At 36.7% G+C, this 72,089-nt stretch overlaps 3 protein-coding genes and 1 long non-coding RNA gene across 5 annotated transcripts in view; 1 reads left to right on the top strand and 3 right to left on the bottom strand.

Moving 5' to 3' along the window:
* Nucleotides 1–1,519, bottom strand: part of LOC108990816 — a 3,029-nt gene extending 1,510 nt beyond the window's left edge. The window contains exons 1-2 of the long non-coding RNA XR_001996057.2: nucleotides 1,155–1,519; nucleotides 972–1,055 (exon numbers count right to left, since the gene is read on the bottom strand). This is a non-coding gene — a long non-coding RNA (uncharacterized LOC108990816). The remainder of the gene's footprint in view (nucleotides 1–971; nucleotides 1,056–1,154) is intronic.
* Nucleotides 1,520–20,262: 18,743 nt separating this feature from the next.
* On the bottom strand, nucleotides 20,263–22,699 carry LOC108990815 (L10-interacting MYB domain-containing protein-like). 2 transcript variants are annotated; one of them, XM_018964909.2, is made up of 4 exons: nucleotides 22,533–22,699; nucleotides 21,947–22,023; nucleotides 21,216–21,545; nucleotides 20,263–21,129 (listed from the first exon to the last, which is right to left on the bottom strand). In XM_018964909.2, the coding sequence occupies exons 2-4, from the start codon at nucleotides 21,947–21,949 to the stop codon at nucleotides 20,518–20,520; spliced, it is 945 nt and encodes a 314-aa protein (XP_018820454.1). In that variant the 5' UTR covers nucleotides 21,950–22,023; nucleotides 22,533–22,699; the 3' UTR covers nucleotides 20,263–20,517. The 2 variants fall into 2 exon arrangements, with proteins under 2 accessions (XP_018820454.1, XP_018820455.1); XM_018964910.2 differs by lacking the exon at nucleotides 21,947–22,023 and having other exon boundaries at nucleotides 22,533–22,698.
* Nucleotides 22,700–37,244: 14,545 nt separating this feature from the next.
* On the top strand, nucleotides 37,245–41,468 carry LOC109012026 (thioredoxin-like 2, chloroplastic). The gene is made up of 4 exons (XM_018993452.2): nucleotides 37,245–37,724; nucleotides 39,148–39,327; nucleotides 40,798–40,962; nucleotides 41,076–41,468. Exons 1-4 carry the CDS (start codon nucleotides 37,518–37,520, stop codon nucleotides 41,211–41,213), a joined length of 690 nt encoding a protein of 229 aa, XP_018848997.1. The 5' UTR covers nucleotides 37,245–37,517; the 3' UTR covers nucleotides 41,214–41,468.
* A 2,553-nt stretch (nucleotides 41,469–44,021) lies between these two features.
* LOC109012027 (uncharacterized mitochondrial protein AtMg00310-like) lies at nucleotides 44,022–44,588 on the bottom strand. Its single transcript, XM_018993454.2, has 2 exons — nucleotides 44,220–44,588; nucleotides 44,022–44,135 (listed from the first exon to the last, which is right to left on the bottom strand). The coding sequence occupies exons 1-2, from the start codon at nucleotides 44,586–44,588 to the stop codon at nucleotides 44,022–44,024; spliced, it is 483 nt and encodes a 160-aa protein (XP_018848999.2).
* Between the last annotated feature and the right edge of the window lie 27,501 nt (nucleotides 44,589–72,089).

Genomic DNA, 72,089 nt, shown 5'->3' on the forward strand with positions numbered 1-72,089 from the left:
CATTAACCCAATTGACTACTCCTCACCTCAACTTATAAGAGAAATAACTTAAGTATTAAGACATGCTAGTTGTCCATGGAAAGGCTATTTTAAAAGCTTATATGAAAAGTAGTTAAGAATTTATAGGCTTCGAGCAGGGTTTCTTTGGTTCAAACTCGCTTTGGGTTATGGTCATTAGGAGATAAAAATCTAGAATTCTCGACAATGGGCTTTAAAATAGATTTAGGCAACTCAAGTAGGCTAAACAAGCTTAAGGAACATGCCCTTTAATCAACCTGTAGTCCCTCATTATAAAAAGGTTAGCTCATCAATATTTTGGACTATTGAGTTAGGTAGAATTTAACCAAACGATGGACAACATAAATGGCTATTTTTATGGCATGACATGGACTTAGAAATACTTGGACAACTTTGCATATCATAATACCTCATGCACAATTAATCCCTTATATCTAAACTAATTAAGCTATAACCTATTCACATAAGCAATATATTAATTAGTTTAGATAAAACCCTCCATTAAAATTAAAGTAGCATAAAATATAGCAAAGTTACCCATTAAGAAACTTTAAAACTTTAAAACACTTAAACTTATGATTTACTCACTTAATACCTTTAAAAGCAAGATATAAAATTATAGGACCAAGCAAAACCTTTAAATCAAACCTCTAGCATCCTAAAATAGATAACCAACCAAATCTCAACACAAGGCACATGATACCAACATATATAATTTAAAATCACTATAATCATCTCCTATGATTAAACCAAGTTTAATAACAAAATAGCATTTTCGAAATATAGGAAAATATATAGCAAAACAACTATAATACCATCCGGTTTGGGCCAAAAAGAGGGCATACATATTTATTTACAATATAGGAAATTAACTACATCAAAACATAAGCTAAAACAACATAGTAAGCTTCCAAAATCACACTAAAATCAAATGAGTCAAATTAGGATTTTACCTTAAGCTCTTAGCCCCTTTCAAGAGGTAAGATAGAGGACCAAATAGTGGTAAACCCGTGTGGAAGAAGAGCAACAAAATATCACTGTTTTAAACCCCAAAACCGAAACATCAGGGGTAAGAAATGGTGAGATTTGAAACCCACATGTAAATCATACTAGGGAATAATTTAAAAGTTTATTACCTTCAATATTCACCATTTAGAAGATGAAATCAAATTTTAGTTCCAAGGTTTGAGGCAAAACCCGAAAATGAGTAGGGAGGGAGTATACTCGTATGGCTTGAAGAGGATGAGAGAAAATATTTTTCTTCTTCCCTTGCTGTGGAGTCACAAGGCTTGAAGGTGATGAGATGAACTTGCTTTCTTGAAGATGGAAAGAGAAGAGGAAGGAAATAGGTGAAGGTTGGCTATGGCTTGCTTGGAGAGGAAGATGAAGTTTTCCATTTGCCTTGGGTGTAGATCGACGTGGGAAGAAAGGAAATTGATTTTCAACTCTTACCTTTTGGTGTTGCTTTGGACGATAGGTGTGAGGTAAAGTCAATTCAATAGCTTCCTTGGGATGCTTATGAGTCAAAGGCTTAATGGCTTTCCTTTGAAGCCTTATACGGGTGAAAGGGTGGAGGAAACTTTTGCCTTGGTCAAAGCTTATCATCTAAGCTTGAAAGATGGATGGTGGAGATGAATCCACCTCAAGAATGGTTTTTACCTACCAATCCAATGGTAGAGATTAATTGGGCCATTTTCTAAATAAATAAAATTGAATGACTTAAGGAAAAATATTTCAAAGTCTTAAAAATAATACCCTTGATTTATTTTAATAAACCATATTTTAAAATAAAACATACTCATCTTAAAATAAAATAATTGAAAGTAATAAAAATATTTATCTCAAAATATTTAACTTAAAGAATTAATAAAATGACGTAAGGACCTATGTAGTAGGACTCGGGTATTACAATACGGGTGGTATAAGAAAAGTTTAGAGAAAATAATAGGATTTTCAATTGTACGATTGGTAGCAAATTATTTTAGTAATTGTGTATTTTTTTTAAACATTTAAATTACGATTAAAGCTATTTGTTTATTATTATTTAACGAAATTTTTACTTGTACTTACCTTAAATCGTTTAAATATTTTAACATGTTATTAAGTAAAGGTTTATTTTAAGAGTAAACAATATTGGTATAATGTTATTTCTATATTTTAGATATGATTTAGTCTATTTAAAAAATATTTATGGTTTATCTTAAAAATATTTTGGGATAATTATATTATCCAGTATTAAAATTTATAGTTGCTTTTCAATAATAAATAGGTCTGACTTTTAAATGTTTTTGTCATAGTTATTAAATCATCTGTGATGATTTGAAATTTTAGGTTTTGAGGAATTTAATAGGTTGTTTTAGAAGCATAGGATTGAATATCGAAATATAAGATTAATTGAAAATTTACGAGAATTATGTGATTATTTATAGGTGATGATTAATTATTGTTCGACATTTTTAAGGAATTCCAAAAAAGCTAAAAAGTTCAGGTAAGCGGGGTTCCTATACTAGACTTTGCATTAAAATAAAATGAGCTGATGTTATTTTTGGAAAATATACATATTTGATTTTGAAAAAAAAATTGAACGACCTCGGTTATTTGTTCTGCATTACTCATGAGATTCTATTTAAGGAGAAATTATTTTCTGTCATGACTGGTGTAGACATGAGCTTATTTTTGACATTCTGTTTCTGAACTTTGAAAAAGAGAGCGAATATGAAATTTTGTACATAAATTATGTTGTGTTATGATTTTGTTCTGTTCTGAAGATTTTCTATACTCTGATATGATCTGATGTGATTTCTGAAAACCTCTGGCATAACATTCTGTTTCTGTTCCATTCTAACCTCACCACGGGTGTAAAACTGTGGCCTCTGTTCGCGTTAGTACCAACTTTTCTATTTCTAGTGCACCCACTTTGGAAACAAAGTGGTTTTCTGCGTGGTCTTTCCTATGTGCACACTCGGGGCTCCGAGAATGAATAAGGGGAAGATTCACATTCTGTTTCTGCTCGGTTAGCTACCGGGGTTAGCACAACCCTACCACGGAGGTTAAACATGATATTTGTTCTGATATGATAAGATAAGATGCGATGTTTCAGTTTTTGCTATGCCAAATGGACTTTGATTATGAATATTTTTGAACTTTCGCTCTGATATTTTTGATAACATGTTATGACGCTGCATTTTGAAAACACTATTCTGATTTTGCATTCTAAAAGAAAATATTTTTGTTATGTATTTTGCACTCTATAAATGCTCATGTTTATACACTAGTATATGTCATCTGCTTACTAAGTTGTTGATAACTCACCCCTTATCTCCATATATTTTTCAGATAATTTTGATGGTTCAGCTGGAGAACAAGAGTAGAAAGTTTAGCAAGGTGTGATGATTGTAGTGGAATAAGTGTCTGAGGGTACAAATGCTTATTTGAGAGTCGTAGTTATTAAATTGATTTATTTTTCGGGTATTTGATTTGATGAGTTGAGGATGTTTTCGAGTTTTTGGAGAATTTCTAATTTATGTTATTGGGGATTTTCTTATTGTCGCCATGGAGGAACTTAGATTTTTGGATTGATTAAGTGTATTAATATTTTATGGGATTTTCTGGATTTTATAGTTGTGTTATTTAAGTTAATTTTAAGTATTAAGAGCTAACTCTCCGAACCTCCGGGAGCGGGGCGTTACACAAGAGAAGGCTTGGAAGAGTGGTGTTTACATAAAAATATAATTGTAAGTGCACAGAATCGTAACAAGCAGTAAAGTATTTTAAAGAAAATGGTTATCGAACCTACATAGAATAATTATGCTATTGAGAATTGAAATTGACCAAATTAATTATTATTTGGAAAACTGAGATTTGAAGATTGATTTATCTAAATTAAACTGAAAAAAAGAACATTAAAATTAAGATTTTAAAAATAATAAAAATAGATATAAAGCATTTGACTTTACCTAGTAAATCCCACACAATTTATTCTTTCTTGTTATAGAATCTCAATTATCTCAAGTTGATGATAAAAATATCTTAACTATTCAATATTTTCTCTCGAACAATGCCAAAAATATCTCCAACTAATAACTCTATATCTCTATGTGAATTTAACTAATTAGAGACTCATTAAGTTTTTTGGATTTTTCTTGAAAATCACACTAGTTGTAGTAAAACATCTCTACTTTTGCTCAACTAATGATGTTTAATCCTAGAGTTTTAATCACAAATCACCTCTCGTTCTCATTGCAATCCCAAAGATCGAACAATAATAAGATAGAAAATTGTAAGTGTTAAGAATAATGAATAAACACTCAATCATGGAAATATTGAAAATAAAATAACTTGGAATATAAATTGTGTGTTCAATGCTAGGCTATATCAAAGCTCTAGAAAATAAAATTAGTTCGTAATGAAATTAAAAAGAAAAAGAATAAAACTGGTGTTCTTCGTTGGATTCAGTTGATGAAACATGTGGCTCTCGCCTCTGCTCCCCCAGATCTGCCTCCTTAAAAGAAACTCAAATAATAAACTATGAACTGTCGAAACCTAAACTCTGACTCTCTAAAACTTAAAACTAAAACTAAGATTAGAACCAAAATCCCCTACTCATAACACAAGACGAGATGAAATAGATGTCAAAACTCAAATCTGAAAACAAAATAAAAGTGGCTACAATCTAGCCTAAAATTATGGAAAATAGTTTCTAAAAATAGATGTCAACATAAAAGGAAATTATCCCAAGAATATCAGAATTATCTAAAATTGAAGATTCAGTAATATGCGGCTTGATTTGCAAAGTTTGGGAGGATTTGGTCGCCAAAAGATTGATTGCGGAACTAAAAAGGGTAGAGGCGAGTAGATGTCGTGTGCGTTGAATATAACTGCCATGGAGGTCACAAATGAACAGGACTCTCCTCACCTACCGAGTGGAAATACTCCCGACCGGGGTGAAAGACTCCTTTCGCCTTTTCTAGTTGTTGCCCACGATTTCGTTTAGGTTGATCTTTTAACTTGGTCGTTTAGACTAGTCGCCCAATCTAACTACCTAGAGCCTTGTCGCCAAATCTTCGTGCCTTCTGGTCACGAATTTCCTCGCCTACCAAGAGGTAAGTCTTCTTGCCTTTGGGTGAGAAAGATCTTTTTGCTACCCACAGGACAAGGCTCATCACCCAAATCTCATCGGCTTTCTTCAGATCTCGCTGCCTCTCATCGGTCTAGATCCGTAGTCTTTTCTTTTGTACAAAAATGCTCTCATTTTGCACTAAATCTTCTCAGTCCTTCAAATTCAAGAAAATCAATAAAGATGTGTAAAAATAAAATAAAATAATAGTATGGAAGGGAAAATGACACTTTTCATAAATAAAAGTGTGAGATCCATAAATTCTTGTGTTTATTATTCATTGTATATTTTATTAAGTGTGTTATTTTAATTATTTTTGGTAATGTAATTTATTTTGGTGTGTTTTTATTTTGGGTTTTTATTTCCTTACTATTTATTTATTTATTTATGATATTTTATTGGTGTTATTTTATTTGTAGTGTTTTATTTTATTTTTGGGCTTGTGTTTGTGTGATTTTGGTTGTGGGTCGTGGGTGTGTGTGTTGTGTTTGACCCAGCCCGAGTGAAGCAAAACCCAGCCCAACCCGTGTGTTTGGGTTAAGCCAGCCCGTGTGCAAGTTGGACCCAACCCGTGCACCAAGCAGGCCCAACCCGTGCATTAAGTGAACCCAGCCCCTTAATGGTCTAAATGGCGCCATTTTGGATAGAACCCCTTAGGGTTCCATCTCTTTCCCCCTTGCGCCGTGCCTCTTCTTCCTCCTTTCTTCTCCTTTTCTTCTAGTTTCTTCTGCAAACTTCTTCTTCCTTCGAGCTTCTACCTCCACGCAGTAGCTGCCGACGCCATTCGGAGCTTAGTCATGTTTTTTAGCCGCAAGCCGCAAGCCGCCACCTCCATCTTCCTTTGCTCTTCTCAGTGTCGTTCTGCTAGGGATTTTCGAATGCTTGCTGTCAAGCCGTGGCTTCATACGACGACCACCACCTTCCACCTCGAGCTCTCATGGTTGCTCCGTGTCTTTCAGATGTCCATCCTTCATCTGTTGTCGACCCAACACTTCACCACACAACCCGCACTGCCACGCATGGCTCACTGTCGTTTTCTCTTCTTCTACACGTGTGACACACGGGCACCTACCACCGCCATTCTTGGTCTATAAATAGGCCACGGCTTCTACAATAAAAACCTTTCGAGATCATTATCTTTTCTCTCTCGCTTAGGCTTTTCGCATTCTTGGTGTTTGAGATTTGTTCTGTGCTTTTGTTTGTGAACCCGTGAGCTGGTGTTGTTCTGTTGAGCTCTAATTGTTTCTAAATTCATGAATTTCACTTGGTTTCTTGTGAAATTGTTGGTTTGCAGTGAGTTGAGTTTCCATCCGCTTGTAAATTGACCCAACCCGTGAGTTGAGAGCCTTTTTGGCACTGCTCCGCCGTTGTGTCGCCACCTTTGGCAACTTTTCCTATCGCTTGATCTTCCAGATTTATTTCCCATTTTTCAATGTAATTTCCCTATTTTATAATAATATGGTTGTAATTGTCTTTTGTAAACTGTTGATTTTGTTGGTCTGTTGGAATTGGGCCTTGGGCCATTGAAGTATTGGATTGTAAATTTGAGTTGTTGGAATTGGGCCTTGGGCCAGATTGGAGAACGGGATTTCGCATGTAGTTGTGAAACTGTGTAAGTGTAAAAGGAGGGCTATTTTATGTAAATGAGTTATTTAATTGTCTTCCAATAAACTGTTGATTTATCGTTTTTACTAAATTGTGCTTTGAAGTCACGTTATCTGTTTTGGAATAATGAGATTGAATATGTGGGTGCATGTGTATCACGACCCCAAGCCGAGATGTGGCATTATCTCGGTGGAGCCCCTCTGGTCACTCGGGAGTGTAACAGAGTGACGTGACATCCCCTGAGTTGTCGCAGGGCGACGATAGGAACGGACGAGATGGTAACGCTCTCGTACCGATTCCGTGACCTTTTGGCTGGCGAGGTTAGAGGATGCTTGGCCATGTACTCGCTGGGCGCGGTACTGGGCATCGCTCGTTACGAAGTCTCATGCACAGACGTTACCCGTGGTGTGATGATGAGAGCCAGGGCTTGCGGACGGTCCATAGGGGAGACAGTGGTGCATGCATATTAATTAATGGTTATGACTGGACCAAAATGAGATTTTTGGCGTGAGTTGTAAAAAATGGTATTTTGGGAAAAAGGAAATGAGATTTTGTTTTTTTGCATATTTTTCCGTATGGGGACGCGTGATTTCAATATTGTGCTATAAATTTCTTGGATGTTGTTTTGGTTAATTACTTGCTGAGATGTCATAATCTCATTGTGGCGTTTCACCCTACGGTTCCGTCTTATGGTGCCCTAGAGTCTGATGCAGAGCCTGAGTATGAACTCGAGGGATCAGCTCCGCCGGAGGTTTGAGTTGCTCAGAAACTGTTCAGCGTTATAAGATTTGTTTCCCTTATGTTATTTCCTGTTTTTAATTTATCTGTCGGATGACTGTTTAATCCTTGTAAAATTATTTTACTGTTTTTGAACAATTCTGGTACTTAATAAAGAAAGACTTTTTTATTTTCCGCTGCTTATATTATTTTTGTACACTTATTACATGTTGTACACACTCTGAGCACTGGTCGTTGGGGTGCGTGATCCGTGTGGTTATCATCCCGGTGTCACGAACTTCACAAAAATAACACGTGGGGATCGAGGGCACCACAAAAAGAGTGATTAAATTCATATAAAAATAACACTTATCAAGTGGTGTGGGGAAATGAGGAGATGAGGGAGGTATTTATAGACTTCAAGAAGGGTGGGGGACGTTGGCTTTAGATGAAGAAGGGGCTTGGGATTGGTTGATTTGGGCGATGGAGTGTGGTGATGCAAGTTTCTACTTGTGTCATCACTTGTGCAGGTGAATAGTGTTCAAATTCTCATCATTTTTGCATTTTTAGATGTTGCCTTGTGTTATGTGGATGCAGGTGCTTCCATGGTGCAGAAATAAAAACAAAATACAAAGGATTGCATGGTGAGGTCATGCCATAATGCTGTTGGGTAGGGGTCTTCAAATTGCCCAGCTTTCATCACTTGTTTGTCTCATCTCTTTGGATTTGTCTTGCAAGTCTAATGTCTATATTTTGATGGCTTTTTAGGTGAAGGAAGGATGCTTGATTGTATTCCAAGTGCAAAAGTGTGTACAGCTCAAGGGAGGGGATGAAGTGGGTGGTTGCCGAGTGACTCTAGGTGCCATTGCCAATCGGTTTTGGAAATTGTCTAAGGGAGAAAACTTGGTCAAAAATCCCATGGTTACATGAGGGAATTCTTAAGGACTAGAGGGGATGGGTGGTGGCGTGTGGAGAAGGCTCAAGGAAGAGCAGAAAATTCCAATAGCTCTCCAAGGTCCTCGGTTTGGTCTCAACTAAGTTTCCTAAGGATATGGTTGGGTTTTTGGCTTGGTTTCTTGGAGCCATTTCGTCCATTACTAAAACTGAACCATAAGGGATGAGATGAGGTGTGAATAGTAAAATTTACTTTGAGAAAATGGTGGAGAAGGCGTGGGTTGGAGGCTGATTTGGTGCAATGCACAAGGAGGTGCACCTAGGTGCCGATTGGTGGCGATTTGGGCATTGACATGGCTTGGATCTTAATGACAAGTGTTGGGTCAAGCCTAAACTTCTAAGTTAGTCTAAGAGCAATGCAAATCAACAATAAAAACCAAATATTTTACATTATAAATGTGGAAAATAAATTAAAGAAAAATTAAGCTAAAAACATAGTTTAGAGGTTACTAATCATGTGTGAGATGATTAGTACTTCTGAACTCAAGTTAGAAGCTTAACCATGGTTAGGTGGGAACCCTAGGGGCATGTGACACATCTTGGGCTTGAGGAAAACTAATCGTATGGTATATGTGGGCTTTAATTAGAAGGATAAAAATGAAAGACATGACTTTTGGGCCTTGTGGGTTGGGCTTGTTGGGCCATTTGCGTAAGCCTTGGATGTGGGCTTTAGTGTGTTATTGAATGGATCTTATGTCAAAATTTAAGGGCTCATCAAAATCCTCAAGGGCCTACCAATTTTGTGTCCAAATGACATGTCTTTCTAAGGTTTGGCCAAATGCCTTCACTCTTACCAAGTTAGGCCCAAAGGCTTCAAGCCTACTACACATTGGGCTTAATTTCTAAGGTTTTTCAAGAGGGGCCTAAAATCTTATAAATCCAAATGGGTCTAGGCTTATGGCACCTATTCCTAGCCTATCACATTCTTAGTGATTGAGGGCCCTTAATTAAACATTCTTGGGCTTACCCCTAAATCCATCCATACTTAGCCCACTAATAATGCCAAGTGTCATTTCACTTGGCTTCTTAGTAGTAAAGCCTAAAATAAAATATCAGAACTCTTCCAATAATTAGCTAAACCCAAAGTGTGATTCTTAAACTAAAAAAAAAAGCCCTAAAATTCTCCTAAAAATATAATCATCATCTTACACTAATTGTGATTAAGGAAGCTATGGTCAAGTCTTAATGGACCTTTCAAGTGGGGTGTTACATGTGATGGGTAAGGGAACTATTTTTTATGTAGTTATGTTATCATCTATGCTATGCTATGTCATGTCACTACATGTTTATCTGTTACACATAATATTCTATCATGAGATATTTATCTGTTATGCTATATATATATATATATTTTGTCACATACTATTATCTATTACATGTTATGCCATGTCACGTAATATTATTTGTTACACGTTATGTCATGCCACGTAATGATATCTATTACACATTATGTCATTTCACACATTTTTTTTCTATTTCATGTTATATCAAGTCATGAATCTCATGTACATGTGACATTATCTTATGCCAAGTCATATGTCATTTCGTTTCATATCACGTTATGTCTCAAGTATCGTTTGTGTATATTGAAAACCAGTATTTCCATGCCAGTCAAGTTTGTTTACGTTTATCACGATCCTGAATGCTAGGATTGGGTAATATCCTAGTGGAGCTTCTTTGTTCACGCTTGAGTGTCTAAACTAGTGTAAAATTTCCTGGGTTGACAAGGTAAGGATCAACAGGCTACGAATGAGGCTAATTAACTGGTCACTGGAGTGAAGTCAGGCACTAACGCCGATGGTGCCACTCACATTTCAATTTCATTTTATACGTACTCGTGCTAGTGTAGATACCTGATACGGGATACGTACATTACGTGTTTGAAAACAGGTGCAGATACTTGTGAACTAGGACGTATGTTAAAGCACTCACAGCTGGTGCAGATACCTGTGTTGTGATGTGATAATCAGTAGGGACACATAGCTCAAGGGGACCCATGTAGCACCCACATTTCACTTTTATTAATCACGCTTAATTATTGAACAAGATCTCAAGTTCATGTGTTTATGACGTAGTGGAAACGTACTAAGGAAAGAAAATCCGAGAAGAGTTGTGTCTTCCCAAACTACGAGCCACAAGTTTTATTGATAAAACTCTGTAAATCCTTACAATATTCAGAAAAAATGATCACCACTATCCATCCCATATTCGGGCCCCTTATACAGAAGAAACCAACTAAGGAAACTTATTTGGAAAAGGAAATAACAATTAATGAAACTTTATTCAAAGGAAATAAAATCTGCAATGATCCTTATATGAAGCTATCAACAACCTCCTCTGTTCACAGCTACATTTCTTGGTTTATTTTGGTAAGTCGCTTGCTGTGCTGCCCCCAATCATGCTTACTGCATCAGTTTCACATTTTTGCTCCTTTTATTTAACGTTCAGTTCAACTCATGCTCAAGTTTAGTCATTTCATGTTCAGTTTATATTTAATTTCAGTCAGTTCACGTTTAGTTCAAGTTAAATTCATGTTCAGTTCATGTTCAATTTCAGTCATTGTTGAGATTTGTAATCAAATCTCACTGTAGTAGTTCCAACTATCATTCTCTCGGAATGGTAGATCATGTGCCAGGATTAGGAGACTCGACAGATGATTGACTGGAGGCGGTTTACTAGAAAGCAAAGGCACGACGTGGAGCTCATCATTTCGACTCTCAATTTCCTCGATAGTATTATGGCATCCTTGACCAAGTTGCGCGAGCTATTCGATGGATTAGCCTAACAGTTACCATAGTTTTGCATATACTTAGGAAGCTCTATCTCTAGTACTAATTATGTTACACACCAGTTGTACAAATACTGTAACCTTTTGAATATTAGTTATATTGTGAATGTCAAGTATGTTTATATTTTTGGGATACATTACTTCTGGTACATAGTATTGCTCAATTAAAAAAAAAATCCGCTGCAAATATTGCATATTGTTAATTGCATGGTAGGTGCATTGTATCTTTAATTGTCATGAACGGGGGCATGTAACTTTGTGTTGCATGCCCCGACGTTTCAGATGTCCGTCCGATCCCAAGCGAAATCTGGGGCTGTCACAAATAAGGGGTGAGTTATCAACAACTCAGTAAGTAAAGAACATATACTAGTATGTAAACATGAGCATTTACAGGGTTCATAATGCAAAACAAAATATTTTTAGTCTCAGAATGCAGAACCAAAACATATTATTAAAATATCAGAGCGATAGTTCAAAACATTCATATTAAAAAAAATCATTTGGCATAACATAATTGAGCATCACCATCATATCATATCAGAGAATCATATCAAAACAAAGGACATATTTAACCCCCGTGGTAGGGTTGTGCATGTCTGCGGTTAACCAGAGAGAATCTATCACTGTTCGTCACCAAGGTGATGCACTCAAAATAGAGACCACTATATATCTCGTGGTGGGATCATAGACCACTATTGTATCCAGTGGCAGGGCCAGAGGCCACTATTATCTCTCGTGGTAAGGCCAGAGGCCACTATTTTCTCTCATGACAGAGCCAAAAGCCACTATTATGTCCCGTGGCAGGGCCAAAGTTAGAGCAAAATAGAAATATTGGTGTCAACCATATAATAGAGACCACAGTTTTACATCCGTGGTAAGGTCAGAACAAAATAGAAATAGAATCATAATCATCGGATCAGAACCAGAAACAAAATTAGAAACAGAATCAAAATGTCATGCCAAATGATATCAAATGCCACATCGTATCATAACAAAGTACTGAACAAATTCAGATCATTCTCACATATTCAAAACAGATTCAAAGAATCTTCACATAAGATGCACAAATTTTCAGATTTCATATTCGCTCTTTTTACTCAATTCAGAAACAAAATGTCAAAAAATTACTCATGTCTACACCAGTCATGACAAGAAATACTTTTCTCTTCTTATACGAATTTCATGAGTAATGCAAATAAATGACCGATGTTGTTTTCAAGTTTTCTTTTCATAAGAAAACATGCATATTTTTCATAAAATCAACCTCAGTCCATTCATTTAATGCAAAGTCTAGCATATAAACCATACTTACCTGGACTTTTTAATTTTTTTGAAGTTCCCTACAACAGTGCCAAGGAGATATCAATCGTTACCTATAAAATAATCATATAACCTGTGTAAATTTCTAATTGTACGTAACTATTTAATAAGCATGTGCTTTCTAATTAAAACCTAAAATACCTAAGTAACCTAGATTTCATTTACCTATAATCATAACCCAAAAGCATCATCACTCCCCAAATACTATGATTTTCACATAATTTCTCCTATTAATCGATTTAACTCTAAAATATTCTCCACCCCCAACCATCTAATTTTCTTGATTTATTAAAGGAAATAATCATAAATACTAAATTGTTCTGTGATCAACACTAACCTAGAAAGGGGGTATTTTTGTAATCTCGCTTAAGACACACTTGTTATATGAATTTCACGTACCGTTTTGTAATTATATAAGGGTGGGTAGCCTTACCGTGAGACAGGGGTTGTGGCTTTGACCATGAAACTTCTTGCTTGGGTGAGCGACAATGGCTGTCCAGGGCAGAAGAACATGAGAGAGAGAGAGAGAGAGAGAGAGAGAGAGAGAGAGAGAGATGGGAGAGGGAGTTTTTGCACCATGCAATGTGGGAGCTGCGAATAATGGTGCTTGAAACAAGGGCATTTCCGTTTGCTATGAACTGTGGTCGTGGCTTGGTTTAGCATGGAGAAGCATGAGGCTGTAATGGGCCCTCTACCAGTGACTATATTCGAGATAGTTAGTCTCCAAGAATTAGAGACAGCAGAGAAGAGAGAGAGAGAGAGATGATAATGAATGAAAAAACTTTAGAGTTTCTTCTTCCACTATGTTCTTCCTTTTTATTCCTTCTTCAATCTTTACATCACTCTACACAACACCATATCACAAAATTCACTACTCAAATGATGTCGTACTACTTATACATACGAAATCGTTCTATTATACAAACTCAGCCTTCGCAACACTAAGTAAAACGACAACGTACAACTTATACAAAATGACAGTACACTATCACACCACTAACAAAATTAACTACCTTCTTCAGCACCCGTCCACGATTAGATAAGCCATTCACCTGAATCTACCACTGATACACCACATACCCCTCCCTTTCAAAGCACTTTGCCCACAAGGTGAGGGAACTTCTCCCTAAGCTGCCAATAGGGCTCACAAGTGGCTTCTTCTGCAGCAGCCCCTTGTCATTGTGTTAAGACCTCAGCCATGACTCTATTATTAACCTTCCTACTTCTTTGTTGTAAAATTTGTTGAGGTTCGGGCATAAGCTCACCATGAACATCTGTTGGTGGTAATATTGAGAGTGGAGAAATATGTTGTCCCAACTTCTTCTTCAAAGATGAGACATGAAACGCTGGATGCAATTGAGACTAAGGGGAAGATCAAGCTTATAGGCTACATGTCCAATCCTTTTCAATATCTAGAAAGGACCAAAACATCTTGGGGATAACTTCAAATTTCGCTTGACTGCCAGTGAATTTTGCCTATAAGGCTAAAGCCTTCAATAAACCCAATCACCTACAACGATTTCCCTCTCAGTGTGATGCTTATCAAACTACAGCCTCATCCTCTCTTGTGCCACCACCAGATTGTTCTTCAAGATCCCCATAATCTCGTCACGAGTCTTAAGTAATTCCTTAACTACTTGGTTAGGACATAAACCAGGAATATAAGCTTACAACCTTATAGGTGGAACCCCATAAATCGCCTCGTAAGGTGTAAGCTTAGTAGAGGAATGAAAGGTGGTATTATACCAACATTCTGCCAAAGGCAACTAGTCAAACCACATTCTGGGCTTATCACCTTAGAAACATCTCAAGAAGTGCTCTGCACACTTATTTACTGCCTCAGTTTGACCGTCACTTTGAGGATGGTAGGCTGAAGAATAAGATAACTTCACCCCTGTAGTTTGAAGAACTCCCTCCAAAAGGAACTTGTAAACGTTGCCCTTCTATTAGACACAATTCTTTTAGGCATTCTATGCAACTTAAAAATGTTACTCAGAAACAATAGAGCTACTGTAGTCGTCGTAAAAGGGTGTTTTAAGCCCAAAAAATGAACATACTTCAATAGCCTGTCAACCACCACCATAACTACTAAATACCCCTTAGACATAGGTAGCCCTTCCAAAAATCCATTGAAATTTCTGTGTAGACTTCCTATGGAATTGGTTAGGGCTATAATAACCTTGCTGGATGCACGTTTTCAACCTTATTTTTCTGCCATGTCTCACATTCTCTAATAAATTTCTTCACTTTAGCTTTTAACTCAGGCCAATAGAAGTTTGTTCTGGCTCTATGCAAGGATTTGTGAAATCTTGAATGACCACACAAGGGACTGGCATGAATGAAGTGCAATATTTTCAACTTCAACTCTACACAATTTGGAATATAGATCCTTCATTTCTTAAAAAAATGCCTTGTCTAAGAGAAAATGTAGAATTGGAAGAAGGATCTTCCTATAAGGAAGACAACTGTTACATAGCTACTGGTCATTGTTGCAGGAATTTCTGATTTCTTCAAGCCATGTTGGATTGGGAACTGTGAAAGCATTAAGAACCACAAAATCATCATCACAATTTCTCTTGGACAAGGCAACTACTACCTTGTTGTCCACTCTTTTCTTATACGCAATACAAAATTCATACCCCAAAAGCTTGGAAAGCCATCTCTACTAAGCTAGAGTACCTATTTTATGCTCCAAAGGTACTTCAAGCTATGATGATCAATTTTGACTATGAAGGATCCTCCAAGCAAATAAGGCGTCCATTTTTTACTTACAATTACTAAAGCCAGAAGCTCATTCTCGTAGATAGACAACTGCAAATTTCTCCCTTTCAAGGCCTGACTTAGAAAAGCCAGAGGTCTTTACCCTTGCATTAAAATATAGCCCCTAGACCATTAGCACAAGCATCATATTCAATAATAAAAACCTTAGTAAAATCAGACAATGACAAAACTGGTGGGCTAGACACAGCTAACTTGAGATTTTCAAATGCCTTTGTTGCATCTTCAGTCTAGATAAAAGCATCCTTCTTCAATAAAGTTGTTAATAGAGCAGCTATAATCCCATAGTTTCTAATAAATTTTCTGTAATAGCTTGTTAACTCCAGAAATTCCCTCAATGCCTTCACATTCTTTGGTACAGGCCAATTAACAATGGAATCTAACTTCTTTAGGTCAGCTTTAACCCCTTCTTTTGAGATCAAGTGCCCCAAGTATTCAATCTCCCCACAAGCAAAATGGCACTTTGACCTTTTAGCATATAACTAATTCTGTTGCAAAATGTTCAACAAAACAACCAAATGTATCAAATGGGATTCCAAGTCTTTACTGTAAACAAGGATTTCATCGAAGAAAATAATGACAAATTTTCTTAAGAATGACCTTAATACATCATTCATAAGGCCTTGAAATGTTGAAGGTGCACTAGAGAGTCCAAAGGGCATTACAAGGAGCTTATAACGCCCTCCATGTGTTCTAAATGCTATTTTAGGGATGTCATCTTCCTTCATTCTAATCTGGTGATAGTCTAATCTGAGATCAAGCTTGAAAAATACTGTTGATCCAAAAGGTTCTTCAAGCAGTTCATCTACCATAGGAATTGGATACTTATATTTAATTGTAGCTTCATTCAGCACCCTGTAATCAATGCACATCCTCCACGATCCATCCCCTTTCCTCACCAACAGCTCAAGAGATGAGAAGGGAGACTAACTTGGCCTGATTACTCTAGATTGCAACAACTCTTTAACTATCTTCTCTATCTTAGTCTTCTGATAGTAAGGGTATCGATATGGCCTGACACTCACAGGTACTGCTTCTTGCTTCTAGGTAATGTGATGATCATGTGATCTTTGTGGAGGCAAACCACTAGGCTCATCAAAGACCTTATTAAACCTGTTTAGTGGTAACTTTTGGAGACTGCACTGAAATCATCTGTAGCAATAGACCCTTATGCTTTATTCCAGCTATCCTGTGGATTTCCCCATCATCAATCAAACTATTGTATGAGGAAGATAAACCCTTCAAGCATACACCTTTGTCTTTGAAATTGAACTGCATCTGTAGCTTCCCAAAGTCCCAGAGAACAGGACCTAAAGATAACAACCATTGAATCCTCAACACAATGTCACAACCCCTAACTCTAATGTGAACAAGTCTGAAACAAAAGTTGTGCCATGTATTTACATAGTTACTTCATTGCACATTCCTTCATTGCTTACCATATCACCATTAGCAATTCTCACTTGCATAGGGCTAGGCTTTTGCACCATTAATCCACACTTGATAGCCATTGTAGTATCCACAAAGTGGTGGGTACCACCAATATCTATAAGTATGACCACTCTTCTTTTCTTCAATTGGCCCACAACTCTTATAGTCTTAGGGTGTCCCCACCATTGCCTGAATTGAAATTGACGTAATCTCAACAGAATCATCAATTATACCTTCTGCCCCTTCTGGAACTTGTTCCACTTCCAACTTTGCATCATTGTTATCACTACAAGGAAAATCTATACCTTTCATCAAATACAACTTGGGTTTAACACACCTACCGCCTTGGTGCCACTTCTCTTCACAAAAATAACTAAGACCCTTTTCTCTACATTCTTGCATCTAAGATTCAGACACCCTTTGATACGGCATCTTTGAAATAGGTTGTACCTTAAGAGTGCCCAAGATAGAACCAAATGATCCAGGCTTATTCACATTCAACCATGGTGCTTGATGATTACCCTCAAAAGATCCATTCTTCCAAGACCTCCTAGTAGTCCATACATACTGTTCTTGGATTTTTGCCAATTGGAAAGCATCATTCAGATTGGTAGGGTAACATTCTAACAGGTAGTCTTATTTCCTCTTTTAAACCACTATGAAAACAACTTAGCTTGTTTCTTTCAGAAATGCCTCATATTCTCTTGGAAATTAATTCGAACTCGGTTTTATAAACTGTAACAGTACTCACCTGCTTCAATCTTCTTAATGCTTCCATTGGATCATCATATGGGGGTGATCCAAACCTCACTTGCACAGCCTGCACAAACTCTTCCCAAGAGTTTAAAACACCCGCATCACTTGCATCTTGAAACCAAATTAAGGCTTCATCATCCATATGAAAAGAAGCTATGAATATTCTTTGACATGGTGGAACTTGGTGATAGAGAAAATATTGATTAACTCTATACACCCAAGCAGAAGGATTCTTCCTAGAAAATCTTGGGAATTCTAACTTTTTGCCTCTGAGAAAACCTCTGTCAAAATTTTCCCTATGATGAATTTCTCCAACACCTTCATGTAATTCACCATTCCTCCCAAGATTCTGAGTGTCATTGCCATTTCTGCCAGCATCTTTATTACCCATTAACCATCAAGATCATAACATTTCACCACGCTTCCGAATACGACGTCCACAGCAACCCACTCTATCGAGACTAACTCGGTGGTAGCACTTTCCCTTTTGGCGGCTTCACTCATCTATCAGTATCAATGACTTAACACTATGACCATACATAGTACTAAGGCATTTTAATCCAGCCTATAGGTTGCCCCCTCCGTAACTTAAACTTTTGACGTGGTCCCTACTCCGATACCAATTGTTAAAGACCCAACCATTGTCCAAAAACCTTAGGACTATTGGATACTAATTTGATTAAATCTTTAACCCTTAGGATCATAATAGTGGTCGTGTTCTTCCAACGATGAGGCATTGTGACTAGTGGACCATGGAGTTGGGTATTATGGCTGGCAGGGCAACGGTGCCCTTGGTCTCTCTGCCGGATTGCACGTCGGTAGCAACTAGTCAGTGGTGCACGTGTGGCTGGGCTCGACGTTGGATGAAGAACTCGTTTGGTCTGGAAATAATGCTGCTCTGTTTTGAGGAGCAAAAACAGAGGTTGGGCGAGGGCTACTTTTGGTGGTTCACTGTGTCGCAACACGACTTCCTATGGTGGTTTTGTTCCTACCTGTAGAAGGGGAAAACAGGGCTCTAGTGGTGGTCCTCCACTTGGTTGTTGGACTTAGGAGCATGTTGGTGCGTGCACGGTACAACTCGAAGCTTCGTATGGTAGTGGCACAACACCAACTCTGTTGGATGTATGGTTGGCAATGTGAAGGCTAGACGGTGGCTTGATGTTGTGGCGTGCTTTGAGATGTTGGGAGGCAGCTGGTTGGCAAAAGGCTCATGATAGAAGTGGGAGACAGAGGTGGAGGAGAAAGATGTTGGGCTGGGGTAGGGCTTGGGTGACAAAACTCTGAGAAAAATAGAGAGACGTTTGCATTAGGTGAGAAGAAAAATAAAAACGTGGGAGAGAAGCAATAGGGAGGAGAGACACACGGGGAGAAGAAAAATAGAAAAGATAGGGAGAAGAAACCGTCGGGCAGTTGTGGGAACAAAAGGAAAAAATAAAAATTTCTCATCCCAAATTGACACCGTTCTTCAGATGGGTTGGGCTTCTTTGCGGGTTTGGTCCATATCTTGGGCCTGGATCTTATAGCCTCCTTATGCAGGTTAGTATTACTTTCTCCACTATTGAGCTCTTTAATTGCAAAAGCTGTCATTAATCTTCTTTTCCACAGAGCAGTTTTCATACTAACTTCAGCAGAGAAGCAACCTCTTCTACAAAATTTGGCAAGACTTTTGCATATCGTGGTTGGGTCCGTTTGAAGTGGCTAGGGGGTCTCATATCCATGCCAGATTGAAACCTACATGGTGTTCTCTGTATCTCAGATATCAATGTTGCATCATATCCATGATAAATGTGGACATAAACATCCCTGCCTTTGGTTCAGTTAGCGGCGCAACTGGACATACAATGAGATTTGGTTAAGTTTATGTATCAAAGCCACTGCTGTATCCACTTTCTGACTTTCAGGCTTGTGGAGGTGGGTATGGAAGATGTGTTTATGCTGCGCACGAACTTCATATGGTTCAGAAGATTGAGCGAAGTAGCATCATTTATTTATTTATTTATCGTCCTGAAAGATTTAATTCTTTTCAATACGGTGAAATGATTGGTTTCTAATCCTCAATTATTAGATCAGTTCAGAAATGTGCTTAAGGTCTCCACAGCTTTTTCTTTTTCGTCTTTTGTTTTCGGCACACAAGTTGGCGCAGACTATTGAAGGAGGCTGAACTCAAATCTCAGAGAAAATAGCTGACAGGTTAATTCATATGATGTATAGAAAGTATTTAAAATCGAGTTGCACTTCTCGTGTTTGGGGGAAATTGGAGCTTCAAAGGTTGTTGTATGGCGTTCAGTTTTCTCTTGCTTTTCTGCGAAAACATATGCACTTATCATTAATGCATTTACCAAATGTTTCTCGGCTTATAAATTTGATTGGCCTCGGAAGTATTTCTATGCTCATAAACAACCATTTCTATGTAGCCATGGTTGCTTGCCATAAAGTGCCTAGTGTGTTTGGCAATTTGGATCTGTAACATATGCCAATGGCTAGCTAATAGTACTTAACGAATCTGGAATTCAACGTAGCCATGGTTGCTTGCCACGATAGCAATCTCTGCTAACCAATCGCTAGTGAAATATGTCCGTAAGAGGCAGTTACCGCACATCGCCGCAGAGCATAGACATACGCATTTTGTTGCTTTTCGCTCATCATGTAGCGGACAAGGGTAACCGTCTCGCTTTTGCAAACACATCAAAAAAGGACTGTGTATCATGCAAGAACTATGCGAATTACTTCATAACGCCACAACACCATGGCTTCAAGTTCAAATTCTACAGCCCTAAGATTTATTTCAAGGCAAACACAATCATAAAATTACACTGGCAGCAATATTAACACATCCAATTCTATACATAAATAGGATACAGAACACTCACTGCATCATCATCTTATCCATGATCATGAAATCAATTATGAACAAAACCATGTGAGAAAATGTGAGATTAGTATTAAAAAGGAACTATTTCAACCCAAAAAATGGAAGAAATTATATGAACAACCTAGTGCGCTAGAGTATATACCATATTAGTGAAGGCGACATTTACATTTCCCCACTTAGCCAAAAGTCATGCAAACTAACTGTTGCTTTACCACGCTTGCCCTGCAACCATGCCAGCCGGATCTTTTCGCCTTTCAGAGATATGAATGTCTCCCTTAAACTGGGGTCCTCAAAGAGGTCCAACGCAGCAAAATAGAGCCGCTCCTCAATGTCCTGTATCTCATCCAGTGCCCTAATGCAATTAGTTATACTAAATCGATCGTCACTGGATGTATTCACAACTGCCCTCGACTTCAAAGAAGCAACCATTTCCGACAAGGCTTCTGCCATGGTATCATAGATCTCTTGACCCAAAAGAGAATGTGTCTCAGATGGACCTTTCCTTTTTCTCTGTGCAATATTCTTGATTACCTTTTCTGCTGACATGTTTCCTTGCACATGTATTAATGATGATGATGGATTTGTAGAACATGGGATTCCACCATCTTGACATGAAATTAGTCCTGCAGAATCCATTCCAGCAGACTTTTCCAGCTCTTCATAGTGACTGGATTGTGCATATTTCCCTTCAGCTGCTGAATCTATGAAGATTGCACATAGCTGCTCATATATGGGACAGTCCTTGACTCTGATCATTTCAGGCCTAGTCTGTGCCTAAATAATACAGTCTATCAGAAATGGACAATAAAATATCAAAACAGAAGTAGAGTCTAGAGTCCCAGAAGGATAAGAAGACGTACCCCAATGTTTTCCCACAGATCAAAACCAATGCAACAAGAATCGTCCAAAGCAAAGTCATTATTTTGATATAAAACTGACTTCAGATTATGGAAGCGTGTCCGCAGAACATCCAGGTGCTTCCTCAATTGATTGTTATTGAAATTGAGGTCTGTTTGCTCATTAAAATCCTCACGAATGATATTCCACGTTTTCTTGTCAAAAACATTGTTTGGTCTGTTCCCCAGTTGAATCTGCCTCACAACCAAGTCTGCAAATATCTTATCAAGGGATGCCGTCCACCTTGTCCTTGAACGTTCCTGCTTTGGATTATGACCAACTTCACTGTCCATCTACAGTAGAAATGAGAACATGCCAATTAGCATATAATTCAAAACTCCCTGTTGAGAAGCCAAGATTTTCAACAAAATAAATTATGAAAATTAAGTCATGGCCCAAAAATGTCTTATCCAGTTCAGAATTAAAACAAATTTTCAAATACCATTCATTATTAGATCCTCATGGAGGGAAATTGTGCACTGTATGGTCTATAACACTTTAACATAAATAAACAACGGCAGGTATTTCAGTATTTTTTTTTTTTTTTTTTTAAGTCTAGTTGCTGAGTACTACTATGTTTATGGATTTGTACCTCTTCGCGAAACACTTTCCATTCATTACAGAAAAAAAAAATAGAATATCTGTTTTCGATCATTATAAAAATAATATATAGCTAAGTTCATTTTCAACCTACCATATTTTCCTCTTATGATACGATGTCCCATTGCTGTTTCCAACTTCCTTGGAACCCTTAATTCCTCGAATATGTCCCTTGCATGAGTTCATTAAGTTTTTCTCACAAAATATTAAAAAAAATGAAAAAAAAGGGGCACAAATCGTTGGCATTTCCATCCCAAAAATTCAATTTTATTATGCATATGCGAACATTAAATTGATGACTGTTCGGACAGTGTTTGACCAGCTTCAATCTAATAAAGTTGCCCAAAGCTCGACTACACATAGCTCTCTAGATTGCGATCTTATTATACAGTACAGAAAAACCCTCACTTTGGTTTTCAGGATATTTTGAGGAAAAGGAACTGCTTTCCCTCATAAAAAAGTCTCCTCCCTTTTTCGACTGATTCTGCTTCGGAAAACCAAACAGAGCCAAGGATTAAGTATTATTCAAACCCTAAAATAGATGACAACAATCCACACACAGAGAGAGATGTAAGCATAATAATCGCTGCATGAATACGAGAAAACAAACAAGAAAGAAAAAGATTGAGAAAGATGAATGACGATAATCGGAATTAACAATGATAATGGGGATGGAGTACCTGATCAGAATTAGGTTCGGAAAATTGCGACGGCGAGAGAGCCTAATAAAACTCGTCGTCCAAACAGAAAGTAAGAAAGGTAAAATTAAATAAAATTGTTCCATATATAATTTTTTTGAGGTAGGGAGTGACGAATGTAGATTCGCTCAAAATGAAAGGAAAAGAGGGCGATACGATACCTAATCCAGTCATTTCACTTCTTTGTACCCACCGTAATGAAATCAACGTTAAACGTTAAAGCCAGGTTCGAAAAAAGAATAGGTTCGGAATCGAAAAAGGTTCGATTCATGATAATTTTAAATTGAATATTTTAATATTGATAAAAAGTATTAAAAAGTATATAAAAGAGTATATATATATATATATATATATATATATATATATAAATATGTATATAAAAGAGTATAAAATATAAATTCATTGATTAGTTTCAATAAAAACATTATATGAATATAAATAGTTTTACTAAATATGTAATTAATGTAATTAATCTCAATTATTGACTTTATTTGCCTTATATATGCAAAAGATAAAAGACCATTAAGTTATAAACACGTGACAATATAGTATTTCATCCATAACCATAATTTTAAGAGCATAGCTACATCTCCCGAGAGATGTAGCCCGAAAGTCCACCGAACAGGTAAAATATATTTTTTTATTTTTTATTTTTTTTTATTTGATGTATTTTTTTAATCATCATAAACATTTATAAAAAAATAAAAAATTCACAATATCATTAAAAAACACTTCCTTAATCATTAAGTAAAAAAAAAAAAAATTTCGAGACACATCTTCTGGTGATTTAGTATTTCTATAATTTTAATATAAAATACACATTCATCTCCTTTAGTTTTTGTTCAACTAAAACACTAAAGAACTACATATTTTATCCTTCAATTTTTCTACGATTTTTCTTGAATATATTGATAAAAGGTTAATATATGTTTAATTATATCATATTTTTGTACAAGAAATTAAAACAAAAAACTCAGTTGTTAGACAATCTAAAAATAAATACAGCTTTGAATTGTCTCAAATCTGTCTAAAATCGACTAGAATCAATCGATTGAAACAGTTCAGTAAACAATTCAAAATGCTCACTAAAATCAGTTCGGTTTCTTACCGATTCAATTTGAATCGGCTTGAATCAAATCGTTTTTTCAAGCCTTGCGTTAAAGAGAGTCTCGCGAGTTACAGTATGTTGAAGTTGCAGCAGCACCCAACTAAATTGGTAAGAGTAGAAGTGCTACATATATTTATAATTCTACTTATTTGGTGCGCTAACTGTTATTGATATGCTAAAGATTATGAAATTTGAAATTCATAATTTGAATTTCAAAAGAAAATTAATAAAATGAGTTGTGTACATAAAATTGTAAGGGCAGATTTGGAGAGTGAAATTATATGATAATTTTGTGAATAATAATAAGATAATTTATAAATAATAGTGAGATAGTTTAAGTTAAGTATTTTTTAAATTTTGAAAAATGAGAGAGATAAAGTTGAATAAAAAATATTTTAAAGTTAAAATATTGTAAGAATATAGTTTTATAACATTATTTTTGTTTGGAATTTTAAAAAGTTGTAATTGTTTTTTATTTTTTAATCTACAAATATTCTCTTAAATTTCTCAAGCCCTACCATACAAACCATCAAGAAAGCACTCCATATATACACAACATCCAAAACTCCCACTGTAATTACCTCTGCCAAATACGCATTACCTCGTCTTGATTGTAACAACACCATCCACATATTAAAAAGGATTGAATATGAATCATTTTATTGGACCTAAATGAGGTTTAATGAGCAATTTTGGATGAGCTGATAGGTTATTATTTATTGAGGTTTGTAACATGCGGATCCTAAATTAGACTATATAATAAATTTTATTTATTTATTTATATTTTAACGTATTATCAGAAACATGTTATTATTGTTACTATTATGAATTTTGTCAAATTCTATTAATGAGTTGTGTAATTTTAATTCAGGTTATTATTATTATTATTATTATAAATGTAGTTAAATGTTTTAAGCCTCCATCGGTCTCCATCTTGTCCCATAAGACCCTTCATCGAGGTGAATGTTACGCAATCCATAATCGATTCAGGTTGAAACGGCGAGGCCCATTTTATATTTACTTACAACAAGTCACCTTCTCGTCACAGCAAGCCACATCTGTAAAATTCTATCTTCAACCATCACGTAACCAAGTTATCAGCTATTTGTTAGACCTAAATAAAATTTTCTAATGCGGAATAACACTTTAGAAATGAGAATTAAAGGGTTTAATGCCAAGAAATATTACCTCCAGCCATTGATGCAATTCACTGTAAAAGTTTCAGTTTTCACTGTGTTTGGCTTTTCCAAACTCTTCTCTACTCTATTTAGATGGTGTATTACCGAAGGGAATTGAGTGAGTGAGTTTAAGGACCAAACACATGTATTTATAGCCGAAATTTCCATCAAATTTCGGGTTTACGTGTCCCACGTGATCCTATTTTCATGGGATCAATTTAAATTGAATGGAGGAGTGTTTGACCACTTAAAGGACTCTTAAGATGATAGACTCCCACTCACAAACGTCTTCATGAGAAAGAATCGGTCAACATTCTCCCACTTGGTCAACACTCCTGATCTTAAACCCATCAATAATCTTCATTTAAGCAATAAATACATGAATCATGGTGATAGGTCCTCTAATGACGAGTATTACATTCTATGTATTACTATGTATTCATTCTTTACAATTTATGTGGGAACAATTTCTTAATGAATAAACCCTATGTTTATTCTTGGTCTAATACAGATAAATTTTCTTAAAAATAAATTAGGTGCACATTAATATGAGAAAAGAACATAAAAATGATTAAGAATTTCATTAAAAATAATATTGTTCATACAATGAAAAACTACATAATGGAACCAAGTCCCATATTCACTATATGATCCTTGAATTTCAACGGTGGCATGCCCTTAGTCAAAGGATCAGCGATCATTAGTTCAGTGCTTACGTGCTCAATGACCACTTTATTTTCTTTAACACGTTCCCTTATTGTAACGCCCCGTTCCCAGAGGTCCGGAGAGTTAGCTCTTAATACTTAAAATTAACTTAAATAACACAACTATAAACTCCAGAAAAATCCCATAAAATATTAATACACTTAATCAAACTAAAAATCTAAGTTCCTCCATGGCGACAATAAAGAAATCCCCAATAACTTAAATTAGAAATTCTCCGAAAACTCGAACACATCCTCAACTCATCAAATCAAATACCCGAAAAATAAATCAGCTTACTAACTACGACTCTCAAATAAGCATTTGTACCATCAGACACTTATTCCACTACAATCATCACACGTTGCTAAACTTTATACTCTTGCTCCCCAGCTGAACCATCAAAATTATCTGAAAAATATATGGAGATAAGGGGTGAGTTATCAACAACTCAGTAAGCAGAGAACATATACCAGTGTATAAACATGAGCATTTACAGAAATCAGAATGCAGAACAAAACATTTTCATTTTCAGAGTGCGGAAGCAGAACATGATATCAAAATATCAGAGCGAAGATTTAGAAATAATTTCATTCAAAATATTCTTTGGCATAGCATAAATGATCATCATCATCATCAAAACATCATATCAGAACAGAGGCCATGTATAACCCCCGTGGTAGGGTTGTGCATCTGCGGATAGCCAAGCAAAACATAAAACACTCTGTCACCAAGGTGTGCACTCAAAACAGAGACCACTACTATAACCCGTGGCAGGGCCGTATCCACTATTATTACCCGTGGTTGGGCCGTATCCACTATTATAACCCGTGGTTGGGCCGTATCCACTATTATTACCCGTGGTTGGGCCGTATGCCACTATTATCACCCGTGGCAGGGCCGTAACTGAATAGAACAGAAACAGAATCAAATTCAGAATCAGAGAGTCATGCCAAAGGTTTTCAGAAATCACGTCTTTTCCAAACAGTGTACTGAACAAAAATCTTCGGAACAGGACAAAATCATATCACAACATAATTTATGCACAAATTTCATATTCGCTCTCATTTTCAAAGTTCAGAAACAAAATGTCAAAAATAAGCTCATGTCTACACCAGTCATGACAGAAAATACGTTATTCTTAAACAGAATCTCATGAGTAATGCAGAACAAATATCTGAGGTTGTTTTCAAATTTCTTTTCATAGCAGAACATGCACATTTTCCAAAAAGGACCTCAGTTCATTTTATTTAATGCAAAGTCTAGCATAGGAACCCCGCTTACCTGGACTTCTTAGCTTTTCAGAATTTTTCCTCAAAATGTCGAACAATTAACAATCGTCACCTATCAAATAATCAAGTAATTCCCGTAAATTTCCAATCAACCACTTATTTCGATATTTAATCCTAAATTTCTAAAATAACCTACTTAATTCCTCAAAACCTAAAATTTCATAACCTTAAAATTTATCATCTTTTTCTAAAATCGCCACTGTCCAATTGATGACTTTGACTAAAAATATTTAAAAAAATCTAACTTATTTATTAATGAAAACAACTTATAAATTTCAATACTAGATAAAATAATTATCCCAAAATATTTTAAAGTAAACCATAACTATTATTAAATAGACTAAAACATATCTAAAATGTAAAAACAACATTACTCCAAAATTATTTACTCTTAACATAAATCTTTACTTAATAACATAATAAAATTATTTTCTGTAATCATAACTAAATAATAGTGAACTAATACATAATAAAATACAAAAGCCCATTAATAAAACATGCAGTGAAGGGCATTACGGTAATTCAATTAATTCCTTGAAAAGTAACCAAAACAGAACCTACGTACAGAAACACATGCACGACGGAAACTACCAAGGGAAACCGAGGCACGCGTCGAGGGTGAGGCGCGACGGGGCTGACTGGAGGGACTGCGGTGGCGCGGCAGAAGAGCAAGAGCGAGGCGAAGTTTCTGTCGAGCAGCGCTGGGCACTAGAGAAGGAGAGGGAAAAGTGAGCGAGAGAGGGCGGAGAGAAAGGAAGGAGTAACCGAGGGAGGTACTCACCGCGAGGGACAAGGCGGAACTGAGGCGGCTCGAGGCTGACGGAAAAGTGACAACCGGCGGATTCTGTGGCTGGTCCGATAGTTTTCCCGACGTACGGTGGTGGCTAACCATGTTAGAGGTGATGCTCTGTTTTTGAGAGGAGAAACAGAGGATTTTAATTCGGTAAAAGCATGGATTGCTGATTCCCGTGGCTGTCGAAAGCGTTTTCCGAGGGTTTTTCTGGGCGTCGGTTTTACGTGGAGATGGAGGTTGGGGGAGGACGAACCGGGCAGCAGTGGTGACGAACACGTTTGGGCTTCCATGAGGGTGTCGGACGGTAACGGGGATGGCTGAAAGGTGCAGAGAAAACTGTGGAAAATCGAGAGGAGAGGGAGAGAAAAAAAAACACAGGAAGCGGCTATTCTAGGTCTTCGTCATGCACACTAGTGGTTGGCTACGGATGCAGGGTTGACGTGAACGGTTGCTGCATCGAGGGCTACGGATTGCTGTTTGCGCGGGGAGGAGTTTCTAGCGGCGGCAGTGTTGGGTAAAATCTCAGTGCTTGGGAAAAACATAATCATCTATATATATGTGAGGTGAAACCCTAGAGAGTCGAGAGAGACGTGTGTGTGCATGCATGCCGTGAACAAATGCATGTGTGTATGCATGCTGTGTGACGGAAAAATAAAATATAAGCCGTGCGAAAAATAATATAAATAAAAGAGAAGGAAACGAAAAATAAATAAATAAATAAAACAAGCGGGGAGAATAAAAAAAAAATAATAATAATAAAATAAATAAATAAACGGCATAGATCTCCAAATAAATTAAAAAAAATCACAGTCCATCTATACAAATTTTGGGTCCGGGTGTTACACTTATGGCTAAATATTTAATGTCGATGTGTTTACTCCGACTCCCACTTTTGTTGTTCTTAACCATAAAAACAGCAGCTGAATTGTCGCAATACATTCTTAATGGCCTAGAGATTGAATCCATAATTCTAAGCCCAGAAATGAAACTCTTAAGCCATACACCATGTGAAGTAGCCTCAAAACAAGAGACGAACTCGGCTTCCATAGTAGAAGTGGCAGTCAAAGTCTGTTTGGCACTCCTCCATGATATAGCTCCACCGGCCATCAAAAATATGTATCCTGATGTTGATTTGCGTGAATCAACACAGCCAGCAAAGTCAGAATCTGAGTAGCCAATTACTTCCAGATTGTCCGCTCGTCTATACATAAGCATGTATTCTTTGGTCCCTTGAAGGTACCTCATTACTTTCTTTGCAGCTCTCCAGTGGTCTAAACCTGGATTACTCTGATATCGTCCTAACATTCCCACAGCAAATGCAATGTCAGGTCTTGTACAGACCTGAGCATACATTAGGCTTCCGACAGCAGAAGCATATAGAATGTTCTTCATTTGTTCTCTTTCAAGGTCGTTCTTTGGGCATTGATTCAAATTGAACCTATCACCCTTCACAATGGGAGCTACACTTGGTGAACAATCCTTCATCCGATATCTCTCCAAAAATTTATTAATATAGGTTTCCTGAGACAGACCCAAGATGCCTCGAAATCTGTCTCTATGGATCTTAATGCCAATGACATAAGATGCCTCACCCATATCCTTCATATCAAAATTTTTAGAGAGGAATTGTTTCACTTCATGCAGCAAACCCTTATCATTGGTTGCTAGCAAAATGTCATCCACATATAAAACAAGAAAACATATTTTACTCCCACTGACCTTCTGGTATATACATTGATCCATAACGTTTTCTACAAAACCGAATGAAGAAATTACATTATGGAATTTCAAATACCATTGGCGAGATGCTTGTTTTAAACCATATATGGATTTCTTGAGCTTGCAAACCAATTGCTCACCATCACTAGAGGGAAATCCTTCAGGCTGTTTCATGTAAACCTCCTCCTCTAGATCTCCATTGAGAAATGCTGTTTTCACATCCATTTGTTGCAATTCAAAGTCAAAATGGGCTACTAATGCCAAAATAACACGCAAGGAATCTTTCTTAGATACGGGAGAGAAAGTCTACGTGTAATCGATTCCTTCTTTCTGAGTGAATCCCTTAGCAACGAGTCTTGCCTTGTATCTCTCAATGTTGCCTAATGAGTCTCTTTTGGTTTTAAAGACCCATTTACATCCAATGGCTTTTACACCATTAGGCAACTCAACAAGATTCCAGACTTCGTTACTCTTCATGGAATTCATCTCTTCCTTCATGGCATTGTACCATAATTCTGAATCTTTGCAACTCATGGCTTGTGAAAATAACTCGGGATAATTTTCGGCTCCAATGTTATAGTCAGATTCTTGCAGATACACAACATAATCACTAGGAATTGCTGATCTTCTTGCTCTAACAGATCTTCTTAATGTTGCACCATCATCTTCCTGAGAAGTAGTATGTGGTTCAACTTGTTCAAAAGTTGTTGGCAACTCTTGAACTACCTGATCTACTAGAGTGTCGTCAGCAACTTGTGGAACATCAATGATTGGTAGTTCAACACCAGTTGGTACTTGAGGAGTGTTGTAAACAATAACCAATCTATCACTTGAAGTAGAAGGTTGAGATTCTGAATGATCATTCTCAGAAACTATGTTCCTGGTTTGATCGCTCCCACTGATCAAGTCATTATCAAGAAACTTTGCATTTCTTGATTCCACAATCCTAGTACTGTGAGATGGACAATAAAATCTATAACCTTTAGACCTTTCAGCATATCCAATTAAATACCCACTAATGGTCCTTGGGTCTAGTTTCTTCTCTTGTGGATTATAAATTCTCACCTCAGACGGGCATCCCCAAACGCGCATATGTCGCAAACTCGGTTTCCAACCTTTCCATAATTCAAATGGCGTTTTAGAAACAGCCTTGGTTGGAACTCGGTTTAATATATACACTGCCGTCTTAAGTGTTTCAGCCCACAATGATTTAGGAAGATTGGAGCTGCTAAGCATACTCCGCACCATGTCCAATAATGTTCGGTTTCTTCTTTCTGCTACACCATTCTGGTCCGGTGAACCAGGCATGGTGTATTGGGCAACAATCTCATGCTCTTGAAGAAACTTTGCAAATGGCCCAGGTGCTTGTCCATTCTCAATGTATCTACCATAATATTCTCCACCTCTATCTGATCTCACGATCTTAATTTGTTTACCGCATTGTTTCTCTACTTCAGCCTTAAAGATTTTAAAGGCATCTAATGCTTCGTTCTTGTTATGAAGCATGTAGAGATACATATATCGTGAGTAATCATCTATAAAAGAGATGAAGTATTTCTGACCATATGAGTCCATGTCTGGACTACATATATCAGTATGTATGATCTCTAATATGTCTGAACTCCTATTGGCACCTTTCTTTGACTTGTTGGTCTGCTTTCCCTTTATGCAGTCCACACAAGTCTCAAAATCAGTAAAATCCAGAGTATTAAGTACCCCTTCATTTACTAATCTTTTAATCCTATCTATGGAGATATGGCCTAATCTCCGGTGCCATAATTTAGAGGAATCCTCATTAATAACACATCTTTTAGTGCCAGTGTGAACATGCATTGAATCATAAGTGGTATTGTTTTGTAAATTAATGCAGTAAAGACCATCAGACAAAGTACCATTCCCAACACAATCAGATTTATAAAATAAACTGAATGATGAATTTGAAAAATTAAAGGAATATTCAAAAGGTACTAGTCTTGAAACTGAAATCAAGTTTCTAGAAAAACTTGGAACATAAAAGGTCTTCTCCAACTTTAAAACAAAACCACTAGATAAAATTAAATAGCAAGTTCCAACAGATTCCACATGCGAGCCCATCTTGTTTCCTGATAAGATGCTTCGCTCACTTCCCACTTGCTTCCTTAGGTTTTGCAAACCCTACAAGGAATTCGAAATGTGGATTGTTGATCCAGAATCAATCCACCATGTGTTAATATTGACATTAACCATATTAGATTCATAACAAACAAGTGAGGTCGAATTACCTTTGTCTGCAAACCATTTCTAGAATTTGGCGCATTCCTTCTTCATGTGTCCCTTCTTTTTACAGAAGAAACACTTGGAATCTTTCTTAATACCACATTGGAGAGGTATTTTGCCTTTTCCCTTCAGTTTGGCTTGATATTTGCCCTTTCCATGCGTTGCCAGCATTGCACTTTCACCCTGTTCCATCATCAGTCTCCCTTCCTCTTGAACACACATGGTCATGAGTTCATTAATTGACCATTTATCCTTATGTGTGTTGTAAGAGATTTTGAATGATCCATATTGATGCGAGAGTGTGTTCAGGATGTAGTGCACTAGGAAGGACTCCGACATTTCAACCTCGAATTTCTTCAATTGAGCCACATTGTCCCTCATTTGCATGATGTGCTCACGCACACCTTTCACACTGGTGAGTCTTAGGGATGAGAACTTCATAATTAGGGTGCTTGCTAGAGCCTTGTCTGAAGTGACAAATTGTTCATCAATGGCTTTTAGCAAGTCTCGGACCTTTTCATGCTGATCGACAGAACCACGAATACCAGCTGATATTCTAGTCTTAATGAACATCATGCTTAGGCGATTAGATCGCTCCCATCGCTCATAAAGTGCGATGTCTGCTGCATTACTGGTATCAGTTACAGCTGGTGGTTCGTCTTTCCTAATAGCATAATCTATGTCCATCCACCCTAAATGAAGAAGAATTCTCTCTTCCAGACCTTATAGTTATCTCCCTTAAGTTCAGGGATATCATAACGAATATCAGAGAAATTTGTAGGTTGTGAAACTGCATATAGATTACATGTTTATGTTAAAATTGAGGCATAAATAAATATTCATGTTTTACCAATGTAAATCATGCCTAAAAATTGAATCTAATGACATAAAATTGCCTGTGGGCTAAATTTTAATACCAGTAGATCCAATTAATCTATATGATAGAATTTTATCAATATAATTACTTAATTCATAATTCTAAAGGGTATATTATGAATTTGATATGTATTCTATCGTAGACTTTTATGATAAAACTATCAAATTATTTATTTCATTCATAATTCCTGTGGGTAATTTATGAATAACTTGATATTTTATCCTAATTAATAATATAAATATAATAAAAATTCCTGTGGGATAAAATTTATTATATTTATGTATAATTAATTACAATTAATGTCTAATATTATTTATGTGATCCTAATCAATCATTATAATTTTACTTAATTAAAGATGCTGTGGCTATTCTCTAATTAACATAAAACTATATGGAGCACTAGACATTTAAATTGCATAAGACTAGCTTAATATTATGAATTAAATAATTTTAACTAATACTCACATGTTATAACTATGCACAAAAGATTCATAATATATAAGCATAAATATTGCACAATCTAGATTATAATATTATGCATAACATTTAATCTCATGCTCTAAACTATATACTCATCAAAAATTGCATGTAAAAAGTAAAAAAAAAAAATAATCAATTCATGCAAACTAAATATGAGCATAATAAACAAATATCCTCATTGCATATAATAAAAAATTATAAGCACAATGGTCCTTAGACCAAAAAAACCCACTATTCAAGCCATTTAAAAAAGGGAAATTTTTTTTTTTTTTTTTTTCTGCACCAAGTAAACGACAGGTCGTTTTTTCAAGAAAGAAAAAACGACGTGTCGTTTTGCCCATTTCTTAAAACACAGACAGCCTCTAAACGAAACTCAAAACGACATGTCGTTTACCTTCAGACTTGATAAACGACTACCGAATAAAACGACATGTCGTTTTCATCAATTGAAAAACGACGTGTCGTTTTTGTCATTACACTTGAACGGTCTCCGAAGTAAAACGACATGTCGTTTTCATTAAATTGAAAACGACGTGTCGTTTAGTGGTATACGGGAATAAGAATCCTTATGCTAAACGACATGTCGTTTTCATCAAAGTTGAAAACGACCTGTCGTTTAACAGAACCGAATGAACCAAAAGCTACTGAAAACGACATGTCGTTTTCAACAAGCCTGAAAACGACATGTCGTTCGCGTTGTCTTCAACCTCCAGACGCAGCGCGAATTTCGCTTTTTACAGTGTTTTTTCATGTCAAAAATCATGTTTTTAATCACATAAAGCTTAGAAAAAATATTTCTTTATGATTTCTAAACTTCTTTCAAATAAAAAACGTCCAAAAATCAAAACCCAAAAAAAAATTTTCAATTCACGGCCAAAAACAGAGGAACTCGGGTTTTTGATTTTAAACATCAAGACAGAGGATTTTAATGCTCTGATACCAACTGTTAGACTTAAATAAAATTCTCTAATGCGGAATAACACTTTAGAAATGAGAATTAAAGGGTTTAATGCCAAGAAATATTACCTCCAGCCATTGATGCAATTCACTGTAAAAGTTTCGGTTTTCACTGTGTTTGGCTCTTCCAAACTCTTCTCTACTCTATTTAGATGGTGTATTATCGAAGGGAATTGAGTGAGTGAGTTTGGGGACCAAACACATGTATTTATAGCCGAAATTCCCATCAAATTTCGGGTTTACGTGTCCCACGTGATCCTATTTTCATGGGATCAATTTAAATTGAATGGAGGAGTGTTTGACCACTTAAAGGACTCTTAAGATGATAGACTCCCACTCACAAACGTCTTCATGAGAAAGAATCGGTCAACACTATTCCCATCATTAATCACCCCCAGGTAGCAAGCAAAAGCCTATCTTTTCAAGCCGATGTCACGAGCCATCGGAAACTACCGAAAGAGAGCCCCAACTTGTGAACTCGAGGCCATCAGAAACCATTGAAAGAGAACCACTAAGCAAGCCTCTCCCATGTCCTCTGTTTTAGCCACCCGAAAATAGAGCAACCTCAACCTAGCCATTGAACTTGCACTGCCAACCACGAAAGCTCCATTGCCTTGCCAAAGGAACCCAAAACAAGCTATAGACTTAAGGGGTTGTGATCATAGACCAAACTGTATACCTTTTGGATTTACACCCACTCTATGGTGATGGTTAATGAAGTGTCAAGTGACATAACCATATGATTTAGTCAAACGCTTGTGCCCATTGCGAATGATTGTGCATTTTGTCAACCAGTACTTTATGGTATATAAATAGAGACCATTTGGGTACAATTAGAGTGCTTGCATTCTTCAATCCATCATCAACCTATGAGACAAACACCTTAACGGGATTGTCACCATTTTACGAAAACACCAACACCTATTTTCATTCTTCATTTTCTAACAATGATATCAGAGCCACTTCAAGAGGCAAGTGCTTGTTTTAACAACTACACTTGCGTAATAAACCTTTTACAAAGACTTTTGAACCCCAACTCAGGATTTTTTTTTTAATGGCAGGGGGGGGGGGGAGGGTTGAATATACTGGTAATCTATAAAATTTGGAAAATTTTCACTCAAAGGCAGAAAGGAACAGAAAATGTTGAAGAAAGTTTTCTAGTTGGTCCCTGGATATCTTCATCTCCATCGAGGTTCAAAGTGTTGGGTCATATCATGTATTGCATCGTTGTCGTCCAGTACACTGGAGGAGGGAGAAACTTGGAGTTTTTTTTTTTTTTTTTGTTGGAATTGGCCTCAAGTGCGTGCAAGGCAGAAGACAACATTGCCATTTTGACCAACGGTCTGAAGAATCCAAATTTTTCTGTGCTAAGCGACATTGTCGTTTAGTCTATTGAGGAGAACCAAACTGAAGTTTTCGTTTTTTGCGCATCTGTGGATTCTACTCCAACAACAAATGGTGTCATTCCAAACAAAGCCGAACATGATGCCATCCAAGAATCGAGCCAACCTATGTACTGAAGCCAATGCTGAGATGTGAGTGGAGACGAGTGCAGAGTTGCTTATTACGCCGTTTATTGAGCCAAAAACAAGTTTGTTGCACCTGAACATAGTCTAGACCATTTGACTTGATTTTCTAATCTGGTTCGGACCAATTTGGGTGCCTTTAGCAGTTCAGAGTCATTTTAAGCTCATCTTGGTCCGTTCAAGAGCTGTTATGCTCCTGGTTCTGTTATGCCATTCAAGTCTCAACAAAATGACATTGTAGAAAGGTGAAATAGAACTCAATTAGGTATGACATGATCAATGATGGTAGAAAAGATCATGTAGTTCCTTAAATGTCAGAGATTTTTCTTGAGCTTGAATTGGCGCAGCAATCTCTCAAAAATCTGAACCCAGACCAACCCAGACCGTTGAGGATGTAAAGGGTAAGATCATCATCAGGAATTTGATGATCAATGAGAGCAATTTTATCGGCAAGAGACTTGACATCGTGCAGGTAATCGGGTATTGTTTGATTTCCCCGTTTAATCAAACTGAGTTCCTCCTTGAGTTACATTGCTCTGGTGTGAGATTTGCTGGCATACATGGTGTTGAGTTTTTCCATGCTTCTTGAGAGCTTTTTGCAATGGAGATGAAGTGGGTGATGGTGGTGATTGTAGAGGCCAAGATGACACTGATGATTAGTTTGTCCTGCCTTACCCAGTCAGTTTTTTGAAGAGAGGATGCAGAGGTGCCAGTATGGTTAGGGCAAGGGTTATCTCCGGTGTCATAGTCTAGGAGATTATATCCAATTAGAAGGGCTTCAAACTGGACACCCGATTGAGGAACGTTGAGGGGGGGCAATAAAATTATGTTTTTTAGTTATAAGAAAATAATTACTTCCATGAATGGGTTATTGGAGCATATACGAAATCACAAGTGCTTGATCACAAATATCGGACCAGTATTTGAATACGAGTTATGAGTTGTATTTTAGATTTAGGGATAATTTATTTATTTTTTAAATGAGTTCAAATTATTTAAATTTAATAAAATAGATTATTTATATATTATCTTATAATTTTATTTACAAAATCCGACCAACAATTTTGAGTTTTTGAGTTTTCTAGTAAATAAACAAAATTGATTAAAACACAACTACAAAAAATAAAAATAAAACACATAAAAAATATTTAAACGAAAAGGGGAAAAACAACCTAACTAAGGTCTCGTTCGGTTATATATATGTGATGATATAAGACAAGATAAAAATTTTAAATAAAATATTCTTAAAATATAATTTTAACAGAAAAGATGAGTTTGATAGATAAAGTTATTTTTAGATAGATAGATAAAAGTATTTGAAAATAGTTTAGAATATAATTTTAGCAGAAAAGATGGGTTTGACAGATAAAGTTATTTTTAGATAGATAGATAAAAGTATTTGAAAATAGTTTTGATAAGTTTGAAAAGTAATGTTGCATAGCATCCGGGAAATTGCATGATTTGCGTACTTTTAAAAAAAAAATGTGGAGTTTATAATTAAAATTTTTTTTTTTTATGTAAATTTCATATTTATTTATTAAAAATTTACTGTTAACTATTAGATTAATTACTACGTTTTAAAACGACAAACTCAATAACTGATTTAAAAGTAAGACGAGGATGCGTTATTTTCCTTCCCATCGTTTAATGCATAAAAAAAAAAAAAAAAAAATCTAAAATTTCTCAAAATAAGTCGGCACCAAAATAGAACAGTATCCGATTGGGTAACCGGCCAACCGCTACAAAACGAGCAAGTAGACCTGTATAGTGTATACCAACACAAAAAATAAAGAAATCCAAACATATATTAATAATTCTGAAAAACTTTCCCCCGTTACGATCTCTCTGGTTTACATTCACTCCACACACGCGCGCCCGAGGCCACGAGATACTCTGTATACACGCATCGAGCAAAACAAGCAGAGACCGGCGGCATTCATCATGGCTTTTTGTGTGTGCTCCTTGGAACTCATGGCGTAGCCCAAATCCATTAAATTTCTAGGATTTTTTTGTCTTGAAGCTCTTATACATCTATCTATCTGTCTGTCTGTCTGTCTGTCTATCTATCTATCTCTTTTAATGGCTGATGTTGTTCGATTATCATTCCATTCACTTCGTTTCTCTTCCTCTCTGCTCAACTCCTTCGCGTCCTCCTTGAATAGTCTCCGACCAGGTCTCCTATCCATTCAGAAAACAGATAAGAGGGTTTATCCTCTTTTGTATTCCTCTGCTGGCGATTTGACGCGCTTTGATTTCAGACCCAGAAAGCAGCCGGTCTCTTTCAAGGTGAACAATTTCCTTTTCGTCTATTTGTCTTTCTTCTTTTAACAACTACTGTGGTTTTTTTTTCCTGGAAATTGATTGAATTTAAAAGCAATTGTTATACTCTCCGATGTTGGGTCGAAATTGTTGTTTAATTGGAGCTTTTTTTGAAGTAATTGGGTAATTATAGGAAAAAGTTTTGTTTTGTTCACATTAAAGTAGAATTCAATGTATTAAGCAGAAAAGTAGAATTAAGCAAGCCCAAGTATTCAATTTGTTTGATGACAATGTTATGTTGCAAAGGAGTTCCATCTGTGGTCCCTGTTTAAAATCTAGATTTTACCCACTAAACAAAAAGTTGAATTTTGGGTGTTTTTAAGGTGTATATCTGCATGTTTATATATATATATATGTTTGTTTCGTGCCTGCTCATTCTTAAAGATGGTTTCTTGGGTTTCGATGAATTTCTTCTAATTTGCTTAACCTCTTTAAACCGTGATAATAGAACTTGGTTTGATGACTTGTAAAAAAGAAAAATTATAAATGGATTCTTCTGTTCAGTTCTTGTTTTTCGCTCCTCATGCATCATATGGATGTCTGGTATGACCTATAAAAAATTGGCTCTTACATAGATGCCCTATTAGCTTTTTCTTCCTTCAATTGACCTTATGACATTAAAGTTTAGACTCAGAAATCCTTTGGACTCAGGATTCCGTTGATAGTAAAAATGTGAACCTGCTTGCAAGAAACAGCACAGTCCCATATGAAACCACTTTTATTTTTTATTTTTATTTTTTCCATTGTGATTTCTGTAGTGTCAATTCTTTTTTTTGTTTATATCTCCATTTATAACAAAATTGTCATGGGTTTTAGAGTCATTACCCTCCAAAGTCACATTATGATGATCCTCCAGCCAAACAATTTCCATTTGCACTAGCCCACATCTATCTTTAAAATGCCTTGTACATATTGCATGGAAGTGCTTTGCAAACCTAAGATGCAGGCTTTCTTACTGTCCTTCTGTAGGACTTGTGAGCAACAGCTTGGCAAAAGCTGGCCAACGCATGTGTGGAGTCAATCACTGATTGCAACTTGAATTCTATATTACGTATAGTCTTTCAAAAGCTCAGCAGAAGTTAAGTATAAATGGTATTTCATGGACCTTACATGCAAGTTCTTTGATATGCTATTGAAGGAAAACTTCGATTTCCATTCCCCTTTAAAAAAGCCTTTTCGTTCTTCATTATAGGTTACTCTAAGTACTAGATCCTTAGGCATATCCTATTTACTCAAGCCGACTGGGATATTATTAGGTGCAGAAAAAAATTCACGATCGTCTTAGTATTGTTTTGAAGCTTATACATGTTAGTTATCCTATGGATAGAACTCTTTACTGAATGTTGTTTTTAATGGTTGCTAATTTTAGTTTTGTATACTTTAACTGCAGGTTCATGCAACTGTGGCTGAAACTGACCAACCGAAATGGTGGGAGAAGAATGCGCCAAATATGGTTGACATTCATTCCACACAAGAATTTTTGAGTGCTCTAAGTCAGGCGGGAGATAGATTAGTTATTGTAGAATTTTATGGTACCTGGTGTGCTTCTTGCCGGGCACTATTCCCGAAGGTAGCTCCCATCTTTAGTTTACTATAAGTTGCTTACTCAGCCAATTATTTTGTCATCAAACCTTCAATATCAACAAAATATGCTTTTACTAACATTATTGGGATCCTGATTCCAAAAACTCTTAAATAATTCCAGAGAATATGATGCTGTAAACTTTGAAGTGTTAATATCTAATCGAGATTTTGAGTAAAATCTCATGTATATTAAGACTGAGGTCATTATAAGTAGATCTTACTTGTATCTGAATATGTGTTGATCAATCTTGGATCAACGCATTCAATTTTTCAATTCTATGCCTTGTATCAAATTCAACTGGAGATGAAACTGGCACTGAGACTTTTTTTTAAATCATTCTGCTGTGAGGTTGCCTTGTTGGAAACCAGCACTTGTGTTAGTTATTTCTCAAGTCCTGAAGGACCAACCCCTAGTTATCACCTTGTATGGTCTACACTAATACTAAATCCAGCATATAATGGAAATCTTTGCATGCTAGGGGTTGGGTTGTTGGTGAACTACCAGCTATCAGGATTGTAATAAATTTCTATATTCTGAAAGTATTCTTTCGAATATTTTACTGCATTGATAATGGCATGAGGTACCAGATTTATCAGATTAGTCCAAACTGGTTACACACTGCTTATATGCAATTTCACCCTTGGTTGTCTGAACTAACATTTAGAGTCTATTAGTATGAAAGACTCATGGTTGTGCCCTGTGGTAAAACTTGTTCTTTTCTCCTTTTTAGTATGATTCCATGCTCCAGAATGGAAAGGAATCATCAATTCTAATTTGTATTTGAATCTCCATGGGAATTGGTGGTTTTCAAATGTTTTGTCTTTGGTGTGTTGGTCTCCTTGAAAGAATTTGTAAATTCAATCTGAATCGGTTCCAAGTGAGTGACTATTGTTTTTTACTACCTTATTAAGTAACTTCTGTGAACTTGGTATATCCAACATTAACATTTGGGACACCCAAATGCCCTCATTCCTTCGTGGAAAAATGCTGTGGGAGACACTTTTCTCTGTGATAAAGCAGCTTTGAGGCATAGTTAGATACAGCCCACGTACATGGGTTATGCCTAGAATGTTTGTAGATGCCCTTTCCACTTTGAGAGGTTTAAAAGGCAATACACAAATTGCAGTCATGTGGAAGGCGGCTCCTATTTGCCTACATTTGGTGGAAAAGAAACAATAGAACTAATAAAATCTACATTTGCTTATCAGAAAAAGATATAAACCTTTGAAAGCTTACTGAAGATGGGATGATGTATTCCCCCTGGTACGTGGGAAGCTTTGAATGAAAAAAAATATTTCATAGTTATTTTCGTTACTACATGAGATTGAAACTTGAGACAAATCTGAACAATTAAATAATTAGCTATTTCTTAGTTCTCATGCCGTTTCTGGAAATAATTTTGGGGATTCGAGATGTTTTTTATGTTCTGATTTTGTTTTACAATGGGTCTGCCAGCTCCGCAGAACAGCTGAAGAACTCCCGGAAATTGTATTTCTGAAAGTCAATTTTGATGAGAATAAGCCAATGTGCAAAAGTTTGAATGTGAAGGTGCTTCCTTATTTCCACTTCTATCGTGGAGCAGACGGACAATTGGAATCCTTTTCTTGTTCACTTGCAAAGGTAAGTTGATAATCGATTATCTTATTCTATAGATTATTGAGAAACTTTTGAATCAGTTCCCACATATTTGATATAGTAAATTATATGCCTCATTTTCGTAAATGTATTTGCAGTTTCAGAAGATAAGGGATGCTATTATAACACACAACACAGATCGTTGCAGCATTGGCCCCCCAAAGGGAGTTGGAGATCTTAAACTAGAACTCTCCTTGGCTCCAAAGAACAGAGCGGCAGAATCTACATCAGCTTAGAGCTTCCTCCATTCATGCACTTCAGTAAAAATGTCCAATTTCAATATTTCATTAATGATCAATCTCATATTTTGTTTAATCAAACCCAAAAAAAAAAAAAAACCAATATTCTGTATATTGGCATTTCATCTGTGAAAGAATACTATGTAGAAGTTGCAATCCTACCACATTCTTTGCCATCCATGAACTGGCAGTTATGCATCTACTTCAAAAGTCAAAACTTAAGTGAAAATGAAATTCCAGTTTTTTAATTTATGGAAATTGATACTCTTTCTCTTGCATGTTTTCCACGCTTGATCACGGACTGATCGAGTTACCATCACTAGTAAACTATTGGCAGCAATTTTGATGTTAAATGCTTCCCTCTGCAAAAGCCAAGAGGTCAATTCTAAGTTCGAAAATTGGGTTGATATACTCAAGACTTTGATCCGAATTTCCAGGAAAAAGCTAATAAGCGTATAAGCTTTCTTTTGGAGCATTCAGAAAGAGTCATCTCGTGGACACATTTGCAATTCCTCCCTCATGACAATGACGCTCTCGTGATACAAACTCATGATTTCTTGCTCTAATATTACTTGTTGGACCATAAGACTCAATCCATTTAAAACCGAGAGGCCTATTTTTACAGCAATATTAGGGACGACGCACCTCAACAATCCCTCCCAGCTTACAATGATGCTCATGCAGCTTGAACTCATGACATATGACTTTGATACCACAGCGTGTTGGATTGTGAGATGTTGAATGTCACTTAAAACCAAATTGGTGTCATGAAAAACAATCAATTTATTTTATTTTATTTTATTGCATTCGATATTGCATCTCGTAGCCTGGTTTAGAAGAGTCGTCTGGAGTGGTATTGTGAACACATGATTGGAATATAGCTGTATGTACTGTTGCATGGGACTCTTGCATTGGTTGTTGAGGGATAGTGTAGGTACTAGGTTGGATCATAGAATGTGAAGCCTAAAAATTGAATGGAGTGGATGTGTAGCCTTAACACACTTAGAGACGTGTAATGATCACAACGGAATATGATTCTCTGTATTTCACTTGAAATGAATAGTATTCATTTGGTGTAAATTATGGGATGTTTTAGGTTGTGTTTGGGTAGTCACAAAACTATACTTTTCATTACTTTTGATTACTATTCACTACCATTCAATATTTTATCATTACTTTTTCATTACTTTTTTACTACTATTTTATAGATCATCTAAGATCACCTTACTATCCAAATGTACCCTTAATCATTTGACAAATGAAATGACCAAACGAACTCATGTTTACATTGAATAGCTACTACTCTATTTTCAAAGCATGTGTATATAAATGTTAAAAGAAAAACGTATACCTTCATTCCTTTTTTTTTTTGAAACTTCAAACTTCATTTCAAATAACATCACTATGGCCTTCAGCCATTACATTGTTAAGGACAGGAACATACACTACATTACTATGGCCTACATCATTTACAGTAGATTGTGCTCCAACTATTACATTTGAACAAAAACCTGATCTATGTCTGTCAGCCATAACTTGAACACTTATACTTGGGTTGATAAAATCAATATCAATAACCTCACAACTTTGGTAAAGTGCTTGTTGTGCTAGCTGATGAGCCACCTAGTTTGCAATCTTCTTTACATGTATTATCTCCCATCTTATATCTGCAAAGATTGAATGAACATCCTGCACAAGGCATTGAAGCATACCATTCTCCTGAAGATGTTGTTTTACTACATTTACAACTTGAAGTGAATCTCCTTCAAAAACTACTTTATGCAAATTGAGCTCTTTACATAGCTTTACAGCTGATATTAAACCTCTAGCTTTTGTCATAGTAGCTTGTGAGCAGAATTGTAATGGTTGCATGCACGAAGCCAATAAATCCCCTTCAGAGTCTCTAACTACAATCTCAACTCCAATTCTATGATCTCTTTCTCTTACTGTTACATCTCAATTTATCTTAATCCAATCTGTCTCAGGAGGATGTCAATGAGTCTTGCCTATTTGATCCAATCTGCCATGATTTCTCGAGTTGAGTTGTTTATGTTGCATCTATTGGAAATGAGTGTATGTTTGTGTTGCTCTCTTCATCAAAATGGAAGGGGCTAGAAAACTGTCTTCAAATAGCATCTTGTTTCTTCTTGTCCACAACATTCTAGCAATTTCTGCAAACAAACAGATTTCAATTTTACCTATTCTCTGAAGCATATGCATAAAAGTATCTCCAAACTCTTCCCGAGTGATTGCAACTTTTTGTAATTTTTTGCTTCCTAACATCCATGCATCCTATGCAGATGAACAAGTCCACAGAACATGACTTGGAGTTTCTTCTACTTGTTGACAGATTGGACATAAAGGTTCCTTTACAATCTTCCTCTTGTATAGATTTTGCTTAGTGGATAAAACATCATTACAAGCACGCCAAATAAATACTTTGACAGCATTTGTAGTTTGCATTTGCCATATGTGCTTTCATAATGCTCTATGCACCCCTGCTGTTGAAGTTTCCCATTTTTTCTGATCTTGCCTCTGCTTGCATAGTTGATAGGCACTCTTGACTGTAAAACAACCATTATTTGTATACTTCCATACTATATTGTCCCTTAAATTAGTGGTCTGTGCTATAGGTATCCTTACAATCTGTTGCCTATCTTCTTCTTATAAAATATCTTTAAGCAACTGCATGTTCCACCACCTAGTATTAGGATCAATGAGCTCAGCTACCTTGGTATTTGATGACAGTGTCTTCACATGAGACATTATTTTGCTAGATTAATTAGTTGGAATCCACTTATCTTGTCATATCTTAACCTCTTCCCCATTGGCAATTCTCCAAATCATACCCTCTTTAACAGTATTGATTGCTGAGCTAATACTTTTCAATGTATAAGAAGGTCTGAATCCATCTTTGGCCTACAAAATAGAGCTGTTTGGAAAGTAAACAGCCTTGAGAATTTTAGCTGCTAAGGCTGTGGGCTAATTGAGAATCCTCCAAACCTGTTTGGCCAGTAAAGCAGCATTGAAAGCCATCAAATCTCTGAAACCAAGTCCCCCAACTGTTTTATTTTTACTCAAACTTTCCCACTCTTTCCAATGAATCTTTGCAACTTTGTCTTGAGTGCCCCACCAGAAGTTCCAAATCAAAGAATTCAACTTATCACATAAAGTTTTTGGAAGTAGAAACACATTCATATTGTATGTAGGAATAACCTGGACAACAACCTTGATTAGGATTTCTTTACCAGCTTGTAAGAGAAACTTAACCTTCCAATTCTCAAATTTTTTACTCACTTTTTCAATTATTCCTTGAAAAGCTGTGACTTTTGATCTTCCAATAACTGATGGCAATCTCAAATATTTCTCCATATTTGATGAGGCTCTTAAACAAGCAACTTGCAAAATATAATTCTTTGTTTCTTGCTTTGTGTTGTTGCTGAAGTAGAAGGAAGTCTTGTTTCTGTTGAGTCTTTGTCCTGAGGCTTGCTCTTAGCTATATAATATCTGAGTTAAATTGACCCACTCGTGTATATTAGCTCGACAAAATAACATACTATCATCAGCAAAAAAACAAGTGGCTCAGGTTCATCTGACATCTGGCAATTGGATATACCCTTTCTGTTCTGCTTCCTTTAACTGATCTGTTGGCACCTCAGAACTTAGGATAAACAAGAAAGGAGACAAATGATAGCCTTGTCTAAGTCCCCTAGTGGGTTTAAAGCATTCTTGAGGGACACCATTTAATAACACTGAAAAAGATGAAGAAGAAATACACCTCAAAATAAGCTCAATCCATCTAACATCAAAACCCATATTTAACATTGCTTCTTTCAAAAAATTCCATCAATCCTATCATAGGCTTTACTCATGTCCAATTTCAAAGCCATATAGCCCTTTTTACCTTTCATCTTAGTTATCATAGTATGCAAAATTTCATAAGCAGCCAATATGTTGTCAGAAATTAGCCTACCAAGTACAAATGCACACTGGTTTTGAGAGATAATGGAAGGAATGATCTGCTTGAGTCTATTGGCTAACAATTTAGTGATGATTTTATAGAGAACATTACAAAAACTAATAGGTGTATAGTCAGTAATGTTCACTGGGTTACTGCATTTTGGAATCATCACTACATAGGTAAAATTGATATCTTCCATGCCATGATCAGAATTCAGAAAGTCAAGTATAGCACCACTAACCTCCTCTCCTACCACAAACTAGTATTTTTTGGTAAAAACAAGCCCCATACCCATCTGGTCTTGGAGCCTTATAAGGGTCCATCTGAAAGACAGCTTCCTCAACTTCCTCTTTTCTGAAAGGTGCCAAGAGAGCTTCATTCATTTGAGGAGTGACCTTTCTTTTAACTATCTTTATCAAATCTTCCATGTGTTCAGGATTGGAGGTTGCAAAAAGCCCTTTAAAAACCTGAGTGAAAGCCTCTCTAATTTGCTTTGAATCTGAAATTGTCCTGCCAATGTCATCAATATTCTTGGATATATTGTTCCTCTTCTTTTTCTGAGTTGCACAAAGGTGATAGAATCTTGTATTTCTATCTCCTTTCTGTAGTCAATTCTCTTTTGCCCTTTGTTTCCATTTCACATGCTCTCTTTCCAATTGGTTATCAATTTCTTTTTGTAAATCTCTAAGTTGTTGCACTGATTTTGCTGTAACAGATTGTTGTAAATCTTGAAGAGATTTCCTTTTTTGCTTTGTACTGGCTCTAGAAGCACACTTTTTTTGGTAACTCCACTGTTTCAGCACCTGCAAGCAACCCCCAAGTTTTTTATTAATCTTTGTGATGCCTTCCTTGTTTCTCCCAAGCATTTGCCAAGCATTTTTGAAAACCTCCTCACAATCTGTAAATAAAGACCAACTATCTTCATATCTACAAATTTGATCTGGTTTCCCAGTCCAATCATGCTGTTGCCCAACTATCATCAAAAGAGGACAATGATCTGAAGTAGATGAGGCTAAAACTTGTACCTCTCCCCCACCAAAAGCTGCACACCACTCAGAATTGGCTGTTGCTCTATCAAGCCTTTCTTTAGTGAAATTATGACCCTATCTAAAGTTAGACTAGGTATACTTGCCTTGGATAAAACCCAAATCCCTCAATTGGCAGTCCTGTAAAACACTTCTAAAATCATCCATCTGTTTTTCATCCCTTCGAACCCCTCCATACTTTTCACTATGATGTAGAATTTCATTAAAATCTCCTATGCATAGCCACCTTTTTAGGCTTGAGAAGATTTAGATGTCTCAGAATACCCCACCCTTCATGTCTCTTTTCTGTTTCAGGATTGCCATAAAAACAAGTTAGCATCCACTTTGCTTCTGGTTTAATAACCCACATGTTTATGTGTCTCTGTGAATAGGTGCTTATGTTGAGTTGAACCTTTTCTGCCCATAACGAAACCATACCTCCACTTCTTCCAACACCTTCAACTGAAATAAACATTTGAACCCCGATTTCAATTTTAGAGCTTCTGAGTTCTTCTTATGCAATTTTGTTTCCTTGAGAAACAAAATGCTAGGCTTGTAGACCTTAACCAACAAGCTGAGATCTCTAACTGTTCGAGGGTTGTCAAGCCCTCGGAAGTTCCAACTTAGGAGCCTCATTTCTCCCGGCGGGGCTGATTAACACCCTCCGCCAATATATCAAAATCAAATGGTAAAGCCTGTTTCTTGTCCCTACCATCTTGCTGATTTTCCATTGCAAACATACCAGATTCTTCACATTCTTTCTCTTTCTTGTAGTATAATGAGAAGTTTGCATCAATTCATTGGTTTGATGTCCCCTTGCCCTTCTCTTCCATCTGTTTACACATACCTCATTAATTTTCTATGGTTCATACAAATGTTTCTGATCCTGCATTGTTTCTATCTGAGCAAGCTGACTGGTTCTCATCATTGCTAATGGAGATTGTGTTGCTGACTGATCCAGTAAATCCTTTGCATTGTCAAGAACTATTTCTTTTGATTCTACCTCCCTATGAAGCACATGTAGTTCAATAATTTGAAGGTTGCCTACAATACTCTCTTCTTTATCCTCTCCTGTGGTATTTTGCTTTAGTGGTTCCCTACTTGGATCAACTTCAACAGACTGAATTTCTTTTTGTGCCATATTTTCCACCTTATTATAATTTCCTTGCTTTGGTATAGTTGGAAACATTGGACCTAATGTACTTCCATAACTTGAAACTGCAGTAGAGCTTGAAGCTCGCAACCATGAGCCATACTGTTGCATATTGTATTCTTTGTTTTCTTCCTGCTGTTTATACATCCCCACAGATCCTTGCATTCCATGCTTGATAGCCCCACATTTAAAACAAAATCTAGGAAGTCTTTCATATTTGAATTGAATAAAGCTTTTCTGTCCAAGCAGTTCCAGAATTTTCCCTCTTATTAAAGGCTTCATCAAATCCATCTTTACCTGCACTCTAATCCACTTCCCCCCAGCAATTCCCATCATAACCCGCCTCCACCTCAATAACTCTACCTATCGTGGATCCAATTCTACCTTCAATTTCCTTATTCATGCATCCAAGAGGTAAATTATGCAATTGAACCCACAAAATAGTAGAATTAAAATTCATTTCAGAAGGTGTAGTAACACCATCAAACTTTTTTAAACAAACTAGATTTGTGTCAAATAACCAGGGATGGCCTCCCCAAATTCTGTTCAAATCTGCCTCAGTTTGGAATTCAAACACATAAAGGTTGTCTCCTACTTCAATAATCTTTATTCCAACACAAGATCTCCACACCTTTAACAACGTATTCTTAAAAGCATCCTTATTTATCTTTGAATAAATATAGATAGAAGCTATTATTGGGAGCATCCATTTTTCACACATGATGTGGCATCATCTAGATCACACATCTCCCCAAGTGAGTGTTGTGAACAATCAACTAGAAGCAGCCACGCAGTGAGTGCAAAGTGTGCACTGCTATAGTGGCTTCTCTCTAGCATTACTCTTTATCTTTTTATCATCAATTACTTTTCCCACCAAACATAACTTCCCTCTCTCCATATTATTCTCTATATCTTGGTCAGTTATGACTATCTCATACATTTCCTCTTCAATTAAGGAAAACTTGTTCCATAATTCTGAAAGCTCCTCAACCATTTGAAACCAGAATTCTATCTTGTAGTGGATTGAAGTTTGAAACTTGTGTTGACAGAAGTGTTACAAAACACTGGTATAAACTAAACTTCAGAACTAGTAACTAGGTTGGCTACAATCTTGCCTAGGCAAAAGTCCCTTCCACCAAAGGTGAAGGACATAATTCCTCCTCACCAGAAAGTTCTCAAGTTGAGAGGAAACACTTTACATCAAATAAAGTTTTCTTGTATACCTTCATTCGTTGAAAGGATGAGCTTGCAATACATATATTTATTTATTTCTATTACTATCAAAATATAGAAGCATGAAAAAGTACGTGCTGTGTAGAGGAGACTATTACGTATCCTCTGCCCCAATTATTAAAAGAGCGTATGGAATTCAATGTGCCAACTCTATATATAGTAAGGGTACGGACCTTCTCAAGTGTCTACAAACTCGGCCTAAATTATTATGGGCCCACAACTGAATGTATAGGCTTATGCTTGATCACCCAAAGAGAATAAATAGAAATTAAAGCTCACAAAATAGTACAATTTTTTTAAATTTTAAAATAAAAATTATATTAAAATAATTATTTAAGTTCTTTTTTTTTTTTAGTTTTTTTTGCGTCCAATGTACTCAAATGTTGCGGCTCTGATAAAAATGGATCAATGGATAGAACAACTTATCTCAATTGTTTCCTATTCTATAATTTGAAGCCCATTTGGGTTTTTCAAACCCTCAAGGGATTGAGACGAGGAAATTCTTTATCCCCATTTCAGTTTGCAAGGAGTGTTGAGGTTTTATCAAAGCTTCTTTATCCCCATTTCCCCGTTTGGAAATAATTTCCATCTCATATCATGATTTCATGTTATCTTATTCCATTTTCTTCTCAAATATCATTTAAACATAAACAATTTTAAACTAATCATTACAACTTTCTTAGACTTCCAAACAAAAAATAAAAAATAATTCAACTTTTTCAAATTTTAAAACAAAAAAAAATATTAAAAAATTATATTATAACAATATTTTGATTTTATAATATTTTTTTCGATTTTTGCTCTCTCATTTTTCAAAACACAATAAATATTTAACTCAAACAATCTCATTACTATTTACAAACCATCTTATTACTATTTATAAAATTTTCTTCTCATCTTATTCTCAAACATCCCATTAGATGGCATGAAGGTTGCAAGGCTGGCACCTGCCATTTCTCCCCTAAGGTTTGTTGATGATATGATACTGTTTTGCAGAAAAAAAAGGGATGTCAGAAGCTAAAAAAAGTTAAAACTAATGGATTGTATTAATTCTTGAATTAATCTGAATGCAGTTGATTTGGGGGACAAAAATCGCACACCAACCATCCACCTGGATGTTAAATAAATGGCTCGATGACATTTACCTTCTCTTCTCTTCTCCGTGTCTCTTCTCTCTCTCTCTCTCTCTCTCCTCTCTTCTCCCCATCGATTCTCGGTCTCTCCTCCATTTGCAACCTCAAGATGATAGAACACAATCCGATAGCCATTATTTCCACCACTCCTCTCACTATAGAACCAATCTATAATAGTCAATTTAGAAGATTTTAGATTTTCATTGGAGCAAAGAATCTGCTGATTCTATGTCTCTGAACTATTCATCTCCTAAAATCTTTTGAATCTCACGAAGCAAATAAACTCTACAAGCCAACACTTAAAAAAGTAAGCACATTTCCTTGTGTATTCAATCTCCAAAATACTGATACAAAAGGATACGAGAAAAGAAGAGGTAAATGAATAAAAGAAATAAGTACTGAGAAACAAAATGGATCACTAAGCAAAATGAGAAGGGGCTTTTGTTTGAGCCCCAAGAAATGAAAACCTAAAAAAAAACAATGTTCTTTCCTTGAGAGTATGCAAGAAAATATAATAATTTCTATCCTAGTTGAGGTGAGTCTTCGATCATTTCCACTTCCTTGGAGGAAAGACAACATAAAGTTTTTCGAATTCCAAGTTCTGCTTTTCTTTCTTTACACAGAAACCAAACAGACAACTATTTCTGAAGAATAATTTGCTTCCATAGCATGGAAAGTTTCTTTGCTCTTCACAAACCAGAAAAAATGAAGCTTACCAAAGCACTCTAAGGCTTCATGCATAGATAACACGTTGAGGGTACGAAGCTTGTGAATTTATGCAGTAAATGGAAACAAAGAATTCGAAGAACCAGAGAATGAGAGAGCTAACAATCAATCTCTGCTTCGATTTCCTTGCAAAACGGAAGATCTATAGCTTTATGTTTCTCACAACAATGAACGAACCTCGGGATAGGTACAAGCTTAGCTATGCCATATTTCCATCAGAGAGATATAGCAAAGGGGGCTTAGAAAATATTGATAATGGTTTGATTTTGGAGGGGGGAGAGAGAGAGACGGAAGGTAAGCTCAGGAAAAAGAGAAAATGAAAGAAAATCTAGAGAGAGAGAGAGAGAGAGAGAGAGAGAGGCGGTTCGTGAAGACAGACAAGGAGAGATTGGCGCAAAGATTTGAAATGGAAATGTTAAGAAGAATAGAAAATCTACGGAGACGATGAGATTTGCATTTTCCTTTCCTTTAATTTTATCTTTTTTTTAAAGAAAAATAAAAAATTACTTGGACAACAGCAGGCCACGTAAGCTTGGTATGCAGATTTGTCTGCTAACTCGTCTGTACCTAGACGAACTGTTAATTCTTACACAGAATAATCCAGCCAGAAGGTGAATGAGACAAAGTCGTCATTCTTCAAGCTCAAATATGCAGAGGGGAAAGTACTTGTGTAATTCCTATCCTTAAAAACTCTAATTTAATTTTATAATTCGTAATCACAAATATCCTATCCATAACCATCATAATTTACATCCTTAAAATTAATATCAACAAAATATAAAAAATATATTAATCATTATGTCAAAATAATTAAATCCTCATAATTTTATCGTCCAATTGATTAATCATAACCTTATTAAATCCTAGAATCACATTAATTTTGTAAACTAGTCTTGCAATATTATGGTCCCTACAAACTCATTATATATAATCTGAGGCACTCATCAACTTTACCTTATCAAAATAATACTTCAAACATATTAGCCCGTAACATTAAGGGATGTTTGGATGTTGAGATGGTTTCATCTCATCACATCTCATCTTATCATTCAAACACCACTCAAACATATATTTTTTAATTTCAGATTTTCAAATTTTTCATCTAATCATTATAGTTTTCCCAAACTTCCAAACAAAAAAAAAAAAAAAATCAATTTTTTTCAAATTTTAAAACAAAAATTATATTAAAAAATAATATTCTAATAATATTTTGATTATATAATATTTTTATTCAAAATTTTCTCTCTTATTTCTCAAAACCCCATAAAATATCATACCTCAAATAATTTCCACCATTATTCACAAATTATTTCACTAGTACTCATAAATTTCTCTTCTCATCTCACTCCCCAAGCATCCCCTAAATTTTTGTGAAGCACAGCTCTAACATGTCGCTAACTTGTAAACTTATAAGAGCATCCACATCCGGATGAGCAAAATTTTCCTAAGTTTTATTCATCTTTTCAAAACCTCCTACATCTCATCCCCTATTCTTTTTCTATTCTGTTAAAATAATATTTTTATCATTTCTATATTATTTTTTCTCTAGCTTCTCTTTACAATCTTAACTACTCACTATTTTAAACAAAAAATTTAAATTATTTTTTTGCAGGTATGATAACATTTTTAAAATTATTACGTTTTTATGAATAATATAATTTTTTTGTCAAAGTTTGCCTTTTCCAATGGTTATATTTTGTAACAGTTAAATTTTGAAAATTAGTAAGAAAGTAAAATATATAATTATTAGGGAATAGAAGTGCATTGTGAATATGTATATTTGTTAAGAAAATTAGTTAAGTTTTTAATAAAAATGACTTATTTAATATTATTGAAAGATATAAAATTATTATCTACCTATTAGCAAAAATAAATAAAAAAAAATGATTTTTATGATATGATTTATAGTTTGGAAGAAAGAATAGGAATAGAAAATATAACTAAATAAACATAAGTTCTGAATTAAAAAAAATAAAAAAGAATGATTTAGATGTGGTTTGGATAGTGAGATGAAATGAAATGATTTTAGATGAAAATTGAAAATTGAATAAAATATTATTAGAATATTATTTTTTAATATTATTATTGTTTTGAGATTTGAAAAAGTTGAATTGTTTATTATATTTTGTATGATACTTTGAAAAAAATTGTAATGATTAAAAAAGATGAGATGAGATGAAATGAAACACTTTCACTATTTAAACGAACTAGCTTGCTATAGTTTCTCACAGGTAGCAATCCTAAAATCATGAGACATTTTTTTCACTTTTCATGTTTTTTCCCTAAGATTTGGCTAAGGATAGAAGCAGATGATGATGCTCTACATCCCACATAATTACGGTGCGGTTTGGATAGTGAGATGAGATGAGATAGTTTTAGATAAAAGTTAAAAGTTGAATAAAATATTGTTAAAATATTATTTTTTAATATTATTATTATTTTGGGATTTGAAAAAGTTAAATCATTTATTATATTTTGTGTAGAAATTTAGAAAACTTGTAATGATGAGATGAGATGAAATACTTTTACTATCTAAACGAAGCCTTTTTGGTGAGAGAGTCACATGTCTTGAGAGAGACTATCGAAACGTAGAGAGATGGGTTGTTCTGTGACATCAAGTGTGGCAGGGAGTTGGTAGGTGGCTTTTGTGTTTTGAAGGGGCTAAACTGGATAGTGGAGGCTGACCATGGTGCATGATTCTGGTGTGAAGTGGAGTCTTGGAGGCTCTTCACGGTGGCATTTGGGGTGGGGCAATGCAACTCTGTTTTAGGTTGCTTAAAACAAAGGGTGAGACTGAGTTGGTTGCTCGAGAAGGGGCTATTTGTGGTGGTGGATTCCTATCACGGTGGTTACATGTGGGCTTTTGGGGAAGAACCGTGAGGAATTGCTTGTTGGATGGTGGCTTCACGTACGGTTGTGCACGAGCGGTCTAGTACACTAGCATGGGCTGGTTTGGACCTGGTTGAATCTAGATCTAGATCTCATGGAATTATAAAATCTCCCTTTAAACCTAATTTAGGCCAATAAAATTAACCTTATTCTCATACTTGATCGTTACACATTCGTCAACGTCTAGATATTGCATCCTATGCTCTAGTTATGCTGGTCTGGGAAACAGTCAGGTCCTCTACTGATTTCGTTTGGCTTAGCAGTGGGGGGTGACCCAGGTACTTCTTCAGGTCGGCGAAAGCTTCTTCACAGGCTGCGTCCCATTCTTGGGCCTTTCTCAGGACTTTGAAGAAGGGGAGACATAGGTCAATTGACTGGGTGATGAAGCAGTTCAGGACTACCCCCTGGTCGGCTAGCCTCTAGACTTCATGGAGGTTGCAAGGGGAGGGCATTCCCACTATTGCTTCCACCTTTTCGGGGTTCACCTCAATCCCTCTCTCGGAGACCATAAACCCAAGGAACTTTCCCGACTCCACTCCGAACGCGTACTTCACCAGGTTGAGCTTCATCTGGTATCGCCAAAGGACAGAGAAAGCTTATTTGAGATCTGCTAGATGCTGTCCGGGCTTGTTGCTCTTTACTAGCAGCTCGGCTATCGCCGCGTACTTCTTAGCACTGAAGCTTTGTCCTTTTTATTTGACTTTTCGAGCCTTGGGGTCGACACAGAGCCGATGCTCGATGATTGAGATTTCTGTCCCGGGCATCTTCTCGTGGCTCCAGGCAAAGACATGTTGTGCTCAATGAGAAGATATTTCAAAGCTTGTCTCAACTTTGGGTCCAGCTTGGTCCTGACTCGTACCGTTCGCTCCGGTCTCTGTTGGTTGACTGAAACTAGCTCCAAGGGCTCATTAGGTTCGGCCTGCCGAAGGGCCTGCTCATCGCGAACCTCTTCATCCCATTCGGCCAGAGTGGGTGGCGAATCCAGACTAGATGTCTCTCCGGCTCTTTCAACTATCGCGACTACCCTGACTTCATGCCTCAGTTCTCGAGAGTAGCATTCCCGAGCTAGGACCTGCTCGCCACGTACCTCCCCCACTCCCAAGTTGGTGGAAAACTTCATCTTGATGTGGTAGGTGGAAGTCACCACCCTTAAGTGGTTCAGGGTGGGACGTCCCAGTATTGCATTGTAAGAGGAGGGGGCTTTGACCACTAAGAAATCGACCATGGTTCTTATAGTTCTGGGGGCCTTCCCAGCTAAGACAGATAGGGTGATGGCCCCCATTGGTTGAACGACATCGCTTGTTAAGCCTTTAAGCGCTATAGGGGCTGGGCGTAGTCGGTATGGGCTGATCCCCATCTTGACGAAGGCTTCCCAGAACAGGATGTCTGTCGAGCTACCGTCGTCAACCGAGATCCTTCAGGTTGTAAAGTTTGCAATATGCATCGTCACTACCAACTCGTCATCGTGCGTGTGGAGGATGCCCTCTTTGTCATTCACGCCAAAGGTTATCATTGTGCTCCCAAGGCGCCCTAACGGAAGTTCTCCATGTGGTGAACACCTCCTCATAGCGTGCCCTTCGAGCATGTGCTCTTTGGCCTGATGAAGTGACCCCTATCCTGCATATCCTTCAGTGATCGTGTAGATTTCCCCGATTGGTCTGTCTTCCGCCGGGGGGTTCCTCTGAGCTTTTGTCCTTACTCCCTGCCTTCCCGGGTTCGCACCCCACCTGGGACCTAGTTGGCCTCCCCCACGCCAGTTTTCCTGATCCTCTGACTGGTGCCTCCAGTTCTGTTGGTCTTCCTCCCTTCTTCTTTTCAAGGCATAACAATTTTTGGTGCTATACCGATCGATCATGTGGTACTCGCAGTATAGGTGTGCTTTGTGTCTTGGGCCAGCTCTCTTCGTGGGCTTGGTTGACATTCTCCTTCTACTACCAAACTTGTGTCGCGTGGGGCGCCCCATGAGGCCGGGTCAGTGCTTTTCCCTTTCTCTTCGTATTTGGTACCCCTCTTTTTCCCCCTTCATGGCCATGACTTCCTCGTTTTCCAGCTGCCTTCTGATCTGCTTCCTCCATCTCAAACCATCGTGGAGCCGAGGGTGTCATCGACATTGATGAATCTATCTGCCCAGTCCATAAACTCCCTCGGCATGGTGGGGATATTTCGTGTTATTTTAGCCATAAATGAATTCCTAGGCCAGATTCCCCCCAAAAGGGCTGCAAAGGTGATCTTCTCGTCTTGGTCATCGGTGGTCATACATTCTCGATTGAACTAGGAGAGATACGACTTCAAGCTTTCGTCGTCTCGCTGTTTAATTGTAAGGAGGTAAGTAGTCGGGCGCCTCCTCTTCCTGCTCTCCATGAACAGCGTAATGAAGAGGCGAGCCAGCTCGTCGAAGCTATCTATGATCCCAGGCGACAGAGACCCGAATCAAGTTCGGGCGGCTCCTTTCAGTGTCAGTGGGAAGGCTCGGTAGGTGATCTCTCCTGAGAAGCCGTACAAGGTCATGTGGGCTTTGAACGTCTCTAGGTGCTCCACTGGGTCCTTGGACCCATTGTACACTTCCATCTGTGGAACCTTGAACTTGGGCAGGAGGGGTATTGCCATAACTCCCTTGTTGTACGGGAGGTTGGTGCTGACGAGTAGTTGGTCTACAGTGGACAGTGTGCCCATCCGCTTAACCCTTTCTACGTACTTGTCCCCAAGCTCTCAGAGCTCAAGGTACATCTTACGCCTTTCCTCCTTTATTGTGGCATTCACAGGGACTCATCGCGAATCCACATGTTTGTTGCCGCTAGGTTATCCTCCTCATACTAGCTCCTCGTTGGTCGACCTGAGTGCTGAGTTTTCCTAGTGGAGCATCCCAGTTTCCTCCGTCAACTTCCTTATCGTCTCCTCCATTCCTGTGAGTCTTGCCTCCATTGCTCCGTTTTGGTTCTCCTCCCTCCATGTAGTTTGAGACCATGTTGCTGCCGGCATGTGAAGTATACGTTTTAATGGAAAAGATCCCATAGACGACGTCACTGTTGATGTCGTGTTTCATAGCTCAAGTAGTACCACAACAGCCAAACTCTCAAGACTTGCAGCTAAGAAGAAGAATGGGCTCCGGTGATGTCCGGGTTCACTCAAATACCAAAGTCAGTGGAGAATATTTGAGTGATGAAGAAAGATAAGAGAGTTGAATAGTAGGAGAGTTTAGAGAGCCATCCCTTGAGAGGGATGACTGTTGTTTATACCTGGCTTAGACCCAACTGCCGAGGGAGATTGTGGGGTGTCAAGTTGTGCTTGGGTTAGACTTGTTACCACCGTCCTGCCGTGGCAGTGTCTTAGGTTATGGCTGAGCCGTCCTACGGCCCCTCTGGCAGCACGTCATTGCGTGCTGGGTTCCCTGACACGCATTGAATGTGGCGTGTCTCTGGCCTGGCGCCCCCATGATCAAACACTCCCAACTGCCTGCGTCCTGATGCAATTGTGCCCTATGTACCCTATTGCAGGGCTTGACAGCCCACTGAGGTCCTAGGCGATCATTGCCTTATGGTTGTCTCCTTGATCGGGTCGGGCTAGGTGCAAAGGCCTTTCCAGATGGGCAGCCGGGTCATGGGCTCGGTACACGGCTTCCTGGCTTGGGCTCCTGGCTTGCTTTACGTCTCTGCCTGATGGGCCTGGGGTCTCTATGGCTTAATCTCTTTAGGTCTGGGCCACTCTCTAGAGGGCCTCCCTCAAAACAATTTTTTCAATTTTTCACACAAAATATAATAAACAATTCAAAATTTTCAAATCCCAAAACAATAATAATAATAGAAAATAATATTGTAATAATATTTTATTCAACTCATCTAAAACCATCTCATCTCATCATCCAAATGAGCCATTAGTTTCTATCTTGATTAAATTTTTTTCATGGTGTGATGACTCTTTTGAATCTATATATCTTCTAAGGTTATCTTATGAGTCTTATCCTTGGAGTAGAATTTAGGTCTCGGCTTGTAACATCTTAATAAAAGGTCCAAACCACATGTGATATGACCTATATTCTAAAATGATTAGTCAATGATACAATTAGAGTCCCATTAAAATATTATAAATAGTAAGAACTTATCATTCTCAAACAATGTGGGGTCTCATAAACTACATATTCTTATCCATATCATATGAGATATCACATGGTAGAAGAGGCCTATATAGAGAATTGACACTGCTATGATTTTGGATTTTGAACTCACAAATGTTTCTATTCATGCTCTACATATATATACAACCCGAGAGGCCTAAATTTAGGCATACAAAATATGTAATTGAAAAGGAAGTTTATAACACAATAAATAGCAATATTTATAGAAATAAAAACTAATCCTAGAATCACGGAAGGCACAAAATCTGGCTATGTTTATTGTGGCAGCTGGGCTTGAGTTGTCACTTGTTTGAATTCTTCAGTTTCCTTGATATGTCCCCGCAAGAACGGGCTACCATCAGATAGGCTGATCTTGTCTCTTAGATAGTCTGTCCATTGTCTGGAAAGTGGCTTGGTGAGCAAATTTGCAAGCTGGTCATTAGTATGAACATGGCGAACAGTAAGAATCTTTTTTTCAACCAAATCTCGCACAAAATGAATGTCTATATAGATGTGCTTCATCCTTGAATGCTGGACAGGATTAAAACTGAGTTGTGTGGTGCCCAAATTATCACACTAGAGTATAGGTTGACATGGTTCTGTAAACTTCATTTCTTGAAAAAGAGATAGCAGCCACATAGACTCTGCGACAGCCATTGCTAAAGCCCTATACTCAGCCTCCGTTGATGACCGTGCAATGGCACGTTCCTTTTTGGAGCTCCATGAAATGGGTGTGTTACCAAGTAAGATGAGATAGGTTGAAGTTGATTTTCTGTGATCCAAACTACAAGCCCAATCAGCATCTGAGATGTGAGTGCTGGACTTGAAGTTTTTCTGATATTGATGCCATGAAAAATAGTGTTCTTCAAGTAAAGCAACAGTCTTTTAGTTACTGTCCAGTGAGTTTGTGTGGGGCAGTGCAAAAACTGTGAGAGTTTATTTACTGTGAAGCTTATATCAGGCCGAGTTAAGGACATATATTGCAATGCTCCAATCACTCTTTGGTATTTGGTTGAATCAACTGATGTTGAACCATCAGAAAAATTTAGAGGAACTGAGGTAGATAGAGGAATTGTAACATCCTTAGCTCCATCCATACTTGTTTTATCAAGTAGATCTTGGATGTACTTATGCTGAGATAGAAACAAACAGTCTTTTGTAGGGATGACCTCAACACCAAGGAAAAAATGTAAGGATCCCAAGTCTTTAATGGAGAATTGTTTCCCAAGTTTATCAATAATGCTTGCAACAAATGTCGAATTATTTCTAGTGAGAATCAAGTCATCGACATAGACTAAACAATAGGCAAGTAGAGTACCATCATGAAACACAAATAGAGAAGAATCGGATTTAACATTGATAAAACCAAATACTAACAGTGCTTGTTCGAGGGCAGAGTACCAAGCACGAGGTGTTTGTTTTAGCCCATATATTGCCTTTGTAAGGCAGAAAACATGATTTGGTTTTTCCAAATTCTTGAAACCAGGTGGTTGCTTCATATAGACCTTTCAGTGAGATGCCCAAGAAGGAATACATTATTGATGTCTAATTGCCTTAGAGACCAACCTTGCATAACAACAAGGGTTAACACAGTGCGTATTGTGACTGGTTTTACTACAAGATTGAATGTCTCTATGTAATCCAGTCTTGGTCTCTAATTGAACCCTTTGGCCATGAGCATGGCCTTGAACCAATCAACAGATCCATTAGCATGCCGCTTAATCTGAAACACCCACTTACAACCAACAATATTACAATCATTCAGTGGTGGAACTAGTTGCCATGTATTGTGATGCATTAAAGCAATCAGTTCAGAGGACATGGCATCACGCCATCTGGAATCATTGAGTCATTCAGTAACATTCATGGGTTCCAAGGAGGGTGGAAGAGGATGCTTAGTGACTACAAATGATTTTTGGGGTTTATAAATATTGTTCATGGATCGGGTAGTCATGCAATGGGTTCGCACTTCATTGTTCTCAGAAACCTCAGTTTCATGAACTTGCAATGGAGAAATTTGATTCGAAATCAAGGGAGGAGAAGAGGGGTTACTTACCTGGAGAGGAGACGGTTCAGGAGATGACCCACGTACAGGCGATGGCAAGACTTCAACAACCAATACTGGAGATTCTGGAGTGTGGAGTGGAACCAAGGGGACGTTCGGCAACTGGATCGTGACCGAGGGGTTTTCTTCGCCTAAGGAAGATGAGAACTGCACAGAATGGTTAGGGTTTGTTGTTTGGAAAGGGAAAGTCCCTTCGTGGAAGATGACATGCCGAGAGTGAAAGAGTGTGCATGTTTTGGGCTCAAGATAGAGATATACATTTTGGGAGAGGGAATAGCCCACAAAGGTGCACGGTTGGACCTTGGGCTCAAGTTTATGTTTATTATAGGGCCTAGTTAGTGGATAACATAGGCAGCCGAATTGCTTGAGCTTGATGTATTTTGGGATTTGGTTGAACAATTTTCAAATGGAGATTGATTGTTCAATGTTGAGGTGGGCATTCGATTTATGAGATATGCAGTAGTTTGAAACGCGTATGGCCAATATGAGAGAGGCATGTGAGCATCCGTGAGTAAGGTGAGACCAGTCTCAACAAGATGGCGATGTCGTCTTCCAGACATACCATTTTGTTGTGGAGTGTGGGGAGCGGTTGTGTAGTGACTAATCCCATGAACGGAAAATGTAAGATTTTAGCCCAATATATTCTCCACCATTATCGGAATAAAGACTCTTTATTTTTGTGTTAAACTTATTTTCCACAAGATTTCGAAATTGCGGAAAAATTGTTTGAACATTGGACTTATGAGTCATAGGATAGAGCCAAATGTATTTGGTATAGTGGTCAACAAAAATAATATAATATTTTGAACCATCAATACCAATTTTATGAGATGGACCCCAAACATCCAAGTAAATTAACTCCATGGGAGTGGTGCTAGAGAGACCATGAGAATGAAACAGTTGGCGATGAGCTTTATTTTGAGAACATGAAGTGCGAAGAGATAAATGACCATTCTTATTGGTTGGTAAAGAAAAAACATTGATTAAATGATGAACAATTTTTGACGAGGGATGACCAAGACGTTTGTGCCATCCATCGGTGGTGGTACGTTCATGAACATAGACAACGGCATTTTTGGAGTTTGTTGGTAGATTCTTTGGAAATGGGTACACTCCATCTTCACATTCACCTTTGAGTAGTGTCACCTCTGTGATCTGATCCTTCACCAAAAAATAAGTAGGGTGAAATTCAAGGTAAACATTGTTGTGTTTGGTGAAGTGATGAACAGAAACAAGATTTTTTTTGAATGGTGGGAACACAAAGGGTATCACGTAAATGAAAGACACGATTAGATGATGCAAGAGATAAGGAACCAATATGAGATACAGGCAAACCTAATCCATCACCAATTACCACCTCATTAGTATCATCATATTTAGAGTTAATCGATAGATTAGAGAGATCGATGGTCATATTGTGAGATGCCGCCGAGTCAACGAGCCACTTTTGATTTTTTCCTTGAAAGCTCTGAATTCAGCTGAAGGCATTTTTTGACAACTTTTGGCCGTATGGCCACTTGATCACACCATTGGCACTCGGGCTTATATTTCCTGAAGCCCGAATTGGAGGGTCCATTTTTGTGTTTCCTGTTGTTGCTGTGTGGCTTTTTGGAGGAAGGCTTAGGGCTTCGTTTATGCTGTCCAGGGGCTCCTGCTTGTCGATGAGAGTAATTAGTAGTGGGAACAAAGGTTGCTGCTGATTGATTCTCTAGCAGGTGAAGATAACTCTCATGACCTACAAGAAGATCATGTATTTCTTCAAATTTCAAAGAAGACCCACGAGCACGAATGGGTGCCGCAATTTCTCTAAATTCAAGACCCAATCCATTGAGGATGTAGAGGGTTAGATCATCATCCGAAATCGGATGATCAATGATTGCGAGTTCGTCGGCAATCACTTTGATTACTTGAAGGAACTCAGTGATTGTGCGATTTCCACGAGTGCTCAAGGTCAAGTCCTCCTTGCGCTGCATTGCACGAGTTCGTGATTTTCCTGCAAACAAACGTGTAAGTGCTCTCCAAGCTTCATGAGAGGTTTTGTAAGCAGCAATGAGTGGGGTAATAGTGGTGGGGTGGAAGCAAGAATGGCATGGAGGATGAGTTTGTCTTGGTGAACCTAGTGGGAGTTCACGGCTTTGGAGGCAGCGGAGTTGGTGGCATCAATGGCAAGACATTTTTTGAAAGCAGTGACAAAGTCAATTAGATCATAACCAGTGAGTAATGCTTCAAATTGAGCCCTAGTCCATTGAGGAAAAGTAGAGGGGATGAGTTTTTTGTTTATGGCGGTTGCGGCATTGATGGTGACAATGGGGGAATCAATTGTATATGCAGGGATGACAGCCATGTCACAGGAAGCAAGAAAGGAAATATACTCGTTTGAGGTTTGGCTCACTCGATACCATATAGACAATTGACACTGCTATGATTTTGGATTAATTTTGAACTCACAAATGTTTCTATTCATTTCTACATATATATACAACCTGAGAGGCCTAATTTTAGGCATACAAAATATGTAATTGAAAAGGAAGTTTATAACACAATAAATAACAATATTTACAAAAATAAAAACTGATCCTAGAATCACGGAAGGCACAAAATCTTGCTATGTTTATTGTGGTAGTTGGGCTTGAGTTGTCACTTGTTTGAATTCTTCAGTTTCCTTTGTAGTTTTGATCGGTAGGTACGTAGTTAGGAAGGTCAAGAGATGATCTCATCTCGATTATACGCAAGTTCATCCACTAATCGAGTAGTAGGTGAAGTCCAACTAATTAAATAGTCTACACTGCTCATACTTGGTATTTGAATCTGTAGTAGTGACTTAAATAATTTACCAAGCCCATAATCCCCACAAACCTTCTATAGGTGACAAGCGATCAGGCGTTGAACTTTCTATAGTTCCCCCGATATTAATTGCCACGGGATCACTTTCTTTTGAAACACTTGAATTTCGTTGAATTAATTTCCCACTCGCCATCTGTCAAGCTGTATTCCTAACGACAAAAACAAGTGTCACGGGCATTAAAATTAATATAGGTCACAGCTTGCACAATGCCAGAAGGAGACGGGTAACCCATAGTGTTATTAGGGCACAAAATATGGCCCCGATTAATGACTATCATGTAAATATACATAAAAGCTTTTCCATAAATAGTGTTTGTAATTAAAGCCCCTTTGCATGAAAGCAAGAGCTTTTCTTTTTGAGAGACAAGAAGTCTATTATTAAATAATTAAAAAAGGAAAACATAGGAGTCAAACTGAATAAATTATAGTACTATGGTACATCAAGGGAGACGAGGGCTTTTATCGATCAGATGCTACATACCATATATATTCCTAGTCTTATCATTAAATTACGTAAATATTGGCCGCTTTAATTTGGTACCATTACCCATCTTGTGGAGACAATATCAAATCATCTCACTGCAGGCTAAATGTAATATGTTTTAATCTGGGAAACATTAACTGCTGATTTGGTTATCTCAGATCTCATATAATTATTATAACTTTTTTAAACTTTCACACAAAGTATAAAAACAATTCAATTTTTTAAATCTCAAAATAAAAATAATATTATAAATTAATATTATAATAATATTTTATTCAACTTTTAACAAAACATCTCATCCCATTTCATTTGAACTGCGTAACCAAACTATGCCTATTCAACTTCATTAAGTAAATACTAAAAGAAAGAAAAATTTCAATCTACTCAACATTTTGTATCAAAAAAGTGTTCATTCTACGTAGTACTGCACATCCTGGTTCGAAGTATATATAGATATAAACCAAAATTAATTTCAAATGAGTGCGAAAGTAATTTAACAAGAGACAGAGAGATTGGTAGAATGACAAAGTGAGATCTAGGAATTAAGAGATGAATGCACCTGGTTGAAGAAAAGTGACATGAGCTTCTTCGCTGCTGATCTTCTTTGTGTCTCCCAGTAAAACTAAGCGAAGCTTTATACTGGGAAGTAAAAGTTATAATATTATTCTCTTCCTCTCTTTCTCTGATCTTACACGTTCTCGCACACAAAAACATGATGCAATTTAATCATCATTTGCCAAAGAAATACTTGATTATCATTAATTAACAGGAGGGTTTAAAATTAATACAACTTGACCCCAGCTGTATGTATGAAGTATATATATATATATATGTATATATATCAGGATGCCGGCCATTGATTCTTTTCTATTTATCAACCTTGTGATCAGAGGTCCTGCACCTAGGTGTATATACACGTGAGTACTTGCCACTTGGCCTACATTTTGTTCTATATATTCTAATGGAATTCTGTTAATTTTTACTACAATATTACTGTTGTCGTTTATTTCATTATCTTTTAATACTTGTTCTTATCTGGACTCTACCAATGTGGGATGATTCTTGTTATTTATTTTTTATTTTTCTATTTCAATATGGAATAAATTAAAACTCACATTTTTGTTTTTTGTGGTGTCTTTTTCCGCCTATTCAAAATACTGTTGGCGAAGCAAGACTTTGCAGCTGATGAATTATCTTTTTCCCACAAGCCTTCAAAATTCAAAACAATGAACTTGGTGAAATGATCATAAGATGCACATGTGTATCACTAGCTATATATATATATATATATATATATATTTATATATATATATATATATATCAGGATGCTGGCCATTGATTCTTTACAATTTATCAACCTTGTGATCAGACTGGTCATCAAGGTCCTGCATCTAGGTGTATTTAGACGTGAGTACTCGCCACTTGGGCTACATTTTGTTCCATATATTCAAATGGAATTCTGTTAATTTATACTGTAGTATTACTGTTGTCGTTTATTTGATTAGCTTTTAATACTTGTTCTTATCGGGACTCTACCAAAGTGGGATGATTCTTGTTATTTCTTTTTTATTTTTCTATTTCAATATGGAATAAATTAAAACTCACATTTTTGTTTTTTGTGGTGTCTTTTTCCTCGTATTCAAAATACTGTTGGCCAAGCAAGACTTTGCAGCTGATGAATTGACTTTTTCCCACAGGCCTTCAAAATTCAAAACAATGAACTTGGTGAAATGATCAACAGATGCACATGCGTATTACTAGCTACATATATATATATATATATATATATATCATGATGCCGGCCATTGATTCTTTACCATTTATCAACCTTGTGATCAGAGTGGTCATCAAGGTCCTGCATCTAGGTGTATTTAGACGTGAGTACTAGCCACTTGGGCTACATTTTGTTCCATATATTCTAATGGAATTCTGTTAATTTATATTGTAATATTACTATTATCGTTTATTTGATTAGCTTTTAATACTTGTTCTTATCTGGACTCTACCAAAGTGGGATAATTCTTGTTATTTATCTTTTATTTTTCTATTTCAATATGGAATAAATTAAAACTCACATTTTTGTTTTTTGTGGTGTCTTTTTCCTCGTATCCAAAATACTGTTGGCCAAGCAAGACTTTGCAGCTGATGAATTGTCTTTTTCCCACAGGCCTTCAAAATTCAAAACAAAGAACTTGGTGAAATGATCAACAGATGCACATGCGTATTACTAGCTACATATATATATATATATATATATATATCAGGATGCCGGCCATTGATTCTTTACCATTTATCAACCTTGTGATCAGAGTGGTCATCAAGGTCCTGCATCTAGGTGTATTTAGACGTGAGTACTCGCCACTTGGGCTACATTTTGTTCCATATATTCTAATGAAATTCTGTTAATTTATACTGTAGTATTACTGTTGTCGTTTATTTGATTAGCTTTTAATACTTGTTCTTATCGGGACTCTACCAAAGTGGGATGATTCTTGTTATTTCTTTTTTATTTTTCTATTTCAATATGGAATAAACTAAAACTCACATTTTTGTGTTTTGTGGTGTCTTTTTCCTCGTATTCAAAATACTGTTGGCCAAGCAAGACTTTGTAGCTGATGAAATGTCTTTCTCCCACAGGCCTTCAAAATTCAAAACAATGAACTTGGTGAAATGATCAACAGATGCACATGCGTATTACTAGCTACATATATATATATATATATATATATATATATCATGATGCCGGCCATTGATTCTTTACCATTTATCAACCTTGTGATCAGAGTGGTCATCAAGGTCCTGCATCTAGGTGTATTTAGACGTGAGTACTCGCCACTTGGGCTACATTTTGTTCCATATATTCTAATGGAATTCTGTTAATTTATATTGTAATATTACTATTATCGTTTATTTGATTAGCTTTTAATACTTGTTCTTATCTGGACTCTACCAAAGTGTGATAATTCTTGTTATTTATCTTTTATTTTTCTATTTCAATATGGAATAAATTAAAACTCACATTTTTGTTTTTTGTGGTGTCTTTTTCCTCGTATCCAAAATACTGTTGGCCAAGCAAGACTTTGCAACTGATGAATTGTCTTTTTCCCACAGGCCTTCAAAATTCAAAACAAAGAACTTGGTGAAATGATCAACAGATGCACATGCGTATTACTAGCTACATATATATATATATATATATATATATATCAGGATGCCGGCCATTGATTCTTTACCATTTATCAACCTTGTGATCAGAGTGGTCATCAAGGTCCTGCATCTAGGTGTATTTAGACATGAGTACTCGCCACTTGGGCTACATTTTGTTTCATATATTCTAATGGAATTCTGTTAATTTATACTGTAGTATTATTGTTGTCGTTTATTTGATTAGCTTTTAATACTTGTTCTTATCGGGACTCTACCAAAGTGGGATGATTCTTGTTATTTCTTTTTTATTTTTCTATTTCAATATGGAATAAACTAAAACTCACATTTTTGTGTTTTGTGGTGTCTTTTTCCTCGTATTCAAAATACTGTTGGCCAAGCAAGACTTTGTAGCTGGTGAAATGTCTTTCTCCCACAGGCCTTCAAAATTCAAAACAATGAAGTTGGTGAAATGATCAACAGATGCACATGCATTGTGACACCCCGACAACCATGTATAGGGATGCTAGAATCGTGACGTCAGGATGATGACAACATGGGTCACGCATCCCAACGAAATGTGCCCAAGTGTGTGCAACATGTAAAATTGCACAACAAAAGTCGCAGTAGATAATATAAAAAGTCAACTAAGTACCAGAAATTTAAATACAGGTATCCAAAATAATTTACCTTTAAAAAGTTATACAGTCATCCCAAATATATTACAAAAGATAAATTCATAAAAGAGTAGGATAATAAATCCCGATACACGAGAGCAATCCCAGATCGCTCTTCCAACGGAGCCAAAGCCTAAGGCTCGTCATCCTCATCTGCATCAAAATCTGCGATACCATAAAACGGTACTGCAGGTAAGTAATAATCCAAACAACCCTCGAGATAAAAACTCATTAAAGCAACCAACTAACAGATCCCAGAATCTCATTTTTCCCGAAAACAAGTATTTTTCCAACACATGCTAAAAATCCCATTTTTAGCCAAAATATAAAATCCAACATTTTCCCAGAAAATGATTTACACAAAACCCAATCATTTATTGGATACTGCAGGTGAGACTATACCACCATCCATGCTTACCACCATCCCTACCGCATACACCATAGGCGGGACACAACCACCATCCCTACCACGTGCACCGTAGGCGGGAATCATAGCCGGGACTCTACCACCATCCCTACAGTTCCTTTCTACACAATGAATACATATCAGAGCACTGTAGGCGGGAATCACAGGTGGGACTCTACCACCATCCCTATTGCGTGCACCGTAGGCGGGAATCGCAGGCGGAACTCTACCACCATCCCTACTTACCACCATCCCTACAGTCTCTTTCCCTTTTTCTCAAACCAGTCAATCCAAACATTTCAAACATACCCAAAATCATTTCTTACATGAAAACCCAATTTTCAAATAACCACGTGAGCATGCATGCAATAATGCGAAAACCCAGTTTTCAGTTATAAACATGAACATGCGTGCAATTGCAATGAACACAACACGGCAACAATAACCAACAACCAACAATGTCAACACAATCCAATCACACAAACAACTTCATTCTCTAATCCATCTGACCCCCGTACTCCTCGGACTCAGTTCGGCAAAACCAATCAATAATTCAATACAGTGTAATGAGTTAGTGCAAAAATATATTTAAATCACAAGAGTTATTTGGAAAATACTTACAGCGCTATATAGCAATTTCTGGAGGATCACGGAAGTGTAAGAAGCGGCATCACAGCAACAGAACAGTGCCAAATGCACTGTAGCCGTGGGTCTCAAAAACCCACTTTTGAACGGGAACAAACGAAGACCCGAGATTGATAGGGTAGGGTCTAGGGATGTCGGTGAAGCTAGTGGTGGTGGTGGTGGTCGGTCGTGGGTGGCGGCGCAATAGGCAGTTGAAGTGCAAAAACACCCAAAACGGAAATAGAGTTGGAAGTGCTTCACCAGTGACGGATCGAAGCTGGGGTTGGGTCCAATGGGTTGCTAAGAGGTCGATGATGATGTGGTGAGAAGATGGTGGCCAATGGTGGTGCGACGGTGGCGCAGCGGTGGAAAGAGTGCCGTGGCTTGGAGAGGCTCGCGGTGGCTAATGGCGGCGCGAGAGGAGCTGAGATCAGAGGGGTAGTGTCGCCGGCCGGTGGGGAAGCTGATGGGAGGGGCGGTGTCGCGCACGGCGGCGCGAGGCGGCAGCTGGGTGGAGAGGAAGAACGACGCACGAGAGAGAAAGGGAGAGAGAGTGCGCGCGGGAAGCCAGGGAAGAAGAAAGAAATGAAGAAAAAGAAAAGAAAAGAGGAAAGAAAAAGAGAGGAAAAAGAAAATGGAGGGAAAGAAATGAGGTCCAATCATCACATCTTGGGTCACAAAAATGATCCAACAGAAATGATTTTAAAACAGCAAGTTAAATAAAATAATATAAACGTAATGATAAAATGAAAATAAAATAATTAAATCCAACAGTAAATTAATTTAGAAAAAAGGGAAATCTAAACGCATAACAATAATTAATAATAAGAAAGCACTTCAAAATATAATTTTCACAAAATTAAAAATCATAAAACAAACCCACTAAAAATCCAACAATTTTAAAATAAGAGAATAAATTTTTGAATAAATAAAAATAATCATTCAGTAAAAATACATTAAAATACGGGATGTTGCATGCATATCACTAGCTTTATATATATATATATATATATATATCAAGATGCTGACCATTGATTCTTTACCATTTATCAACCTTGTGATCAGAGTGGTCATCAAGGTCATGCATCTAGGTGTATTTACACGTGAGTACTCGCCACTTGGCCTACATTTTGTTCCATATATTCTAATGCAATTATGTTAATTTATACTGTAATATTAATGTTGTCGTTTATTTGATTAGCTTTTAATACTTGTTCTTATCTGGACCTTACCAAAGTGGGATGATTCTTGTTATTTATTTTTTATTTTTCTATTTCAATATGGAATAAACTGAAACTCACATTTTTGTTTTTTATGGAGTCTTTTTCCTCGTATTGAAAATATTGTTGGCCAAGCAAGACTTTGCAGCTGATGAATTGTCTTTTTCCCACAGGCCTTCAAAATTCAAAACAAAGAACTTGGTGAAATGATCAACAGATGCACATGCGTATCACCAGCTATATATATATATATATATATATATATATATATATATATATATTTGGATTCCGGCCATTGATTCTTTACCATTTATCAACCTTGTGATCAGAGTGGTCATCAAGGTCCTGCATCTAGGTGTATATACACGTGAGTACTCGCCACTTGGCCAACATTTTGTTCCATATATTCTAATGCAATTATGTTAATTTATACTGTAATATTAATGTTGTTGTTTATTTGATTAGCTTTTAATACTTATTCTTATCTAGACTCTACCAATGTGGGATGATTCTTGTTATTTATTTTTTATTTTTCTATTTCAATATGGAATAAACTGAAACTCACATTTTTTGTTTTTTATGGAGTCTTTTTCCTTGTATTGAAAATATTGTTGGCCAAGCAAGACTTTGCAGCTGATGAATTGTCTTTTTCCCATAGGCCTTCAAAATTCAAAACAAAGAACTTGGTGAAATGATCAACAGATGCACATGCGTATTACTAGCTACATATATATATATATATATATATCAGGATGCCGGCCATTGATTCTTTACCATTTATCAACCTTGTGATCAGAGTGGTCATCAAGGTCCTGCATCTAGGTGTATATACACGTAAGTACTTGCCACTTGGCCTACATTTTGTTCCATATATTCTAATGGAATTCTGGTATTTTATACTGTAATATTATTGTTGTCGTTTATTTGATTAGGTTTTAATGCTTGTTCTTATCTGGATTCCACCAAAGTGGGATGATTCTTGTTATTTATTTTTTATTTTTCTATTTCAATATGGAATCAATTAAAACTCACATTTTTATTTTTTGTGGTGTCTTTTTCCTCGTATTCAAAATACTGTTGGCCAAGCAAGACTTTGCACTTGATGAATTGTCTTTTTCCCCCAGGCCTTCAAAATTCAAAACAAAGAACTTGGTGAAATGATCAACAGATGCACATGCGTATCACTAGCTATATATATATATATATATATATATATTTGGATGCTGGCCATTGATTCTTTACCACTTATCAACCTTGTGATCAGAGTGGCATCAAGGTCCTGCATCTAGGTGTATATACACGTGAGTACTTGCCACTTGGCCTACATTTTGTTCCATATATTCTAATGGAATTCTGTTAATTTATACTGTAATATTACTGTTGTCGTTTATTTGATTAGCTTTTAATACTTGTTCTTATCTGGACCTTACCAAAGTGGGATGATTCTTGTTATTTATTTTTTATTTTTCTATTTCAATATGGAATAAATTAAAACTCACATTTTTATTTTTTGTGGTGTCTTTTTCCTCGTATTCAAAATAATGTTGGCCAAGCAAGACTTTGCAGCTGATGAATTGAATTTTTCCCACTGGCCTTCAAAATTCAACGCATTGAACTTGGTGAAATGTTCAACAGATGCACATGCGTATCACTAGTTATATATATATATATATATATATATATATATATATATCAGGATGCCGGCCATTGATTCTTTACCATTTATCGACCTTGTGATCAGAGTGGTCATCAAGGTCCTACATCTAGGTGTATATACATGTGAGTACTTGCCACATGGCCTACATTTTGTTCCATATATTCTAATGGAATTCTGTTAATTTATACTGTAATATTATTGTTGTCATTTATTTGATTAGCTTTTAATGCTTGTTCTTATCTAGACTCTACCAAAGTGGGATGATTCTTGCTATTTATTTTTTATTTTTCTATTTCAATTTGGAATAAACTAAAACTCACATTTTTGTTTTTTGTAGTGTCTTTTTCCTTGTATTCAAAAGACTGTTGGCTAAGCAAGACTTTGCAGCTGATGAATTGTCTTTTTCCCAAAGGCCTTCGAAATTCAAAACAATGATCAACAGATGCACATGCGTATGACTATATATATATATATATATATATATATATATATATATATCAAGATGCCGGCCATTGATTCTTTACCATTTATCAACCTTGTGATCAGAGTGGTCATCAAGGTCCTGCATCTAGGTGTATATACACGTGAGTACTTGCCACCTGGCCTACATTTTGTTCCGTATATTCTAATGGAATTCTGTTAATTTATGCTGGAATATTACTATTGTTGTTTATTTGATTAGCTTTTAATACTTACTCTTATCTGGACTCTACCAAAGTGGGATGATTCTTGTTATTTATTTTTGATTTTTCTATTTCAACATGGAATAAATTAAAACTCACATTTTTGTTTTTTGTGGTGTCTTTTTCCTCGTATTCAAAATACTGGTGGCTAAGCAAGACTTTGGAGCTGATGAATTGTCTTTTGTTCTAGTATCTGAACTGTTTATGATTCTTATCTCCTTTTTTTGTGTGTGAAAATATTGTTTAGGCTTGTAAATTGCCACATTAATTGTGAAACCACGAAATCGGCCTACTTGGAATTGTTGGAATTTTCAGGGTGAAAGTTAACATACCACAATTTCTGATTCAGCCAAGAGAGCATGTCAAAACCACTATCATGTGATTGTTGGAAGAGGAGCTAATTGAAGGAAAAATTTCTATTTTTTGCAAACAATATGTTTTGTATTAGAGTTTGTTTAAAGCAATGTATGTGTTTTGTAATATTCATAAGCAAATTAGTTCAAACAATCACTAGAACAATTTTGAGCTTTTGGGATGATTTTTCTTTGGAACGAAATTAAAATCGTCCCAAAATGTAAGATTTAAGGACAAAATTTTGATTTCGACCCAAAAAATTTTGAAATATTCTTCCCGTTTGAACACTATACTTAGGGACAATAAATTTCATGCCTAGTGAAATAATCATTCGTGGTTGAGGGAAAAATTGGTAGGTCGTTTGCGGAAAAGTAATTTTCCGTTCGAACTAGTAAATCACCAGTTTCAATCGGTCAGTTAATGTTCAAACGGTGACTCTAATTTAGTAAAAAAATTAATCAATTAAAGAATTAATAATAGTAAT

Source organism: Juglans regia, chromosome 10 (assembly GCF_001411555.2).
Source record: "Juglans regia cultivar Chandler chromosome 10, Walnut 2.0, whole genome shotgun sequence".
Taxonomy (NCBI): domain Eukaryota; kingdom Viridiplantae; phylum Streptophyta; class Magnoliopsida; order Fagales; family Juglandaceae; genus Juglans; species Juglans regia.

What these genes read in the sequence shown, in the direction of transcription:
- LOC108990815 (XM_018964909.2), bottom strand. An exon ending in ATCTGTGGGAAAACATTGGG is followed by an intron (nt 21,130 to 21,215) that starts GTACGTCTTCTT and finishes TGTATTATTTAG; the next exon opens with GCACAGACTAGGCCTGAAAT.
- LOC109012026 (XM_018993452.2), top strand. Translation starts at nt 37,518, where the DNA reads ATGGCTGATGTTGTTCGATTATCATTCCATTCACTTCGTTTCTCTTCC. An exon ending in AGCAGCCGGTCTCTTTCAAG is followed by an intron (nt 37,725 to 39,147) that starts GTGAACAATTTC and finishes CTTTAACTGCAG; the next exon opens with GTTCATGCAACTGTGGCTGA. An exon ending in GCCGGGCACTATTCCCGAAG is followed by an intron (nt 39,328 to 40,797) that starts GTAGCTCCCATC and finishes TGGGTCTGCCAG; the next exon opens with CTCCGCAGAACAGCTGAAGA.
- LOC109012027 (XM_018993454.2), bottom strand. Translation starts at nt 44,588, where the DNA reads ATGGAGAAATATTTGAGATTGCCATCAGTTATTGGAAGATCAAAAGTC. An exon ending in CTGCTTTACTGGCCAAACAG is followed by an intron (nt 44,136 to 44,219) that starts GTTTGGAGGATT and finishes TCTATTTTGTAG; the next exon opens with GCCAAAGATGGATTCAGACC.